The sequence below is a fragment of the Equus quagga genome, chromosome 8, assembly GCF_021613505.1.
Source record: "Equus quagga isolate Etosha38 chromosome 8, UCLA_HA_Equagga_1.0, whole genome shotgun sequence".
Lineage (NCBI taxonomy): Eukaryota > Metazoa > Chordata > Mammalia > Perissodactyla > Equidae > Equus > Equus quagga.
The window spans coordinates 26,733,639-26,805,727 of record NC_060274.1 but is presented as its reverse complement, the minus strand read 5'-3'; positions in this window follow the sequence as shown (position 1 = coordinate 26,805,727).

Genomic DNA, 72,089 nt, shown 5'->3' with positions numbered 1-72,089 from the left:
GAATTAGCAGGGAAATATCTTGTGTAGGACGTAGGCTGGCCAGCAGTGGACGTGGGAAATGCTTACAATTCCTACTGCCCAATGGCTGGTCTTCTTTGTTTCCTTTTAATACTTTTTTTCTCCCTGGATTACCTGTAACACAGTGTGAGCACGAGGCCCCAGATATCCTGTCACTCCTGGAGGAAAGGGTATGGATCATCTCTAAGGTGTGAGAGACTCAGTATCCCCAAAAGAATAGCTCTCCTCCTCTTCGGACGAGTTACATCAGAAAATCCATAAAATAATTGGAAAGGACCACACTTGACACAAAGGCAGGAGACAGCATGCCTGGTATTTGTCAAACTATATCATGTGGAAATATGATGTTTGAAGAGTAAAAACCGTGATAATGTTAATAACAAAGTATACATAAGCAAATGAAAGGCGAGAAGAGAAAAGTGTCTTGTGCATCGGGGCTATATTTTTTTCTTTTGAACTTTTCTTTAAGATATTTGTATAATTATTTGTTCTTTGTACACACACGCACAGATTATCTCTGATACAGCCTAAAAAACCAGAAATCAAGGTATTCCGGCAGAAAACGTTCGGGGAAGGGTGAAAACCGGGCTTCTGGGTGGTGCCGTGTTTCATGCCTCGTTCCCTTCTAGTCTGCGTCACAGCCACAGCTCCCATTCTGTGCCGTGGTCCAGAGGGTTGCAAGCTTTGTTGTAAGGATTTCTTAACTGAGATGCTGACACATTCCACCCAGCAGAACCGTTGCTTGCACAATAAAAATTCTGACATCTGTACTCTTCAGCAATCTAATTAACTCTCTTAGACTTACAAACTCACAAATCCACAGAGAACTTGGGTGGAATTGGGTGGGGGTGGGGGTGGCGTGTTATTCAGATGATCTAATGCACTCCTGGAAAGGCCAGAACAGTAATTCAACAGCAGACTTTGAAAAAAAAAAAAGTGTGATTTGTAGGCACTCTCCTCTCACGCCATTTCCTGTCATAAAGAGTAATAACTATTGACTACTGTGAGGATATAAAATATTTTGATTCAAAGAATAATGGAAATTGCTGGCAAAACTTTTCATTTCACATTCAAGCAAGTCTGTGGATTGGAGTCATGCTAACTCTATCCTTCCTTATACGGAAGATCCAGAATAATAGCAAATGTTTACAATGTGCGAACTACAGGCCATTTGGTGATTTAGTCCTTTATATACAGTGACTCATCTACTCATCATAACATGCTACAAAGTAGCAAGTACTATGATACTTATTTTATTTTTTTTGGTGAGGAAGATTGGCCCCAGGCTAATATCTGTGCCCATCTTCCTTCATTTTGTATGTGGGATGCTACCAGCAGCATGGTGTGATGAACGGTGTGTAGGTCCACGTCTGGGATCTAAACCTGAGAACCCTGGGCCGCCAAAGCAGAGTGTGCGAACTTAACCACTAAGCGGAGTGTGTGGACTTAACCACTAGCCCCTGGGCTGGACCCTTTGATACTTGTTTTTAATATGAGGAATCAGAAGTAGGAAGGTTAACTTACTCGGCCAAGATTGCACACCTGGGGCAGCGGCTGGAACTCAGACCTAGGCTGTGCTTTTAAAAACTGTCATTTTTTTCCTGAAAATGAATGAACTCTTTTTTTCCGAAAAAGAGCAGAATCTGACACTTGCTTCATATCTATGAAAAAAGAAATTTTCAATGAGTTAATCGCATGGCTGACATTTGAGGAGCGCTCCCTCTGGGCCAGGTAATTTCTAAGTACTTTGCCGGGAACAGCGCATTTACCCCTTGTAATAATCCTCTGAGGTATTAACTCCATTTAAAAGACAAGGAAATCAGGGATCAGACAATAAGCAAGTGGTTCAGGTAACAAAGCTGGTAAGATGGAGACGGGACTCAGGCAGCGAGGTCCAGGGCCACACCCTTCGCCGCCATCTTCAAGTTCAGTGGATCAGTCAGTCATCAACACTTACCGAAGAGGCAGGGCATCTCCCCTCAGGATGTGTTAGCCCCTAAGGAGTGTAGTTTGTTTCATAGCATGAAGAATGATTCCAGGCAGTAGCAATAATTAGAACCATTTAAACTCCAAGGAATTTGAATATTGGACGATTGGTCCTTTGCCATGTACTCTGAATGGCTGCAGATTTAAATCTTGAGTTCTTTGCCACAGCATTCTTGGACTTATTATTAATGTTTGAGTGATTTTCCCAGACATGCCAAGCTTATTTGAATAACTATTCCCATCTCGTGGATTGACAGAGTTGACGTGATTTCTCTCAATGATGGCACCCTTGGGCAAGAAGATGGCACCAGGATAATTAGATGGGGTACAATTTATTTGTGAACTTGCTTTAACATGGCATTCTTGATGAATTCTTTGTAGAAGAGGGAAAAGCTAACAATAGAATGGATAAATTTAAGACTGATATTTTCTCTTTTTTTGAGGAAGATTGGCCCTGAGCTAACACACCTGTGCCCATCTTCCTCTATTTTGTATGTGGGTCACCACCACAGCACAGCAGCGGACAAGCGGTGTAGGTTGGCGCTCGAGAACCAAACCCACGGTGCCAAAGCAGTGCACACAAAACTTAACCACTAAGCCATGGGGCTGGCCCCAAAACTGATATCTTCTTATAAATAAAAATGAGAAAAAAATTAGAGTAGAAAGAAGATGGATTGATAACTGATTGTCAGGGACTTTACCCCAACCAGCTGGGTGACCGTACATTTTCTGGGATCAGATTCCTAATGTGTAAAAGGGTGGGGTGGGGGTTGAGGATCTCTAGAAGATTCTCCCATTTCAAAAATTTAGGTAATTTTTATAAGAGGAATATTAGTATAAGGTCTTCCTGACAGATAATGGTTGGTAGTGGTGGTGAAGGGAGGGGCTATGGGACGACTGAGAGGGGAGCTGGTGGCAGTTTGTGGACTCAGATGGGTAAGGAAAAGTGATTTACAAAGTAAACAAGCTCACTAGAATGTATGGTGGATTAGGGGCTCCAAGAACTGTTCTGTAGTCTATACATGCCAGGGTGTTATCTTTTACTAGAAATTGTATAAATTGCAAGGAATTAAAATACTGGTGAGGATAAAGCATTACTTATTTATTGACTTGGACCATGCGTCAAGCGCTAGTACGTGAGCAGTAGCATAGAACGGTGACCAGCTCACTTTTAAAAATAAAATAAGGCAATATTCTCATTTTGCAGTGGGAATTAATATCTATCTATCTATCTATCTATCATCTATCTATCTGTCTGTCATCTATCATCCATCTATCAATCATCTATCATCCATCTATCTATCTATCAGTCATCTATCTATCTATCATCTACCTTTCTTTTTCTTTTTTTTCTGCTTTATCTCCCCAAACCCCCCCTGTACACAGTTGTCTATCTTAGTTGCATGTCCTTCTAGTTGTGGGATGTGGGACGCCATCTCAATGTGGCCTGATGAGCGGTGCCGTGTCTGCGCCCAGGATCCGAACCCTGGGCCGCCACAGCGGAGCGCGTGAACTTAACCACTCAGCCATGGAGCCAGCCCCCTATCTTTCATTTATCTATCTATCCATCTATCTATCTGTCATCTATCTAGCTATCATCTATCTACCAACCTATCTATAATTGTCTAGACAGTCTTTAGACATCGACACTAATAACCTAGAAAGTCTGTGGCCCCTCCCATCCAAAGATTTCTCAGTGGAGGGACGGCCTCTCCAAGTCTGACTTGGCAACAATCTCATCAGGAGGCAAGAGAATATTTTCAGAGGGCCCCTTGATGCTGCTTAACTTCATCTGAAACTTTATTAGAGTTTTAAACTTTGATGCACCCAGATTAATTTCAGTTTAATCCGTTTACCTAAAGAATAGAAAAATATTGAAATAATCTCTTTCAATTACTGATTTTTAAAAAATATTTGTCAGTAATTGCCATGCAAAGCCCTATTACAGCCAAGGGCTTTAGGTGTTTGTTGGTTTTCAAATGTTCTTCGTAAATCAAAACTATTGCTCTGCAAATAGACTCACTTGCTAATTTTCTGCACTGAAAAAGCCAATAAATTGAGAAGTCTGGTGTCATCATTTCACCTGTACCTCATCCATAACCGACTGCCTCCCCTCAGTCAGCAGCCCCAACAGATACTTAGAATTAATTCCAGAGCAGGGATAACAGGAGAACAGTAACATCATATAAATAAGCTGAACTAAGTATAATTAACTAAAGTTATATTTCTAAAGAAGGAAGTCTGGGGTCAGCCCGGTGGCCTAGGGTTAAGTGTGGCGTGCTCTGCTTCGGCGGCCGGGGTTCAGTTCCAGGTGTTGACCTACACCACTCGTCTGTCTGTGGCCATGCTGTGGAGATGGCTTACATCCCCAAACAGGAAGATTGGCAGAAGCTGTTAGCTCAGGGTGAGTCTTCCTCAGCAAAAAAAAAAAAAAAGAAGGACGTCTACTTTGAGTTATCTATCGTATATTTTCTTGCAAAAGATTTGTTCATTTTTATTCAGAATACAAATCATTCAACAGCTCCCAAGTGCCAGATAGGAGACACGCACCAGTGAACAGCAAATAAGGCTACTCTGTTCTGGAGCTTACCCTAGTCAGGGGGAGGACAAGGACAAATAAACAAATGGGGGTTGTTTAAATCATAGATATGAGCATGTCAATCAACCGGCCTCTCTATTCAGCTCTCCCCTTTTGGGTTTCAGTTTCCCTCTCAATCCTCCCCCAGGACCCTTCAAAGTCAGTGACGCACCTGCTCCTGGGGACCCAGACACATTTCTGAACTCATCCTTTGGTTTCATCGTCTTCTGAGTACAGAACCCTGGAAAAAGAGGCCTGAGGAGTGTCTCTCCCTCAACCAGTCTCAGTGGCTCTAGGAAAAGATGGGAGAAACTCTAGTGTCCCCGGTACCGTTTGTGACTTTGTTCACTGTGATTAGCTGGTGTTGGATCAAGAGGAAACTGTTAGTGGCAGGACTCATCTACCAGAGCTGGGCTGGCTGGGTGGGGTCTGCTCACGGGGGCATTGGGATCAAACCAAGATGGTCGTCACCAGTAATCTGTGTTACAGCCGAGCGTTGACAGACTGTGAGTCAAGTGGAGAAGCCGAAACGAAGACAGCAGCTAAGGTGAGCTGCTGAAGTCAGAGGGGATGGACGGAGAAGCCCGGTTCAAATGCGTTAGGAAATCAGGAGTCTGCGTAAGGATTTGGTCTCTGGGTCAGGCTTCTTCCTCTCCGGGCCATGCAGACACACAGCACCGAGCCATGGGCAGAACTGATCAAAGGCACTTACTGACTGTGTGGACGCCATTGAGTAATGGAAAAAGTGGCTAATTGAAAACAAAGCAAAACAAAAAAACCAAAGTTGAAATCCTGGATCCAATATTATTTTCACAATGGAAAGGTTAACTAATATCTCTGAAAGTCAGTTTCCTTCATCACCGAAATGGGAGTAACCTCCCTCAAAGGGAGCTTTATTTGAGGATTAAATTTGATCTGTATATGAAACTGTCCCCAGACTAAAATATACCGTACACAGTTAAAACCGGCTGTTAACGCGACACCATTCCAATTAAGAGGATAACAGATAATAACTCTTCCAGGAGACAGATTGTCCCCCCTTTTCGATTTACGTAACGCCCAGACACTTCCAGACTCTTGAGCAGTCTATTAAAAATCCCTGTCATATCAGAGATCATGCTCAAACACTGACGTGGCTGAAAGAGCGTAGAAGAAGTGTGTGTTTAGGACTCAACGTGGGATTAAGAGCAAGACTCTCAGCTGCCAAAAAGATAAACGGGAGGTTCCGTATGGCCAGCTCTGTGCAGACTGTGTCCTCTGAAGACTGGAGCCACTGCCTTCATCAGCGTAAGCGGTATGCAGGACCAGGGAGGCGCGGTATGCAGGACCAGGGAGGCAGCCGTCTCCTGGAGCAGTAGCTGACCACAGGGATGGAGAGGAGAAAAGGCCAAGACCACGGGGCAAACCACCGACTGAGCGCTGGTACCGACCCGCTGCTCACCTAATGTGACCCCGTGGACAAGTTTCCTGCTTCTTACTACAACTGTGAAGCGAGGGACTGGGACCCAGGGACCTCTAACATTTCTTCCCCTTGAAGTAGTCCACGATTCTGCAAATTAACCGCGCCTGCATTTGCACAGCATGTTTCACTGCCCAAAGTGCCTTTGCAGGCATCGTTCACTGACCCTGTGAGGCAGGCAGGGCATACAGTTTTATCCCCATTTTCCGGAGAGGGAAATCAAGATTTGGAGGTTGTGGCTTCCGTAACATCTTATTGTTGGGCTTAAATCAAGGATCTAGCTTCAGAAACATTTAGTTGATTTTTTAAAATTATATCAGAGTTGGATGTGTTTCCCTTTAAGAATTCTTGGCAATTACAAATTATTTTGAACCGTCGTGTGATGTGGTGGCTGCCATGGAAACTGCATTAATCCTTGAGGCATGAAAGCCTGTCACCACATCAGACGTTGCTGCCCTTTGGCTGTGCTAACTTACTCATCTGTTTTTTTGAAAAATATTTCTCTCTTTCTATTTTTTTTCCCGAGCACATGCACATTATGCTTATCATCCAAGAAATCTTATTTTGAAGTGACTCATGCTTATGAAATACATTCAATGACTTGGAACAAAAGATTCTGGTTAGAAATATAACTTGGAAAAATAATCTATTTAAAAATATACACCTAGTATTCATTTTGCATTTCTGTGGCTCAACTACAATGTGGAAAGAAGCTAAGGAAGAAAAATTAAATTCATGAGCTGGGATAACGTTTACATTACAATTGCAAAGGAAAACCACGCACGAATTTAAGTATGATTTTTTTATATATAAAGATATTTAGTAAGTCTGAGCTCTGACCAAAGCTATAAAGTTTTAAACCTTGCAAATATTTGTGAAATATTAGCACTTACAAACACCAATAAATCTTAAAAAGAGCAGTCATTGCTTTTAGATCTATACATACTACTAAGTATAAATATATATAGCCAATATGAATATAAATATACACAATATCTATAAATAGTTACCACCTGCTATGGACTGAATGCCTGTGTTCCCCAAAATTCATATGTTGACACCTAGACCCCAAAGTGATGGTACTAGGAGGTGGGACCTTTGGGAGGAGATTACGTCAGTCATGAGGGTGGAGGCCTTGTGAATGGTGAATGCAATTAGTGACCTTTAAATAAGAGGCCCAGGGAGCTCCCTCACACCTTCCGCCACCTGAGGGCAATGGGAAAAGACTGCCTCTGTGGACCGGCAAGCAGGCTCTCACCAGACACGACGGAGTCTGCCGGCACCATGATCTCAGACTAATCAGCCTCCAGAACTGTGAGAAATAGATTTCAGTCATTTCTGAGCCACTCAGGCTCCGGGTTCTGTTACAGCAGCCCCAGCAGAGGAGGACACCACCTACACTCCAAAGCCTGATACTTGGTGTTTCGAGCACAGGGCCTCTCAGTCCCAAGCAGGACTCAACTGTCTTGAAATCGCCCTTGTTTTACCCTGAGAAATAACGGAGATGTCGATCCACAAATGATGTGGACCACAAGTATCTGCTTTCTCCTATATTCCCCGTTCTTTGGCAAACACATTTAACCTCATTTTTTGCCACCTTGTGATGCCAACTGTGGTTGAAGTGGTAAAGGCAGCTCTATACTTTTCTTGCTGTCAATTTATAGGCTATTATGGCACACTGGCATTTATTTTTATTTGCATTTCTCTGACTTATAATGAGTTGCTATTTTTTTTTTTTTTATTTTGCTGAGGAAGATTAGCCCTGAGCTAACATCTGTGCCAATCTTCCTCCAATTTACATGTGGGATGTCGCCACAGGGTGGCTGCTGAGTGCTGTAGGTCCACACCTGGGAGCTGAACCCGCCAACCTGGGCAGTCAAAGCAGAGCATGCCAAACTTAACCACTATGGCTTAGGGCCCAGCCCCAAAAGCTGGATTTTCATATGCCTATTATTTAATTATATGACTTCTGTAAAATATTTATTGATAAATTTGGCCATTTTGCTTACTGATTTACATTAATTATTTATATATAAAGGGAAATAAACTTTTTAATAGTATAGAGAATATTGATGCATTACTATATTAAAGATTTAAATTTTATACAGTAGGCAGACCCATCATCAACTTCACATGCATTAGAACGATTTTATTCTTCGACAGTTATCATCTTTCATATCTTAAATATTTATGTGTGTTTTGTAGTTTCAGTTGTTACCTTTAAATTTTCCATCAAGTTTCAATATATTTTGGATGTAATGCCAACTGAGAATTGGCCTTTTTGTTCAAAGTAGTTAATTTTCCCAACACAATATTAAACATAATACATCCTTTTCTCATGGATTTGTGATATTTTAAGTCTTATATTGAGGTTCTAACATTGGTTGTGGAGCTACACTGTTCTCTCTACCTCAATGCTTGAGCCACCACCCCTGTGTTAACTATTATAACTTTAAAACAGATTTTAATATCTGGTAGCATAATTCACTTCTTAACATGATTCACAATTCCCATTTGTTTAATTTTGCCAGATAAACCTAATAAAGTCCTTACCTCCAATCAAAATTTCCAATGCTTTTTCTTTTGTTTCATTGAGTTTGATTCATTTCTTCTGTCTTATTTTCAATGTTCATCTCAAACTTGGAAGAAGTCATTGTTTTACCAAAAATGTTGGATCTTGAGATCAGAGTTTATAGAATTTTGTTTAAACCAATCTTATCTCAGTTTTCCCATTCATAAAACAGATCATAATAAGATTTTGTAAAGAGTATAAAAAAGATTAAGGGAAATAATGGAATGATTTACAAACTGGAAACGACACGACACATAATAGTAATAAATGTTAGTAATTATTATGTATTGCAATTAATGAGCAATTTTTAAGAGAGTGGAAACTCTCTATAATACCAGGAAGTAAGCCAACTACTGCCCTGGGACGTAAAGACAAACAGAAAAGCTCAAAGATGAGAAAAGGGAAGCTCTAAACAGAATCAGGACAGAGACAGATCTAGCTGATTCTTTCTAAGGATTTTGTTAATATCTTTACAGAAAGATCAGCATTAAAACATTGAGTCCCATAAAGGAAAGTGAGTAACTGTTGTAAATGGTACTTGACTATCTGGAGCTTCGATTGAATTAAACTGTTTGAAACTGGAAATGTCACATTACGTTTGTTTGAAACAAGGGGCCTGAAAATAACAGCAACAAGAAGGAGTATGTATCGAAGCTCATCAACCGTGTGGAAGGGAGACCATGAAAATTGTAGGGAAGTGATAATTTTGAACCTACAACCAAGAAGACTAAGAAATAAAGAAAAATTCAGAAAACAAAGTAATTCATTTGCCAACAGAAATATCTCCAGTCGATCTGAAGAAATATGTTTTCCGTGTTGGGCTTGTCTAAGAGCTATATTATTAAAAAGATGCCCCCAAAATGTGTCACAAGTCCCATAAAATTTGCAATGACTCAGTATGTCTTATGGACTGTAAAGGAAACGGAGAGGTCCCCAGTCAATAACTAGTCAGATGATTAGGGGAGCAAAATGGAAAAATTGAAACATATTTCAAAACCAAAGAGAGGAGCTAGCTCTGATGGTCTGATAAAAAACCGGAAAAACAAAACAAAACAAAATGCTGCTCTGACCATTTATCTCCAGTGATACAGCAGAAGTAGAAGAAATAACTTCTGAGCAGATTAACAGCAAAAAGTCCACTCAGAAGGTATAAATTGTACTACCGCATTTTCAGATAAGTTATCAACACCCGGAAAGGAAATTTATAATTCTACCGAGAGAGTTAGAGAATTATCAGAGTAAGACACATCCTGAAAGAGATAAGAGATGGAAAATATCACTGAGCCTGTGTCCCTCAGTTCTAAATATACTCAAGAGAAGGTAGCAATTACACAGTTGGAAAATGTACGAATATGGGGAATTTCATTTCTATGGAAATGATAATTCTGTTCTTAAATATGAATGATAACACAAAAAAAGCACTTTAAAAACTCTAAGGCAATTATAGGTTGAAATTAAGGAAATGACGCTCCTTAGAATGTACACAGTAAATTCTTGGACAGGACTACACATCAGGTCATCTTTCAAGAATCTATGAACTCCTTTGATGCCCAATGGGGTTACCAGGATTGGCTTTGTGGGACTGCAACCCAGATACATTTCATAGCAGAATAAGATACTGGGAAGCAGAGTGGAGAGTAAAAAAAGAATAAAAAGCAACAAGAGAGGAGGTACACTCATTCAGTCATTTATTTATCACTCATTGAGTGAATATTTGTTGAGGACCTGATGTTCCATTCAGTGTTCCAGATGTTGGCGATAAAAAAACAAACGGATGAAGCTGTCAACCTCCCCTCAGATTGTTCCATTGCAGGGGTAGCAACAAAGATGTGACAACATATAAATTAATTTATACTATTAGATGGTAATACGTGCTGTGATAGATAGACAGTGCCGTCCCCATGATGCTGATGAAAACTCGGGCGGTACCGAGTATTCCAGAGAAAGATGGCCCAGTGCAGATCAGCCCAGTGGATGCTTCTCGGTAGGAGCCAAAGGAAGTTAAAGAAACAAAGCCAGTTTCTGGGGTAACTCAGCAGGGGAATTCTCTAGTGCTCTGCCCCAGGCTGAGTCACCCGCCTCCAGGCAGGTGGGGAAACCAGCTTCCCACCTGTCTTGGTGTCTCAGCCACGGTCAGCGCCCTCCCAGGAGGGGAATGAATGGCCCATGCGGGGATATACAGGCCCCTTGCATCCCTTTGGGACAACTCTGAAAGGTCATCACTGCTCCAGACCCCCGCGGGATCACCCAAGGCCTCGGCTGTAACTGCGATGTGGGTCTTCTGTCTGGTCTTGTCTCAGCCCTGCCTTCCTCACGGGTGTGTCTCCCGAAGGCGTTTCTCGATGAACCTGCTGTCTGGAACTCTCTCCTCGAGTCTGCTCGCAGGAGATCCAGTCTAAGACAAGATAAGCCGGAGGGAGGCGAGGACTTCCGTGTGGGGCTTGGTGAAAAATTCAGTACGCTTCTTATATGGAAGGAAAAAATGTGCAAAGTTTGGGGGAAAATTTCGATGTTGAATGCATACGAAACTTGAAAATAACATCCATTGAGAATTTTTAATGAGAAACTTGAGCTTACGTCTTTTAAAAGAATACTTTAGGGGCTGGCCCCGTGGCCGAGTGGTTAAGGTCAAGGCTCGGTTTCTGCGGCCCAGGGTTTCGCTGCTTCGGATCCTGGGTGCGGACATGGCACTGCCCATTAGGCCACGCTGAGGCAGCGTCCCACAGGCCACAACTAGAAGGACCCACAACTAAAATATACAACTATGTACCGGGGAGCTTTGGAGAGAAAAAGAACAACGAAAAAAACCTGATTGGCAACAGATGTTAGCTCAGGAGCCTATCTTTAAAAAAAAAAAAAAAAATTAGAGTCATGCTTGAAAGAGCTACAAACAGGTCCTTATTTAGACCTTTTAAAGATGATCTTTTCAAATTCTTGAGAGTCACCACGAAAGGAAATCTTTGTTCATGCAGATAAATGAAAAGTCACTTAAACATATTTTAAAACTTTTCAAAAATTTGGAACTTTTGAAATTACGTTTAGAGGATCTTACAGATATTCTTTCTTTTGTTAGTAATCTAATGATAAAAATTCTTGTGATAATAGTAATAGATTTCATATTCATTCAAACTTTTTTAAATCAAGAATTTCATAATGTTGGGGCCCGCCTGGTGGCATACTGATTAAGTTGGTATGCTCCACTTCAGTGGCCGGGGGTTCACTGGTTCAGATCCTGGGCACAGACCAAGCACTGCTCGTCAGGCCATGCTGAGGCGGCGTCCCACACAGCAGACCTAGAAGGACCTGCAACTAGAATATACAACTATGTACTGGGGGAGCTTTAGGGAGAAGAAGAAAAATTTTGCAAAAAGATTGGCAATAGATGTTAGCTCAGGGCCAATATTCCTCAAGCAAAAAGAGGAAGATTGGCATCAGGTGTTAGCTAAGGGCCAATCTTTGTCACCAAAAAAAAAAAAAAAAAAGGATTTCACAGTGTTATAAACCAATGTGATCTCAATAAAATAACCATAATAATAATAAATAAATAAGAATTTCAAAATACTGGTGAATCTCTCATTTGCAGAATACATACGTTGCCTGGGTGCTAGCTTAGATGCCTCTAAAAATGCACCTGGATTTCAAATGGAGCAGAACTCTCAGCTGTACGTGAGGACAGTTTTACATCCTACCCTGGAACTTGGTCTGCATATCATGTTCTTCGGGCACCTGGGACGCACAACATACAGCAGCCCAGTGGAGCCCACATCTTCAGGGGCTGCCGATACAGATGTCCGGGGATAGAAATCTCCTTCCTTACTGTAGAGCAGTAAGAGGTGGGTGTTTCACATAGTCACAGCTTGTGGGGACCTTGGGCACGCCCTTGGGCTTGCTCTGCCCGGGGCCTTGTCTGGAGAACTCAGGAAGAGAGACCTGGCTTTCTGGAGGCTGTTCCTGGCCTTCCCTAGTCACCCTGAGGACTCGAGTGATCTGTGTCTCGCGGCACACCTACGACCCTTTTTATGGCAATCCGTGGAGTGCTGCACACAAATTGGGCAGCCCAGGGATCACTCCCAGGAATATAGTCTCAAACGGCTGATAGAGGATCTCCGGGGAATGTGCAGACCGTTGGCAGTGTAACTGGGGAGGAACTGAGATTTATAGCCTTGGCAATTCGTGACATTTGCAAAGTCAACAACAACGCATTTTACAAGCTGGGAAGCAGATGGCCCTGTGGTAACTCGCTGGGCAGCCCTGAGAAAGACGACGTGTGAGGCAGCCAGGATCTGGGAGCTCTGAGAAGCCCCCTGACGTCAAGCAGAGGTTCGTCAAGAGTCGGGAACAGGCGACACCATGTGCCCCTGGAGCCAGGAGTGGAGGGAGAGAAGCCGGAATGAGGAAAAGTGTTGGAAACCATTTGCAAAGCAGTTGGAGCTCTAGCTCCTCTTCCCCACTAACGTGGGGGACAGAAGACGAGAGATCTACTTCCTGGAAAAGGTCAGGCTCACGGTCTTCGGAATGAGCATCATCTGGCAGAAATTACAACGTTGGTATCACACAGCAAGTGGGGGACGCAGGGACCACTTGCACATTGTGGGCTGGGCTGAAACCTCCAGCCTTCTCTCTCCACTGCACTCCCAGAGCTCTTACAGCCAGACCTCTACCGACCAGACAGGAAGAGGACATTCTGGGAAATCTGACCAGCTCAAGAGGGAGGGACTAAAGACGTTAACCCTTGTGGGTCATCCACCCAGTCATGCTGTGAAGTTCAAAAAACCTACACACACGTCGGTGTTTCCACTCAAGCTTTTATTTATTTATTTGATGTTTCTGTAACATTGGTTTATAACCTTATATAAATTTCAGGCGTACATCATTATATTTTAATTTCTGTGTAGACTACATCATGCTCAGCACCCAAAGACTAATTACCATCCATCACCACATATGTGCCTAATCACCCCTTTCACCCAGCTCCCTTCCCTCTTCCCTCTGGTAACCAACAACCCAATCTCTATCTCTATGTGATTATTTGTCATTTTTATCTTCTACTTATGGGTGCGATCATACGGTATTTGACTTTCTCCCTCTGACTTATTTCACTTTGCTTAATACCCTCAAAGTCCATCCACGTTGCCACAAATGGCTGGATTTCACCTTTTCTATGGCTGTCCACTCAAGCTTTGAGACCATCTCTTTCCTTCATCTCTTCTGTTTCAGGCCTGATCAAATGTTATTCCTATCTCCAGCAGTTTCTCTTTGCGTAGAATCCTGTTCAGGAAGGAAACGCTGAAGGCAGCTTTGAGAGTTGGTGAGGTAGACTGCTCCAGTGCCATTTTCAATTTCTCTTACTGTTGGTCCCTTCCACTCTTTCAGAAATTGGGGAGGGCATAACCCCTCCTAACTGAAGATTTTGTCCTCAAATTTATTTGCCTGCCAAGCTTTACAGTGAACAACTGTTGGCTATTTGGGGATGTTCTCAGGTAAGTCAGAGTTCTTGGTTTGGCTTCCTAGCCTTGAGAGAGTGGCTTCTAAAAGTCTAATCTGAGATTCCTTGTGAAAAGTTATAGCAAAGCAAACTCAAAAAGGCCTGTGTGGTCAATTACCCTTCCTATTGCACTTATGTAAATAATTAGGACAAATCTAGTGGGACTAGACTTATTTTGTAAACAAGAATAAAAGTGGGGGTGACCGTAAGAGAAATTTTGTTTTGGTGGAAAACTATTGCGTGCCCTTGTGAGTTCTCAGTTCTTCTAGTTTCCTCTGATATCTGGCTACAACTCTCCAAACTAACATTTCTAATTCTTCTCCCATAGTCATGACTTGGCATCATTGAGAACAAAAACTGCCCTTTTCCTGAAGCCCTGGAAGCTCAGGCTGGAGCACTTGATATAAATCTCAAAGAAATCATCACAACTGATCCTATATGGGCAACCTGCATGCCTGCTGCCATGTGGGCAACTCAGAAAGTTCACAGGAATACCCAACGCCATCGCCAAAGACATTCAAACTGCAAACCAGGAAATCCATTGGAGTGCTCTGCCATCCTCCATCTCAGCATCTAGAAATCTTCTCAACTGGCTGCCCTCTGGACTCGGAAACTGGGGTTCCAACTATTAATCTTTGTTTTTTTCTTTTATATTCATAGAAACTCACTTCATTAACTGCCTGTTATCACATCCAGCAAACGTCCTCGATTACCAAGTTCTAAGTGATGCTTAGTTGGTCCTTGATGAACAGAAGGCAACCAAATGAGGGATGAACTTATATTGCTCGAAGGAGAGGACAACAAAAAAGAAGACTGTCTCTTCTTTCCTCGAACAAGAGGAGAGACTGACACGATCTCTCCTTCACCAAACTTCAGTTGGGTTCTTCTGAGCCAGACTAGGTTCCATCCTTGGGCATGTCCTCCAAGAACCCAATTTTAGCAAGAATCCTGGTAAGTCATTATAGCCCAGAATGCCCCACCCTTGGTACTTGGTATCACCCTTGGTATCTGACCAAATTCCTCACCCTCCACCACTTCCCAGCTGATGTCTGCCCTCAGCAAGAATCCTGTTAGGTAGGGTTACCCAGAATCCTTCTACCCCTCTTGTTTTCTTTTGGTAATTTTCCATCCACTGATCGCTGAACCTACTCCTTGGCTGTAAATTCCCACTATTCCTTGTGTATTCAGAATTGAGCCCAGTTCTATGTGGAGGTCTTTCTTCTCCTCTTGCCATAGTTCTGAGTAAAATCTGTTTTTACCCCTTTAACAACTCTCAGACTCTGTTTTTTCTTTGAAAAGGGAACAATCTGTACAGAAAGGCTAAGGAGAGAGATTCCACTGGACTCTTCTGAAGAAATCTTTTTATTCTTGAAAAGTTAAGTGGGAGAGAGTGTGGGAAACTTCTGGTTCCTATTTCAGAAAAGAGTTTCTGACTTTTGGAAATATAATTACTGTTAGATATTCTACTGTCTTGTATTTGGTTGATAACTTTAGTTACTGATTGATTTCAGCTGGAAATGAGATGCATCATGTAACATTTTTTATTTCTGAGATGATATTTTTAAATTAATTCAATTATTCTTTCTGTGAAGGAGAAACAGGATGTAAAGAGATTAAGTTTTTTTTGAGACAGCCAGGAATAGTGTTACGCCATAAAAGATCATGAGATGGTAATGATATTGAGGGAGAACTTGATGATAGAGTTCTTTGATTAATTGAACTACAACACAGAAGCTGGTTTACAGATGAGCGGCAGAGGGACGTGGAATTACAAAGAAATTCAATGGGTGTTTGCCAGTATCCAAAGTCTATGCAGAGAATGACAATGATCCAATTAAGAAAGTATGTAGAGAATGTTGGATTTGTGTGAAAGTTTATAATGTCTCAGATACATGGATGGATGCCAGTAGAATTTGACCTAACAGGAATCAAGACGAGGCATCAGGAGAACCACGCTTTAGGAAGATGAACCGGCAAAGGGAAAAGTCCCAGACAATGAGGACTCTTGTTTATAACGGAGACTTCAGAACACGCCCAAATTTTCTGAAAACAGGAAATCCACCCTTCAAGGACAGCAACAGCCGTGCCATTTTTGCACTGTGTATCCTAGGTTAGAAACATCCATTTAGCAATGCAACCCTCTTCAGATTGTTCTTTTATCAACTCATATAAACCAAAGCAGAGAAAACTCAGATTCTATTTCCCAAATTGTGCAAATCTCTTCCCCTGAGCTTGGTACTGAGAAGTGCCATGACGCCACTTCCCCTCCGTCATTAAAATCAGGCACTAATTACATTAAAAGTGAAGCATTCTTTAATACGATTGCTTTAGCGCCCTGGAGAAAGTTTGGATTTCTTAATACAGACGGTACGTCATGGAAAATCTCGGTTGTGATCTTGTGGGTGGCTTGGACAGAGTTTTGTTTTGTTTTGTTTTTTTTGAACAAAGTCTTTATCTAGCGAGGCCTCTGCAGGTTTTTATCAGCAGTTCTGATCCATATACTCCATCTCTTTTAAGTGCCTCTGTCTCCATCTGTAGCAGCTGGAAACTTCTTACACAATGAAAACACAGCATAAGAGAGAGGAACTTCTGCTGTTAATGTTGCTTGTATTGCACAAATGATATATATCCTTTAGGAGAGAAAAGAGAAGAAACCAAAAGAAGAAAAATTACGTATAATCAAAACATTCAGAAAAAAACGAATGCCATTTTGGTGTAAAGTCTTCTTATTTCTCATGCATACATAACCACAAAATATATACACATTTGAATTGGAATAAAATCTGCTTTCACATAACTCAACCCTCTATAATGAACACTATACCATTCCTTTTTAATATAGATTTGTCTTTATTCTCAGTGATACATAGAATTTTGATATGCAGATTTATCAGTTTTTACTTAAGTATCTATTAATGGGTATTAGGATTATTCCTAACTTTTCACTAATAAAATAACTCTATAATGACCATTCTCCTGAATGTATATCTTTGCCAACATGTGCAAGTATTTCCTTATGTTATAGTATTAGAAGTAGAATTTCTTCTATGATATGAAATGTTTAACCTTTTGTTGTTTATGCTACTAGGTTGCCTGCTAGAAACTTTGTACCAAGTTAAATTCCAAAGAATGCTGGAAGAAAGGAAATACATATTTTATAGATCTAGGGCAAGGAAAAAGGTCTAAAAAACATCTGTCCTCCAACCACCATGTATTTGACGTGGACCATGCTTTGAGCCAATTCTTTTTTACTCAAACACACAAAAGTTTTCAGTTATTTCAGAGAAACTGCTCTCAGATCTTCTCCATTTGGCATAACAAGCACTTTGTGCAAATACATTTCACATTTGAGAATTAAAGAGGGGAATCACAAAAGCAGTTTTGTGAAAACTGATGCTCAGAAGAGATCAAATTATGGAAGATGAGTAACAGCAATTTATGAAAATAAGGATACTTCAAGTAAAAAATATGAAATGTAACTAAAGCCATAGTTAGTTTTAAAATATGTGAAATATTCAATTTGACTTAGGAAAAAACAATAAAAGAAAATTCCAATGGAATAGAAACAATGTATGTTTTTGCTCATAATTTTAAACTCGAAGTCTGGTAGAGAGTAAGAATTCAATTGTTCAATATATATAAATGAGGCATTGTGAATGAGAACATATCAGTGAAGATTTTGTAAACGTTCAAGATGAAATTAGAGATATAAAAATGAACCAAAGAATAATTTTTTGCATTAATATTTTTGAAAAGTTGTAGCAATTTTGAGTGGAGGTTGGGCAGCCAACATTTGCTTACCTTTGCTTGTTTCTGTGCCATTTTTCTGAATTGTAGAAAACAAAGATCCTCCTATAACATATGAAACTTAGTGTCAAGAACTGGAAGGGTCTGAAATTTTACCCTACTTGCAAGTTAATAGATTAGTCTGTCATGGTTTCGTGGAAGCTGGTAGAAGACACGAAACTCCTGGGTCAGAGATGAGGGACTTTATTATCCAGAGCAACAGTAGAAGCCAGAAAATCTGCATTGGTTTGAGTTCTACGAGACACGAACCTCACAGGACCAGGCAGAGAGGACAGGGTGACACCTGCACACACAGTGGGGTTGGTTATAGGAGAGGAGCTCAGTTTAGGGCACCCGAATCTTTCACAAGAATCAGTAATCCTATCTGGCCTCTGCCCTGGAGGGAGACACTATCTCTGTCTTCCAAGGCCATTTGCTACATGAACATCCTGGAAAACACAGTCTGGAACAAAGTCAGTCAGTGCCTTTATTTCACGATGTAGAGAAATGTGAGAGGCCTGTGGAGAATCGTCTCCCGGGAGGCACCGTGACCGAGTGAACGGCAGTAAATAGCTTTGTAGGATTATAAAAGAACAGCTGGAGGTTTCTCCAGCATTTTGGAAGTGTTCTCCTGTTGATTTGCCCACTTTGACGCTGAAAGCAGCTGAGTAAATCAGCAGTCGTTTCTTGCAATTCCTCGCTTCGTGATTTCTTGAATCTGGCAGGTCTTTGCTATCTCCTCCAACCCAGATTTTCAAATTGTTTTGTAAGTTTCTAATTCTCTCTGTTAAATCCCTTCCTGCTTATAATACTTAGTGTGTTTTCAATTTTCTGACCAAACCCTATCTGGTACAATATGTGATATATGAACATGGATTCAGGAAACAAACTGTCACAGGTGGGAGTGTGGGATTTTTCATTGGGTTGGTGTTTGGAAGACCATGTGACTTCATCACCAGTGGAAAATACTGGCAGTCCAAAGAAAACAATGGAAATTAGGAAATCAAGTCCTATTGAAGGCAAACTCATGGCGCAATCAGAGAAGCAAAATCCTTTTATGCCTGCTCTTAAAAACATATTTTTTAGTAACTTTTAGATACAGAGCTAATAAAAACAGAACCAGAAATACGATTTGATCTTGCGAGTTGCAGGTTGACAGGAAAATGGAATTCCTAGCAAGGCTTTGCCTCTGATGCAAAAGTTGGGGTGTTGGTGAGGAAGGAGCAGAACTGTCGGAGTTGGAATAGGACTTCCCAGTGGATCCTGAGGAATCTGAGCAGTTTAAACGCCTAGTTCCACTGATTCTTACCTTCCCCTGTCTGGGGGCGTTAGCCTCACTTTGCCTGGTCTCAATTACCTCCAGAATCATTCCCTTGTAAGGCAACGCCAATTCTGTTCAAGACCCATCCCCACCACCTCTCATGGCTTCCAGACCCCTAATTAGGGGCTGAGCACAGGATGTTGGGGACAATTACTAAGTCTGATCCAAGAGGAGATGGCACACACTGAAACAAACACAATATTTTCCAAATTATGTTACATTGGCAAAAATGATTCTAAGGGTTTTACAGCAGGGCAAAACAAAATAGAAACAATAACAGTTAAAAAAAATTACGGAAAGCTAGATTACTGAATGGGCACCCTTACTAGACATTCTGGAGCGACTGTGTTACCACAAGCAGCTGGGAGTGACTCCAACAGTTTACTCAGTCTGTTGACTTAAATCTGAACATGTCAGTTACCTAAATTAAATAAGTGTGAGGTGCCAGGACTTCCTCAGTATAATGTAGACTAACGAATCTCAAAGCTTAAGGAAATAAGCATGTTGGAGAGTATTACCCATGGGAAACTCTCACATATATGCCCTCACTGTGCCCTTGAGAGCCATTTGGATAATACTCCCTCACTAACGCTTTGAGCGATGCTCATGAAGGCAACACCAACGTCTTTGGAAAGTGTGGTGGGAGCTGTTCTTAGCAGGCTGGGAAGACCGTGAGAGATGGTGCCATTGAAATGGACTCCCGGGTTTTAAAGGGCGAAGGCATCTCAAAATGGCAGAATCCAGGCGGTAGCATTAAACCGCCAGAGACAAGGAGGTGCCATTCCTATAAAGGGTGGAAGGTGGAGCAGAGTGGCTCGACTGTGAGTTTGGGTCTTGAGAGTTGAGCAGCCTACTAAAATTTTATTTGATTTTTATGTTACATACTTGATCTGGATGCTTGATAAAAACTCTAGGTTTAGGATTCAGAGACCCAAATTGAGTCTCTACAATTAAGACTTATAACTCACTCAAATCCCTGATTTGATCCATTTCACAGATCCAGAACTTTTTGCATAAAGAAAAGTTAGGTTCCCTTGAGGAAGCTCCCGACAAAATCCTTTCAGGCCTTCATAAAGTGACCTGAGTCCATTTACCACATGACCATGCAGAGGTAACAGGAACGGCCCAGATTTCTAAAAGAATTTTAGAGGCCCGCATGGCTTTCTGATCCGTAGGGGAGGACCACTATAGCAGGAGGGGAAAAGCAGAAGCGGAGGAAATGCTTCTCTCTACCAAAACCGTAGATGAAAACTAAGCCAAATCACAGGCAATTGTGGGGGTTATTGCCACCATAAAATACTTGAAAGACGCAGGGTGAAATTTTTAAATCACATTCTCCTTTAACTCACCTACTTGTTTTGTGCAGAAGCTGTCTTGCAGAATATCAGTTGGTTGTTGGTGGTGACTAGTTTCAGTTGCTGTTCCAGACCGAGTATCTTTATTAGAGTAAATCGACTCAGCGCCTAGCACCCAGGATGCAGCTATTTTTTGGTACATCTTCAAAATCTTACCTCAGGGCTGCATCAGTTCTTTTGCTCTCTGTCATAATAGGTTCTACAGGGCATCATCACTCAGGATATTACACTTGTCCACTATATTGATGACATCACGCCTCGTTAAGACATAGGTACGAGAAGGTGGAGAAAAATTCTTATGGAAATTCAGGGACCTTGGTGGATTTTCTAGGCGTCCAACAGAATGTACTGGGCATGTCGAGATACCCCATCCAGAACGAAAAATATGTTACCCCTCCTTATACTGCTATCATAAGAAAGGGTCATAGTTCTTGGTGGGAACTCTTGATTCTAGACACAACATTTCAGGATGCTCTGATCTACTTACCCAGTAACACCTAAAGCTGCCAGTTTTGAATGGAGCCCAGAAGAAGAGAAAGTGCTGCCATTGGTTTGGACTGAAGTATGCATGCTGCTTTGCCACTTGGAATTTATGAACCAGCAAACTCAACGAGTGCTCAGGACATCTGTGGAAGGCAGGCTTGCTCTGGCAAGCCCTGACAGGTATGTGATAGCATACACCCCTACGGTTTTTTTTTTCAAAGTACTACCTTTCACATTCAGCTGCTTTCCTTTTAAGAAATAGTGCCTGGCTTGCTTTTCAGCCCTGAGAGTGATAGAATGACTCACTATAGGATATAGATTGACCATGCTGTGTAAGTTTTCCATCATAAACTGGATGTTATCTGATCCCAGCCATAAAGACAAGCATGCCCAGCCTCACTGTTATCGAGTAGAAGTGAAACATATGAGATCACGTTCAAACAGGCCATGAAAACGCAAGTAAGCTGCACGAGCAGGTGGCTCGGGCTCTCAGCACCTACTCTTGCTTCATTGTCAGTTTTCCTTCGACTCGAACGTGTGGACTCAAGGGCAACAGTTCCAATGACCAGTCATCTGAAGTAGAGATAATTTCAGTTGGGTTTAGACACAGTTCAGGATAATAGGCTGCCACCAGTTTGAAGAGAACGGTGACTTTATTACAGCCCATTTAGGAGTGTCACAGAAAGACAGTGAGGGAAAATGCCCTCTCAGTGGACAAGACTTTAATAAGGGCACTGTGTTTTTAACTGTCACCAAGGACCAAGGCCAGAGGTCCAGATGACAGCAGTTCACGAGCAAAGACTGAGGGATGAGCTGGATGATTACAGACTTGCGTGGAATACGATAGGAGACTTGGCGCTAAGGAAGTCTGGGCGAAGTGTGTGTGAACGCTCACAAAAGCATTCCAGAGAAGACCCTCAAGAAGGTCAGAATGCAGCCCATTCTGTGGAAATCGGCTTGCCTCTCTTCTTAAGTCATTCCCGCGCTTGGTCATCGCAACCGTGAACAAAATCTCTAGAATAACTCAACTTGTGTTGGAGTTTTAACAACACAAGATTATTTCCCCACGAAGCTCATATGGCAAATACCACAGCTGAATGCTTAACCAACCAACAGCACAGACCAAATATGGGCCCTACTGGAGCATCATTTCTTAGCGGGACTAGTGAGCCGCCCAGTGGCAGAATGATTAGATTGGACTCGTGCCATCCTGGAAGGGGAGAAATGTTTTTCTTTGGAAAATATACTTACTTTGGCTATGAATTGTATGTCCTCCCCCACAATGCTTCTGCCAGCATCGACACCTGTGTATTATCGAATACCTTATTCTCTGTGTTGGTATCCCACGTAACATGGCTTCTGGCCAAAGAGCTCGTTTTGTAGCAAAACCAATGACTCGTATCCATGAGACTCACTGTTCTCATCCTGTACCACATCACCCAGAAGCTGCCGTCCTGATGGAGTGGTGCAGGGGTCCACCAAAGAAACAGTCCATGGCCTGCTGGGAGGACCACCGAGCCCAAATATACAAATAAACTCTTACAGGTCTGAGGTGCTATCTGACAAGATGCAGTATATATTCTGGCGGCAACTGAAACTAACACATGATTCTGTTTCTACAAAAGCCAGGACACATGGGTCTAAGGGGGTCAGAGTAGGGTGCCCACTTTCCCTGTTAACTCCATGATACATTCACCAAAAATTTTGTTTCTCATTCCTGTGACTTTGATCTCTGCTGGACTAATGAGTTTAGTTCTCACAAAAATGGTTCCTTTCACCTGGAAGTTGAGAATTCCACTGAACCATTTTGAGCTCCTCATACCACCGACCTAGACGGCAAAGCAGGAGGTTAATGTCTGGATGACTGATCCTGATAATCAAGGAGAGATGAGGCTGCTGTGGTATATTTTGGGGGCTTTCCTTCTCTTACTGCTGTTGCTGCTGCTGCCATTCCTACTAGTAAAAACTCAGAAATAACATTCAGGTCACCCAACCAGATAAAGAATACCAACCAGCCCAGAAATGCTGGCTGAGAGACAAGGAGCAAGAACAGGATCCTGGAAGAAGGCAGTTGTCACACTTGGCTGTATCCTCATGACTTGTTGCCATGCGTATGTGCATCTTTCTTTGTTTACATAAATAGATGTTGGCAAATGCTGACCGAATCAGAAAGTTAGAAATATATTAGTCAGCATTAACAAAACTAAATGTGTCAAAGAAACTTAAATAAGTAAGCCTTGAAACAATGTTGTTTTTCACATTTGTAGGATTTATGCTTTTGAAGTTATCAAAACTTAAAACCTGATGGAGATTTTGAGCATAAGCTCTGTGTATACACATATGTGCACACGTGTCTGCATATATTAACTAATTTATTTTTTCCCTCTCCCCATACTTTACTATTTTATATAATGTGCGTTGTTGCTCATAGTTACCCTCATAATTTAGTTGTAAGATGTAAAAGAGGGATTATACAGTAGGTATGCATATTTTTTCCTTATTTTCTTATGTAGATATTTTTACATATAAATTAATTTTTCCTCCTCCCTTTTCTCTTCCTTTACCAGGGGAAAATAAAGTTATCGCTGGCTCATTGTTTCTCAAGATCTACAGGAGCAGATACAAACATCGGCTCCAGGGGGAGAGACCGTCCTCTCTTCGCCTGAGGGAGCTGTGATGTGTTTTCCTGCTGCATCCTGCATTTTTCCCTTAAATGTTTTCCCAGGGTGTGACAGAGCCCAGAACTCTCGGTGATCATGCCAAGAACAGATTGTGACGTTGTGTTGAACCCATTACCCACTATGATGTTGATGTTTATCTTAATTTGACAAAATACAAGTCCCTGGCCAAAAAATGTACTTCCTTAGGCGATAAGGGACTCTAAGTAATTCTTAGAAGGGTCAGCTGTAATTACAGCCTCCCTGTGGCCAAAGAGGTCAATCCTGGGCTGAGTTTTTGAAATATGTTTTAGAATTATTAATTGTATCAGGAAGAGAAGAGGGTCCATATATATATATATATATACAATATATATTTTTTTTCAGCAGTAGAGTCACTGCTTCTGTGTGAAAACCCTGTAGAAGATTTAATCTGCTATGGGTTTCTGGAAAGTCATGGGGCTAGATAAACTAGCTCAGTACTTGGGGCAAGATTTTTCAAGGAAAGTCACCAGATAGATATGGATGAGAAAAAAGCTTGTGAAAGGCAACGGGCCCTGCAAATAGCAGCAGCTGCAACCCAGAAAGCCCTCTGTGTCTCTGTGTGGTAATCACTCCTCAGCCGAGATGTGCACACAAACTGTGCAGATAAGACCAGAGAGAGAGGCCTTGACGTCCTCACAATGTTTGCATTTATGCACATGAGTGAACAAAGAGGAGGCATTGAAACACTGCTCTGTGACCAAGACCTCAGCCTAACCATCAAAGCCATGAGCCATAAACTGTGTGAACTGCCCTCGTTTAGGCTGAATCTCTCAGAGGCACCCCAGCAGCTCAGCTGTCGTTGGCAGACAAGAGCACCTTGAAGAGCCGGGTCTGTGCTCCCTCGTGCGTGTAACCTTCCAGGACAAAAGCCACGCCTGCTGGAGAACACCCTTATTGGAGGTCTCCTGGGAGGCAGAGATCAGCGTGTTGGCATCTAAGCCGGGGGACTATTGTGAAGAGGGTGGGAGAAGGAGGGAAAGGACACACGTACCCCACACTCTGGAGAAGAGACAGCTGGCCACACATTCTTAACAACCACACTCATTCCTATAGCTAGTGGCACTGGAACCATCTCTAAATTCTATGGTCATTTATCTGGGATCCACTTTTGGACATTAAGTCTAGTTTTTTGTTTTTTGTTTTCTTTGAGGAAGATTAGCCCTGAGCTAACATCTGCTGCCAATCCTCCTCTTTTTGCTGAGGAAGACTGGCCCTGAGCTAACATCTGTGCCCATCTTCCTCTACTTTATATGTGAGACGCCTACCACAGCATGGCTTGACAAGCGGTGCCATGTCTGCACCCGGGATCCAAATCCTTGCACCCTGGGCAGCTGAAACGCAATGTGTGCACTTAACTGCTGCGCCACGGGGCCAGCCCCTAAATTTTTTTTTAACATAGTTTGCTATTTGATGTCTTTTCTAATCTAATGTGAAATAGCAACTACAATTTGTACTTAAAATGTAAATTCTCTTTTATTAAGAGAAAACTAACAGGATTTCACAAATTCCTATGGTCCTATGTGTCATACATCAAAAAAATATAAAACACTAACACCTTTATACTCATCGTATAATGTGTAGAATTTTGTTATTTTGGTACGTTCAGAGCACCTGCTATGAAAATATGGTAAATCGTGTTCAGATAAACTAGGCAAAAAAATATGATGTAAGATTTGAAGTTGAATATAGTTCAGTGTGTGTACCTTTTTTTGACCCCAAACGTATTTTATTTCCTCTTTCACCTTGGCGAAGAATGGTCAGCAAGAGATATATGTGGTTATTATTACACCTTGAAAACATTTCCAAATTATGTCTTCAATCTCTTTGAAGGGCAAAGAACTTTCAAATTTAAAATACTATGAAAGCAAAGTTGCCTTGGCTTTAAGTGAAAAATCAATCATTTTGAGAGCAATGATCATATGGAATGCATCAAGAGCTTTCACTGAGAAGCAAAAGGGAATTTTGCTTTTTTGACAAAAAACAAGGAGAAGGCAGATGGAGACTTTAGAAAAGGAACGCTCCATCAACTCTTTGCAGCTGGAGTGTTCCCAGATGAATTTCTGCTTCTCCACTCTTGGGAGTTAACCTCTTGTCACTCCAAGGGGTGGTTACGTCATTGTCACCTCATTTTCATGGGTGCTGCAGCACGGTGGAATTTGTGGGATGACTGGATACTTTTAACGGGTGTTTGAAAAGATCAGTTAAAAGTTTAAAGGCGTTTAGAAAGATCAGTTAACATTTGGGGCTGTCCCGGTGGCGCAGCAGTTGAGTTTGCAGGTTGTGCTTTGGTGACCTGGAGTTCGCCGGTTCAGATCCTGGGTGTAGACATGGCACTGCTTAGCAAGCCATGCTGTGGTAGGCGTCCCACATATAAAGTAGAGGAAGTTGGGCACGGATGTTAGCTCAGGGCCAGTCTTCCTCAGCAAAGAGAGGAGGATTGGTGGCGGATGTTGGCTCAGGGCTAATCTTCCTTATAAAAAATCACCTGACTTTATTATTTTTTGGGGAAGCAGTCTTAGGTTTACAAAAATCTTGAGCAAAAGTACAGAGAGTTCCCTTCTACCCCTTAAGTCCCCACCAGTTTCCCTTATTTTTAATGTCTTGCATTAGTGTGGCACGTTTGTTACAACCAGTGAGCCCATATTGATACATGATTATTAACAAAAGTCCATAGTTTACATTACTGTTCACTGTCTTTGATATATAATCTATGGAGTTTGACAGACGTATAATGATCTGTATCCACTATTACCGTGTCATACAGAACGATAGCTTCCTTGCCATATTGTGTTTTCATTTGATATTTTAAAAGCAATGTACTGAAAACGTGTCAGGTTGAAACAGCTTTCACTTTGTGCCCGTTATTCTCCAATCGCTCCTCCAGATCATTCACTTCTCCATCCTGCTCGATGGCCCTGATGGCGACCTCTACAGAATGCATCAGCTGAGACGCCCTTCTGGATTTGGGTGGAGTTTGGTCAGGAGACATTGTCAGCAGATAACCAGAGGAGGGGGAGAGAGAGGTCAGGCTGTTAACTCCCTGCTTCCTCCTCGTCACGTTCTGCTTTGGCATGGCTGTGTTCCTCTACCCAAGGCTACAACTGGGGCCCCTCTTCCATGGGTAGAGCTCTCACCTGGTCCTAGAAAAAGCTCGGTCCTGTGCCCTGAGGGCTGTGGGTAGTAACTCCTTCCTGTTTTAATTAGTCCTTGGGTGTTTTGCCATCCCTTGTTGGTTTCTTTTTGGTGGAGGCACCTTTTAAATAGACCCTTTATAAAATTCTCTTCACTTACCCCTTGACTGTGCATCTATCTCCTGCAAGAAGTATACACATCTATCCCGCTGATTCTTACAGTGTTCTTGGAATTCTAGCCTGTGTTCTGCTTCTCATTTTACACAGTGTTTAAGAAACTGAGGCCTTGGAGACCCACCGCACTGCCCAAGGTCACGGACGATGTTGCACGAGGCTGACATTCAGGGCTCCTGACTTAGTGCAGCCATCTCCCTGTGCGCTGGGGGATTTAGAAAAACGCTTTACCATTGTGTGGTGTGTTCATCATTATCAAAAAAGAAAAGTCAATAAGAGAACAAAACTATTTTGGAAATACTGAGTATGTAAGTGAACTGAATCATTTAGAAAGTGATGTGGATATTGTTTGGGACTTTGCATGGTAAATGACATTTTTCTGAGAAATTTGGATGCAATGATAAGTATAAATATAAGAAAATTTATAAGCACATATTTACATATGCATGAACGAACACATTTTACCATAAAACAACTTGACTTTAAGGGCTCATTCCTGTTTAAGGGCTGGGATGGGCTATGATACGTCTATATTTAACATTTAGAAGATATCCACATAGTTTGCATTGAAAAAAAGATTTAATTTGCATGAATGTTTTGCTGACTGTAGAAAAATCTCATATAATTTAGGATTAGCAGGTGTTATTTTGAAAGAATTTAGCAGATTAATAAAATAATGACCAAATAATTGAGCCTCTGGATTTCAACAAAGCACCTGACAATGCCCCTAATTGTACTCTACAGCCAACGTGGAAAAATATGCCTTGAGTGAGACCAAATGGTGGTTCGGAGTGATGTGGCAGTGGTGTATGAGGGATGGACTCAGGAGATGGATTGTCGTTAGGAAAAATAGTTAGCTAAAACCCTTGCTGCAGTGGTTTTCAACCCGGGATGTACGGTGGAATCATCTGGGGAGCTTTAAGAAATACTGATACGTGGATCCTACGCTGACTTAATTGATCCAGGATGTGGCCCAGGCAGTGAGGTCTTTAAAAAATCCCTGGGGATTCTAATGTGCAACCAAAACTGAACGGGCTAAGAAATCAAAGATAGATTCCTGGTATTGGTGATGTCTACATTGTGTCCTGAAGAAAAGTGTGTGTGTGCATGCACACCCACAGTGCATTCTAGACACGAGCAATAGGATAAGGAAAGACTTGGAGACTAGACATGATGGTGCACGCAGGCCCTTCAAGCTGAATTTTGTTTTTTGAGAGTGAGTATGTGGTAGTGAGTGGTGATAATGAGACTTTAGACCTGGGTCTCATTGCTGGGTGCTTGCATCTCACACTGAGGCCAATAGGGAGTTGCTGGACTTCTTTCTGACATGCATTTCAAAGGGATGCTGTGCTGTGGTGTGGAGAATGGTTTGGAGGTGGACCTGACGTCATGCAAGGAGACCAGTTGTTAAAATATTTCAGTTCAGATGTTTTGGTGGCTTGGACCAAGATGGTGGTTGTAGAGATGGAGAGAAGCGAGTAGATTCACAAGCTATTTAGAAACATTTGGTGACTGAATGCTTACGAAGGTGAAAGAATGGAAGGAGTCAAGAATGGCAAGCATTCTTCCCAGAATATCAAACTTCTCTTGCCATTATTTAGCATCTGTGAGGAAAATCTGGGAGATTCTTCATCTCAAAGTAGCTTTAGCCAAATATTGGAGAATGCTGGCTTTTGCAGTTGAATTGTTCTCTTGGCTGTTAAACTCTGTTTGTTGCTTAGAAACACAGAGTTTTGAGCTACCATTGTCACCTCCGATCCCTCTACGTCATCTTGAAATGAAAGGAGAATTGTCACGTACAAGAAAGTTTCATTACAGGTACACAAATGACTACGCATTTAAAACCTAACTCAATTAATCATATGAGTAAAAAGATGCGCTTTGTCAAATTTTAAAATATAACTGTGTGTTTCATTTTGCTTTCAAAATGTCAGTTTCAGCTCTCTTTAAGGAACACAGTGGTGAGAAAACACACCACTTCAAAACTCCACTAAGAACTACTTTGTAGAAATGGCAAGTTGAAGAGCAGAGTGGTTGACAAGGTTCTGGAAATCCTAAAGGAACAATTTCCAAATATATCATGAGAGTGAGAAACGAATCAGAGATGCATGCAGTCATAGTTTTCAACTGCAATTCAGCTCCAGCAGCAGATTTTTTGTAAGCATTCTGAAAGAAAAAACAACATATTTATGATTAGAAAACGAAAACATTTTCTGGCTCAGTGTGTAGTAAAGGTGGTGTGGATACCCCCGCCTCAATGAATCATTGGTTCAACTGGAATGCATCGTTCCTTGCAACAGCTATTTACATCAATAAGGCTAATTAATTTGTACATAAATGAGTAATCTATATTAAATGTAGGTTATAGCTTAATGGAGATAATAGTCTCCATATTCTCTCTATTTTCATATATCCTTTTACATTTGATTTCAGGTCAACTAGATGAGAGTGGCTTCTGCCATTGTCGGGGACGCGTCTGAAACCAATTTTCCCAATGTTGTGCTCCTCCAGCAATATTATTTATCACTTCTGATGCCAAAAAGATGACCAGTTAATGGTTTCCTGTAAACATATCACGGTAGGTAAGAGCAAAATTATTGACTCCCAGGTGGGTGTGTCTGGTGCTGCTCTCACAGTCTCAGGGTACTGATACCAATTTTTGGAACGCTGTATGACTGTAGCTCCAGTGTGTGTGTGTGTGTGTTTGTGTGCGTGTGTGTGTGTGAGAGTGATGTGAAATTTGCTGAAAACCTTCCTCCATCAAAACTCCAAAGAGGATTCTTAGATGGTAAAAATATATCAAACAACTAGAGCCGTTGTAACGTGGAGAACACTCGAGGGTTCCCCCTACTGCAATCCACCGTGTTCCTTGAAATCGGATCCTAAGGCAAATTGTTAAAAATGAACTAAAGAGTTGCTTCTGCACGCCACTGTTGATCAATGGTCACTGCTTCAGGTGGAAAATTTCAGATGAATACAATTTGGGAGAAATGGACACGTCATGGAGTGATATTATACAAACAGTGTATTTATTGTTCCTTTTGCGTCTGACAATGTTACCTTTCTATTTTTTTTGTTTCTGCCCTCAAGAAAGCATCATGTAAGTTAATTACGAAGGCTTCATTTATGTAAAGTTAAAATTTTGATTTGACTAGTTTGAGCTATGACTTTGCATTGTGACACTGAGACACTGCAGATTTGAATCCTGGATTAAGTGTTGAGGGAACAGAGTGACGTAATACAAAGTAGCCAACGTAGACATCACCAGCTTATTGATAGAATAGCTTGGTTGACCAAATCACATGTAGCATCTGTGTGGTATCAGAAAGGCTCAGAATGAAGTTCTTACAGTGAAAGGAGCACCAGACCCTCTGCAAAAACTGTAGAAAGTGTAATGGGTGCTTGAGTGGTCAACATTATACCTCCCCTGCCTGCTGGGTGTCCATAAATACAATGAAGCACATTCATGGTGAAGAAGAAAGGAGCTTCTGGACCAAAACGAGACAAGCAGGAACTGAAGGTATCGTACTGACATCAAACGGATAGTGCTGCGGGCATTCCTGAATTGCATTGATGATGAAATAGTCGACACAAATACATTGCGTGTGGTGACTCAGGAGTTCTCCCTGCTATGGAGATGGGAGAAGCCATATTTTGGTGCATGAACAGCATGGGCGCTTCCATCATCAACAGTAAATTGTTCTTGAGCCTCTGTTGCTTCCTGGGGGCCTCGCTGGGTCCTGGAATGGGACGGATCTGCTTGCCTCACTCTGTCCAGATCCACCTGAACTTCATCTCCTGCAGAGTGTCTTGGACATATCAGGTAGTTTTTTTTAAGAAAATCTATGGAATTTCACATTCTTCCTTTCTCTTCCCTTCTAAAGTATATATTTTCTCTCTTTAAAAATAAAACACATAAACAAATAACTAAATAAGCGGGAAAGAGGATTGTTTTGTAATTTTCTCTCACAGAATAGACCTAAGGCTTAAGCATTCTCTCTCTTAGTTTCTGCTAAGTGGGGCCTTTGACATTTTATTCGATGCTCTAAAAGGCCATCTGACTTTTGGACAGAAAGTTTGAGGGGTGCATATGAAACATTGAAAAACTATGGATTTTAGAGTCAGATATTTAGATCAGAGTTTTTATCTCAAGTTTGTCACTTGTTAGCTGTGTGACCATGGGCAAGTTACTAAACCACTTGGAGATTTACTTTTTTCTTCTATAAAATAATGACATTTCAGAGATTAAAATGGCCTCTAAACGCTCATTATTATAGCCATTCTAGATTACTATTATTATGATAAATATACTCCTTTGCCAAGGTGAAAATATGACTAGGAAAAAAACAAAATAAGCAAAATTTGTGCAAGTAAATATTATAGTCCTTAATGGTCACGTTTAACATTCCTAACATGCTCTCCTACATTATAAAGACAAAAGAGCTGTTGATATTTAGGTGCAGTTTCATCCTTTTTTCTTCCTGTCTTTTCCAGCCTTGGAAAGAAATATGCCATTAACTCAGACAGGCAAAATGAGTGAAGTCAGAGTCCTTGAAAATATGTAAATGAGATTGCATGAAATAACGGAAAGTTGGTTACACAGAGTCTTTTACGATGATCAATTTGTCTTCTCTTTATCAACTAGAAGCCCCCAAGCCAGAAGCTTTCTTAGCAAATAAAAAAAACTATTAGAACATAGTTTTATTCATAGGCAGTCTGAAAAGGATATTTATTTGGTAGGTGCTATGAATTTTGGGTGTTATGCTCACTAAATTGATGTTTTACGATAAATATACTGAATTACTTTGCTGAAAGTTAGTGAAACTTTCATGAAAATGGTTTTGCATTATAAAAAAAGGTCAAAGATCCTTTCAGTCACATGATATTGTTTATATGCAATAAATCTACTTTGAAAATAGAGCTTCCATGTGAAAAATTTTAAATAACTACTCAAAATAAATCAATAGATCTATTAGCAGACAAGTAATTTGTTTTTGATTCCAAGCATTTTTCCTCTTTAAACACTGGAGATTGCTCACTTCGCAATGTTGTTATTGTGATTGAATAACATATCAGTAAGGGTGATGAGAAGATGTTTCTGTCATTATTTGTTGCAATTTTTTTGAATGGTAAATGGGACTATTTTGCATGCATTACAACATGTATTACTCAGTTTCAAATGTGACAGATATCACACATGGATTTAAAAAATCATATTTATTGAATCATAATATTTAGACCTAGAAAGAAACTTACAGATCACTTAATCAAATTCTTTTACTTTATTAATGAGAAACTTAGGCATAAAAGATTGACTTTCTCAAAGACCAACGGCTGATTTCCTTTATTTTAAATCTGAGTGAGGAGTAGTTTTCTGGTTCTTAATATAGTCATGAGCTCCAAAAATATGCCCATTTATGTCATCTGTGCAACTTCAAACCCTCTCCCTAGTCATGAATCTATTTTTAAGAATCTATTTATGGTTATTATTTCTCTATTTGTGACAACCATGATGATGATGACAGTAAAAATAATGAGAAGCCGGTAAAGACTGACAATATAAGGATCAGGTTTTCTGCTTTCAATAGATTAGGATCTCATAATCACCCAAAAGATTCAATGACACAATCTTCACACATGTCAATTAGACCCACAGTTCTCTCCATGTCTTCCTACCCCTGTCACCAGCTCTGTTACTACTCAAAGCATAGTTTGCTCTGGCATGACCTGAGAGCTCCTTAGAAGGCAGAAACTGCAGCCCGTTTCAGTCCTGCTTACTCCAAAGCTGCATTTTAACAAGATCTCCAGGTCCCCAGCATGCACATGAGAGTTGCTCTAGAGCATCTTTGATGAACCTCATGCACTCTCTGATGAGAAGTTGGACTGGTCCATGAGGCATCTCTGAGGATACCTTGAAGGCTGCCAATTTCTTTAAGCTTTTCGTGTTGGAGGCAGGCACAGACCAACACAATCCAGACTCTCTCTGTGGCACTTTATAATGTTTGCAATGGTCCCAAAGTGAGGAATGTTACACCCTCACATCAGAATTTGGTGGCAGCTGTATGGATCACCATTTCATGGCTGTGTGGTGTCCTCTGCACTTAGAAAGGAGACCATACACTTAATAGAAGTGGCTTTGTACTGTGTAGCTGTTAAAACTGTCAGCAAATGCCACCAGCTAAATTATAAGGGTGAATAAAAGGGTACCCTTTATAAATAGTCACAAAAGGCCTCTGCAGCTGAGAGTAGTGTGGGTGTAATTGGAGAAAGGTTTGCTGTAGGCATGAAATTATAGTTGTGCTACCGGAACATAGCCAAGAGCCCAGCCATTTCCAGTATTTGCATCGCCACCTTCCAGTACACGCCATCAGAACTGCGTCAGAGGGATGGGCGAAGCCTCATGAATCATCAGGTCTCCATCTAAAATGCTTCATCTGACTATCCCTTTTGAAATGAGCCCTGTTGGAGCCAGACCCTTGCCTGTGGGCTGCCCTGGAGTCCTGGAGATAACAGGCATTCTGCCAAACAAACAAATCGCTGCACAAAGAGTGTGTTCTGAGTCGGTCCTGGACTTTGATCCTGCGTGTCCTCGCATGTGAGGACAAGTCCTAAGGAGTCTCTCCCCCTTCTCCTGGGTGCTGACTTGACTTCCCAGCCAAGAGTGTCTAGCTCCAAGCCAGTCTAAGCGTTGTCAGTCTTAAGATCCTTTTGACTCGGGATGAGCTGAGAAATGCGTCTTCATATTGTTGCTCTTACCTGGTAACAAGTTGCTTGTCACTAAGATCTGCCGTGGCTTGGAGACAGCTCACTGAGGAGCAGTTCCCTCTTGCTCAGGCTTGCTTTCCCACTAAACAAATCTTCCCATTTCCTGTCTGAATTGGGCCAGGAGTTGTTTTTTTTAAAGATTGGCACCTGAGCTAAAATCTGTTGCCAATCTTTTCTTTTTTTTCTTCCTCTCCCCAAATCCCCCCAGTACATAGTTGTGTATTCTAGTTGTAGGTCCTTCTAGTTGTGGCACGTGGGACCCAGCTCAACATGGGTTAAATGAGCGGTGCCATGTCCGCATCCAGGATCTGAGCTGGCAAAACCCTGGGCGGCCGAAGCGAGCACACGAACTTAACCACTCGGCCACAGGGTCGGTCCCCAGACCAGGAGTTTTAAAAGCATATCTGTATGTGTGTCAAATTTTTCTGTGCCTTCTATAGTAATAATAATAGCTACATTTATATAGCACTGATAGCGTACAGGCATCGTTTGTAGCATTTTATATATATGATCTAATTTAGTTCTTACTATAACCATGACTTAGGTACTGTTATTTGTTTTACACACAAGGAAAGTGAGGCACCGAAATGTTAAGTGCCTTGATCAAAGCCATGAAGCTAAAAAGGAGGAGTCAAAACTTGATTGGAACCAGGCGGGAGAGATGCTGGTTTGTGTTGTAACAGGAGATTAGTGGATAGTGGTGTGCACCTGGCTTCCGTGGAGGAATGAGGGAGCGAGGCAGCAGAAACCCTGAGAGCGGAGATCTCTCGTTAGGGCCGAGGGGGGAGAGCATCTCCAGCTCTCGCAGTGACCTAAAGCTGACAGGGTAGAGAGACAAGGAGAGCCAGCCGGCATTCCTCCTGTCTTCTCTGACTGACAGGCAAGGGGAGCAGAGAAACAGGGGGACACGCTGGCAAAATAAGGAGCAAGTCACTAATTCCTCATCCGGGGAAGCAGGTGTCAACCCCTAGGCAGGCTCGTGCAGCCACGCACTCAGGGTCTCCAGCAGACACAGGCGGGCGTTTTACCCTGGGTCAGCTGGCTGTGAGAGGAAGGAACCAGCCGACCTTGGGGCAGCCGTCCGGACTTCCAGAAGCTAAAAGGAAAGACGTGGGCCGCTGGAAGTAGATCTGAGAAACGCTGTCTAAGCCGTCTGTGCCCAGATCCAGGAGGAGGCACTTGTGGGCAGAAAAGGGTGCGGCCGGGTCAGCTGTTACATCCTGGGGGCTGGTCACACTCTCTCTCTACGTTGTGCAAAATATCCCCAACTGTGTTCAGTAGATTGTATAATCCCCAGTACTGAGCAGACAGAATTTCTTAAATCCAGCAAAGTACGGAGTTCTTCATTCAAAGTAATTTGTTACACTTTTTAAGACAGGAGACATTACTGCAATTAGAGATGCTCCCATAAGAGAAAATGTTTTTAATTAATACTGAAATAGTGAGGACGCCACCAGCATTGAGAACATTTAATCTAAAGTAAATGTTACCGCCTGCTACTTTTCTCCTTAGATCATTAGCATAGGATTAAAATTTTTAAATGGAATTTCAAACCCATGGCAAGCAGCTGTGTTTTCTATCACAAAAGACAATGCATTCATACATATGTATTATGCACTTAATTGAAATTGTTAAATTTTCATTAAAAAAAGTCCTGGTGATGTCCTGCATTTTTAGAATGATTTGGATCTCTGGACTGCCCCCAGTTTGCATATTTTAAGTAGAAAAGGAGGGCTTGGGTGGGACAAGCATCCCAAAGCTCATACAATTGGAGGGGCACGACCTGAAATTAGCTGTACGACTGGCCTAGGATTCCGCTATTAGATACTCATTCCTTCCACTTAACAAAGGGATATTTTCCCCTCTGAATATTTTTTATTATAAAATATGTATTATAGAAATTTCAGTAAAATAGAAAGAATAAAAATCATCTATAATCCTGTTCCTCTGTGATACACATTAACTCTATTGTATATTTTGTTTCTACAATTTTATTATATAGAATCTATATATTTTATAGAATTTGAATCACGTCATATTTAAAAATGTGTATTTTAAGTGGCGACTCTTTTCCCATGCCATTAACTCGTCTTAGAAATATGGTTTTTCAATCATCACAGCTGTAGAGTATTTTGAGCCTTCACCTTTTATAACGTGTGTAATTTAAATTATAGAGTAACTAGAAATGTGGCACAACTGTAGGGGAAAGAGAAAGGAAAGCGGTGAGAAGTAGTACAAGGTGAATTCTTAGAGATTAAAGGATGACATAAATTGATAATGCATAGAAATAATCTAAAAAATAAAAAGAAATCACAATATAAGCAGCTAAAAGCCAGAAAAATTTAAACGTCTGCTTCTAAAAACAGGAACATTTTTTTTTGTTTTACAAAAGAGGAATTCAAATAGGAGACTGATGATTTTCATTCTAAGTTCTTCTAAATTACTTGATTTTTAACCATCTGCATATATGCCTTGGTTAAAAATAATGGTGTAAATTAACTCTGGCAAAGAGTTAGACGTTAAGATCACCCTCAGAGCTCATACCTGAAGGTGTGTGTGTGCCTCTGCGTGTGCGAGCGTGTGTTCGTGTGGGGAGGCGAGGTGGGGAATGTCCATCAGGAGAGGCAGTAGCGTGGGGTGTGGTCCCTCTGGGACAGCATGAGGCCTGGGGAGGCTGAGAGCAAAGAGATGAACGAGAGGGGAGAAGTGGAGGAGGCTTATTCTCTTTTTCTCCTCCCTCTGCTTTAGATTAGTCTTGCCAGGAAGACTTCCTCAAGCAGGATGTAGGAAGTGAAGAGCATCAGACCTGGAAAAAGGACATTTCCTCCAAATGTTATCATTCTGTTGAAACAGAAGGGAGCGGGGTTCTGAGCCACACGTCTATTTGCCACTGACACCCAAAATCCTCTTGTCACAAGCCGCATAGACTACCCACTCCGTTTTGCTGCAGTGTGATTTGTTAAAATAAATATATAGCTAAAATCACATTTCCAGGCTGAACTATTTGGAAACAAAAAAGAAAACGTCCAGTTTTCCTGTAGCAAATTGTGAGTTAATATAAAAAACCATCTTAAATCTGGTGGAAAATGGTAGGTATCGTGCCTTCCATTGTCTTCATCTCTCCTCTCCTCCTTTGTGTTTTCGATCTGAATGGAGTTGTGCTCTTGTTTAGTTTTATTGATGGGTTGGGAAGCTTAGGTGAGAGGCCAGAAAATTTGAGGAAGGTAGCTGATTACTTTATTCATTTTATTTATTAATATTTTGAGGTGTTGACAATGTTTCCAGGAACCACGTCAGCTGCTGGCGTCTGGTGGTTGATGAAACACAGCCCCTGCCCTCACGAAACCAGCCACTGGGAGGAACCACCATCGGAAGCAATTTGGTTGTGGTCATGGGAGAAGAACCTGTGAACAGCTCAGCCCAGCTGAAACTTCTCTTCCCGTTTATGTCATAAAATGTTAAAATACAACTATTTCTTATGGACAGAGTAAAGGAAGAAGATGTAAAAAAGAAAAAAAAGGTTGAAATCACTTGTCATTATTAGGAATTCATTGGAACCCCATAAATCCAGTCCTGGGTCACTAGTTGAATTTGCTTTAAAGCCTCCTGTTTCGGTTGAGTTTTTCCAATAGAGATTTCTCTTGTCTTTCTTTCCCTTCTCCAGGCGAACAGTATTTCCTCCTTGTCTTTGTTTTCTCTACTTCTCTGACTCTCTCTCCTAGTAGTTTCTATGCTTTTTCTTCCTCTTTGGACAAGCCCAGCTCCCCTGCCCCGCCCCACTCCATGCCACAGCCTTACCATAACCACCAGCCGTTCACTTAAAAGGGGAGGAGAGAGCGTAGAGAGAACCAGAGGGATGGCGGCGTGAGAGGGACGCAGCCCAACGTTGCTGGCTTTGAAGATGGAGAAAGAGTCAAGCGCCAAGGCACGTGGGCCTCTAGAAGCTGGAAAAGGTAAGGAAATGGATTCCATCCTAGAACTTCAAGAAAGGAATCTAGTCCTGCAGACACACTGACTCCAGCCCAGTGAGATTTGTGTCGGACTTCTGCCCTCAGAGCCGATAATAAATTAGCATTGATTAAGCCACCACGTTTGTGGTAATTTGATCCAGCAGAGGTAGAAATTAATATGTGCCCGCTCACTTTGAAAAGTGGAGAAACAGAGCAGCTAGGGGTTATTCCTTGTCAATGATGGGCAGAGCCAGTAGAGAGAAGTGATTTTAAAGTTCACCGAGCACAGGTGTTTGTAACTTACGGCCACAGTACCTTCTAAGAGGGAACAGGTATTGAAAAGGAGCCCAACAGGTTCACCTAGAGATGTGGGCATTGAAGAAAAAGCCATTCCTGGAAACCTATATATATGGTGTGTGTGTGTGTACCATAGGGGAGGAAAAATCATTTCTCCTCTCCTTTATGAGTTTTTCACTGACACCCCCGTAATTAAAGATTAGCAAGAGAAAAACAAACAGAAGTTTATCAACATGCAGACCTCATGTACACTTGCATAATTTGTTGTTATGTGCTGTCAAGTCAACCCCGACTCCTGGCGATCCTGAATGAGCGATGTCCACAATGTCCTGTCCTCAGCAGCCGTCCTCGGCTCCTGTGGACTCAGGCTTATGGCTTCCTTGATGGAGTCTTTCCATCTCCTATTTGGTCTTCCTCTTTATCAGCTGCCTTCTTCTTTTCCCAGCATCATCGTCTTTTCCCAAGAATCCTGAATCCTGCCTTCCCATGATGTGCCCAAAGTAGGACAGCCTCAGTTCTAGCATTTTTTCCTCCAACGATGGTTCAGGGTTATTTGCTCCAGGACCCGCTCGTTCGTCTTTCTGGCATCCCGGCATATCCCTTGAGCTCTTCTTGAATGGAATCCATATTTCAAATGCATCCATTTTTCCCTGTCAGCCTTCAGTGTCCAGCTCTCATACCTGCACACAGTAACTCCCGTGATACCCAGGGAAAAATGAGTAACTCCCAGAGGTGGCTTGTAACTCAGGCTTCTTAATACCATCGCAAGAGGGGAAGGTGGGGGGAGAAGTTGGCCTCTTAGGGGAGAGTAAATGAATTTTAGCAAAGATGAGTGGGCCCTTGGAAGAACAGATGGGAAGTATGGGAGTTTGTGACGAAGACCGTCTGGGTGTGGTGTTGACTTTCAGTCTCCTCTCCCATGCTAAGAATTAATCTTCCCTGGTGATGAACCTCCCAGGGAGGGGATCTGTGAGAATTGAGCTCCTTTTCGAGGATCTGTCTTTAGGCAGATGAGAGGAGTTCAGAGAAAGCCTCTCCCTGTATTGGCTCAAAATAATCGATATGCCGAAGTGGCCTATTTTGGGACGGCATATCTTCAGTGCACACACACGTGTGTAATGCAACTGTATGCTGTTGTGCTGTGATAAATAAAATAAAAATACCATCAACAGCATTACGAATCCTTTTTTCTCTTCATGTATTTTATTAATCAACCAGTTCTAATATTTCCATTGATATCCTGTTGGAGTATCTGAGATTTTTTTTATGCTGTGTAAATGTATTCAGCATTCAAAAGTATAGACATTTTGAATTCCTTTCTTTTCAAGAAGGCGCAGCTGAGAACTAGAAGCATGTAAACAAATTTACCTAAATGGGGGCAGTTCACAGAGGCAGAGACAGGACAGGAACTCGGAGTCCTGGCGCCTGAGACCTTCTTTCTCTGTAATGCTGCACGGCATTCAGTACGTGGAGGTTTCAGAGAGGACGCCTGCTCTGTCCTCTTCCAGCTCTGCTCCCTGCATTCCTGACAATAAAGTAATGGCTTCAAGGTGGAGAAGGCCCTCAGTGACTTTTCTGTTTTATTTATTTATTTTTATTTTTTGAGGAAGATTAGCCCTGAGCTAACATCTGCTGCCAATCCTCCTCTTTTTTGCTGAGGAAGATTGGCCCTGAGCTAAGATCTGTGCCCATCTTCCTCTATATGTGGGATGCCTGCCACAGCATGGCTCGATAACGTGGCCGTAGTGGAGGAAGCAGGGAGAGGAGGTGAGAGGCATGTGGGTGGGAAGCCCTGTTGTGTAGTCCTCGTAGGTTACTGTAAGGACTCCGGCTTTTACTCAGAGTGAGATGACATGCTGTCAGAGAGTTTACTAACCTACAGTTTACAACATAACTTCTGAAGACGTGAGCTGTCCAGTAACAGCAGCCTCTAGCCATGTGTGGTGATTTAAATGGAAATGAATTAAAAATATAATGTACATTTAATTCTTTAGTAATCACCTTTCAAGTGCTGAACAGCCACAACTGGCTGTTGACCATCATACTGCGCAGCATAGACACAGAACATTTCCACTATTGCAGAGAGTTCTTGGATAATGTTATTCCAGATCAATCGTATCATTTATTCATTAATTCTAAAAAAATGTTCACCCCAAAAGAATTGGATAAGCGTTTTGTTAGGGTTTAAGAGACAAAACTATGGAGAAGGAAGAAATGATGCATAAATATAGACACGGAATTATTACAAAAGCTTGTTCAGGTATAGATTTCAAAGCCAAGAGTGGTGAGTTGTCCTGGGAAAAAGGAGTTTCCCTGAAAATGAGTTTGGAAAATGAATAATAAGTCACAATGGGTCAGGTGTCTCAGGTAAATGGATTAGGTGAGCAAACAGTGATAGTTAATAACCACCATGATAAACCTTGTATCTATGATACCTCATTTAACTTTTGCGACATTGGTATTCCATGTTACAGATAAAGGAAACAGAAACTCAGAAGTTAAACAAGTTGCCAAGATCACATAACAACTTATATATGAAAAATTAAGTAAGAATAACTATGGACAGAAAAAACAAATTACTCTTAAAAAAGTGTACTAGTTGAAAAGATGGTTATAGAAGCAGGATTTGAACTCATGGTGTCTAGTTTTAAAGTTTGTGCTTTTATTTAATATTCTTTATTAATTTTCCAATAAAAGGTGTTATACAATGCTAAAGAGAGGAAAAAAATGGGCAGGCATATATAATCAATGTGAACATATTTGCACTCGATTATAGAAAAGCAGCTGACATAACTGCCAAGAGATATGTATAAATCAACAATTAAGACTGAAGCTGTCAACATATGCTTCTCTGAAAGTGATAAAATAGACAAAAATGTAAGTGGAGATGCTGGGAACCTGTCCAATTAAAAGCTTGAGTTATTAGAAAATTATCCAGTTTAACTTATTTATAATACCTAAGCCACCACTTATGAAAGTTTGAGAGACAAGCTAAAGTAGTCCTCAGAGGGAACTTCTTGGTTTTAAATACGTTTTTACTATTAATAAGAAACCAAGAAGTCAATATAAGAAGCTGGAAAAAGTTCAATAGAATATAGAAGTAAGAAAGAAGGAAATGATATAAAAAATAACAATAAAAATTATATAATAAAAATAAAGAGATGAAGAAAATATAGAGAAGCAGCCAGAAATAGAGAAGTGAGACAAAACCCAAAACTAGTCTCTGAAAACGTCTCCGAGACAACCTTGGGGAAGCTGTGGAACAGGAAAGCTGGGTCTCTGGGCTGCATGGTCTTCAGTGGGTCCCCTGCTCTTTCTAGTTCTGCGTTTCCCACTTCTCACCTTTCTTCCTCACCTGCGTTTCTAAACTATGAGAAATCCCCAGTAATTTGTCACTTCTGAAAAATGTTCATAGAAATACAGTTGAGTCCACAGTATTTATTTATTTGGCCCATATATTAAACCTATTTTCCACCTTCCATTTCTCACCCCCCCCCTTTTTTTTTGGTGAATAAGATTGTCCCTGAGCTAACATCTGTGCCCATCTTCCTCTATTTTGTATATGACACACCACCACAGCATGGCTTGATGTACTGTGTGTAGGTCCGCACCCAGGATCTGAACCCATGAACCCTGACACCAAAGTGGAGCATGCAAACCTAACCGCTACACCAGTGGGCTGGCCCCTCATCTCTCCCTTTTTTAACAAACTGCCTGCATCTGTGTTTTAATTTTCTGTTTTTTATGGAGGGCAACTTGCTTGTTACCATGAGACCCTATATTTCTTATATCTTCACCTCTATAAAAATAATATCTAGAGCACTGCGTATAAAACACATTTTTCTTGTCAACATTGTGAACAGAGTCAGATTATAAATCATGATTTTGACAAGAGGGAAAAGAACTCTCAAGCTCCATCACCTTCATTAATGGACATGCACTCAGGCGAGTCAGGCTTGACTAGTTTTATGGCATAGCTTTCCGTTAGATGTGATTTGCAGGCAGGTTCCAACCCTTTTTTGTGAAACTGGTTTTGCATATGACAGCGTCTCCTGACTTGGATCATTCCCAATAGTCTCACAACTAGGATTATTTCATGAAGATGGAAATCATACCCTTATATAATAAGTAATTATTCTCATCTCTTGAGACTAGAAGAAAAAAAAAAAACCCCCAAACTGGAGGTAAATTTAGGCTGAAATATTAATTATGTGTATGTTTTCAGTAGTGACAACAGTTTTCAACCATTTCCCCTATTAATGTGAATAAAGAACTGGACTTCTCTTCAGCTAATTGGGTCCACGGTGCAGCCCCAGCCTGTGGTTTCGCCGATTCACTCTGCTGCTCGAGTGTTTCCAGAACACAATGGTCTATTCTCCCTCAGACGTGCTGTTATTTTCCAGGAGTGAGGGGGCTATTGGAAGGGCTTCTTTGTCATTAAAGAAGTTCTAGAAACTTCTGGAATACTGATGAGAAGGGATAAAACTGGGGAAATCAGCAGGAATCTGCTTCTTTCACAACCTTTGGGCTTCTCCTTGCTCATCTGTTTCTGACGCCAGCAACTCCTCACAGAGAAATGTATTAATATTTCCCCCTATGCTGACCCCCAGCTCACCCTGGCAGCCTGGAGGCCCAGCCGCCCCGAGAACTGAGGAGCTAGGACATAAAGGAAGAGCGTCTACAGCCTGGGCCCCAACACCTTGCTAGGTGTTGGAATGAAGTCGAGATTCTAGGGCTCAGTGAGGCTGTGGACTCGCTTTCGCTCTTGTTCCCTCTTGGTCTCTGTGCTTGGCTGAAACAGAGTTGGAACTGGAGGTCTCTGGCCGGGTCCTGCATCTCTCCTTCCCCGACATGGATCAAACTCACGTCTCTCTCATTTTCGCATTCATTTACTACTTCAACCAACACATACTGAGCACTTCCTGTTTTCTAGGCAATCTTTTATGCCCCTGGAGACAGTGATAGATTCAACAAATTTCCTGCTCATTTAGATCTTAGTGGGGGAGAAAGAAATAAAACAGATGTAACCTAAGTTCTGGTGGAGATAAGTGCTATGGAGAAAAATAAGGGTAAAGGTTAGAGAGTGATTGGGGGAGTAGGGATATGGATGGAAGTTATTCTAAATGACATGGTCAGGGAAGGCCTGTCCCAGGGACGGAATCACAACTCCGTCTGGCAAAAGAGTTTTCCAGGCTGAGGGACCAGCACGACCAAGGCTCTAAGACAGAAATAAATGCTCACGGAAAAGAGAGGCCAGTGTGGCCACAGCAGACTGAATGAGATGCGGAATGGTGGAAGCGGTGAGGTCATACTATGGCGGATCCTGATGGGCTGTGATGAAGAGTTCAGATTGTATCATAGTTGCGATGGGAAGCTATTGAATGGTTTTGAGCCAAGATGTGACATGATCTTACCAGCGTTCTAAAGGATCTTCCTTCTTTATGGACGATAAGCTGTAGCAGGACAAGAGAACAGTTACCTAAAAGGCAATTGCCACAGTCAAGGAGAGAAGTATTGGTGGCTCAGTTAGAGTGTAATAAATGACCCGAATTGTAATTTACTTATGAAACAATAGCATCTTGGAATCCTGGATTCTGCTCCTTACTCGCTGTCTTTAACTCCATGGGGCAATTTATGAAGATATTTGGACCTGAACTTTCTAGTTGCCCTTGCCAAGGTCAACTTTGCAGCCTCTGTAACTTCTGCCTACAAATGCCTTCCAATTTTTCGTAGTGGTAGGCAGTCTACGTTTACACTTGGACTTTTTGATTAAACTTGCAGTCTCTTTGATCCCAAACTACACCTGATGAAGACTTTTCACCTGCAAGGGAGTCTCCTCTTGGTCCTGACTCACCCTACATTGCCACTGGCCCTGAGTTCCAGAGGTCTTAGTGGCTTCCCCATGAACCTATACAAATCACAGTAAAAACCTGACCTGTGTAAATGCCTAAAATGGTGACCAAATGTAATAAGATAAAATTAAGTTGCTATATTTCTTTGATTCTGTTAAAAAAGAACCAAATGGAAATTCAAGAATTAAAAAATACAGTGGCTGAAATGAAGAAATCAGAGGAAGGGTTTAACAGCATATTTGACCCAAGTGAAGAGAAAATAAGTAAACTGGAAGATGACCAAAAGTCCTATCTCTGAGCTTAAATTTCTTTGTAAGGAAATACATTTTCTTTAAGAATTTTTTATAATTAGAAAAATATTCAAATTTGGATCCCCATACAAACAAAGTTAAGGAAATCTTTCTCAACTTTCAAGAATCAGTTTCCTAACCCTTTGGAAATTATTTAGGTGAAGGAAATAATCTCATTCAATTTTCTTGCATACAGAGAATTTTGTCCACATCTACAATTTTAACATCATTATTTATAAATTAATGACATGAACTGTTGTCTCATAAATGTCTCTTAACCCTTTTAGTTTTCTTCATCACCATTGTCGATACCATTTTTTTAGGTCCTAGCGTTTCTCACATGAATCACTGCTATGAAATCTTCTTTTCCTTCCTTTCAGTTTTGTTTCAATCCAAACCAATTTTCCCCATAGCTAGCAAAACGATCTTTCTAACTTGAAGGTCGGATTGTGATATCCCCCTGCTTCAAACACTTTATGGTATCCTGTTCAATTTCTCCATAATCTCCTTCATCTTACCCTTCACTCCCCCAACCCTTTCTCACTGTTATTACCTTGATGAACCCTTGTGTCCTCTACTCCAGCCATGCTCTTCTAGTTAACTTACCTCTCCTCGTCCAATCCCTGACTTGACTAAGGCATATGAATTTCTTGGTCAGATACAGTTATTGAGTGGAAAGCTAACAGCCATGTGTGAAGGATCTGAACACATTCGGAAATTGTTGGCTGGATCAGAACCCCCAGCAGTGCTGTTCTAGGTCTAGGGAGCAAGTATAGAACACGAAAACTTGAGGCATGTGGCCAAAAAAGAGAGACAGACGCTGGAAAAAGAGAAATGCTTTGTAAAGTAACTACAATTTGAGCTCAAATCTCATCAAATCTCTATGTAGGACTTGAAGAAGCCCAAAGACCCAAATTGCATTCATTCTGGCTCACTAGAAGAAACATTTTATAGTGTTAGCTTTAATATGTGTTAATAACCACTTATGGCCTAGTGGTTGGGTTCCTGCACTCTACCACGGTGGACCGGGGTTTCACTGGTTTGGATCCTGGGCGCAGATATGGCACCACTCGTCAGGCCATGCTGAGGTGGCCTCCCACATGCCACAACTAGAAGGACCCACAACCAAAAATATACAACTATGTACTGGGGAGATTTGGGGAGAAAAAGTAGAAAAAAAAAAAAAGATTGCAACAGTTGTTAACTCAGGTGCCAATCTTTAAAAAAAATTGTTAATAAGACAAAAATTTATTAATTTTGACTTAAAGTATTTCCTGCTTAATTCCTGATATTCAAAAACTCTTTTAACTAAATCACTAACTCTTAGCTTTCCAACCGGCAACCACAATAAGTCAGCAATTAGTTCACTAGCCTTCAGCTAATCTAATGCAGGATATCATTACATCATGCAATTTTTCAAGATAACGTTTTTCTACTGTTCTTGAAAAGTGCCCGTTTCCCTTATTGGAAGAGAAATTGGAGTGGATGGCTCCACACACCTTGGTCACAGATGTTGTCACCTCCCACTGTGTACATTCCTTGAATCATTCAAGGTAAACATGGCGTCCAGGGAGGTAAAATGCTTCAGCCAAACTCCCATCCCAGTGCCAGCTGTTTATGCAGCTGGAAAAAGATGCCATTCAGAGTCTCTTCTTTCAGCAGGATTCTGTAGCGTGCTTCCTAACGCTGTAAATATTTACGTTTCTTTCAGAGCACCAAACAGATTGCACGCAAATTTACTCAGCATTTTGTGTTACTCTTTGCTTTTCTTAGGTAAAGAACGAACGTTATTTGAATTGGAATAGAGTAAATCTTGGTAGGCTTTGGAAAACCATAAAGCTACCCTGTGATGACAGGAAAGAGGCCATTTTTAAAAATTCTTCAATTCAATTGCTTGGATCTTTTCTGGACGCCTTCTACTAGAACTCCTCTAAAGTTGTTCCCTTCATTCTGATTTCCTTCTTCAGATCATTATTACCTGCTCTGGGGAGGAGAATGGAACGTTGGGAGCTGATTATATGTCATTTTGACCTGAAATGTAGGTTCTGTTACTCTAAAGAAATATATTTTTAATTATTTTTAAACAAAGTGAAGGGAACAGAAATAGAACAATACAGGGCAAGGCGACAAAAATCTGTTAGATTTCACCAACCGTGGGTAATATTTGGCTGCTTGTGTCACTCGGACTCAAAAGAGCATTTTAAAATTTAATATAACTGTTATAAATGTCTTAAAATACGTCATCTGGGCCACATGATTTAGGAAAGAATGACTTTGCAGGATATATGCCAAGGGCGAATAGACTTGCCTGCATAGGAAGGCAAGTAAATAATCGTGAAAGGGATTCTGGCAGAGAAAATATGTAATATATTAAACATTTTAAAAATATTAATACCATATCCTCAAAATTTTAATTATGTTAAAGTTGGTTTAGATTGACTAAGGGGATACTTTTAAAAAGAAGAAAATTTTAATTATAACAAACTTGATGCTTGTACAAAAATACTTTCCCTGGGAATAGAAAGGAGTTTGATCTCAGTGTAGCTCACCCCAAGGTGTCTTGGGAGATAAAGATGAAGCCCATCCATTAGGTGCTTCTCTTGTTGTTTGGTTGAGGTCTAGTGGTCCATTCGACCTTGGTTTAGCTTGAGTCGTAGCATAAACCAGCACAGGAACGTCTTGGGGAGATGTACGTGCCCACCCACTCCCATCCAGGGTCCATCCAGTTTTATCAGAGCTTCACGTACCAAACAGCTTCTTCCTTGTGGTTCTTCTTTTGTATCATATAAAAGGACTGACATTTGACCATTTTTACCTACAAAACAACACTTTAATGGGGTTCATAAGGCTTCAGTAAATTTTCTCATCCTTTGGAAATGCTACAGGAAATCTGCAGAGATTTGCCTCTTTCTAATAGCTTGTTAACCCTGCTGTTTTTATCAGTTTATATAAATAATCGATATAAATAACTTCCGGTGGGACAGGACAGCAACAGTTAAATACAAATTTCTTCTTTTGCATTTTGAGCATAACTGTCTTGTGCCTAATCTCATAAATCCTACAACTGGGTAGAAGAGAACATGTTTTTGAGAGGAAAATGTCAAAAGTCTATAGGGAATGGATCTGTGGTTTCCACTGGGCCCTGTCATAGAAACTGCTTATTTTCCCAAATCATGAGGCGGGATGATTAATTTTCCCAACATTCTTGGAAAAAGAAACCAGAATGATAAAAGCAGAAAACCTATCCCCCCATCAGTCGTCCACTGGGAGTGATATAAAAATATTATTTTTTTGTTTTTAAAGATTGGCACCCACATGGAAGAATTCGAATGGCCTGCAACTAGGATATACAACTATGTACTGGGGCTTTGGGGAGAAAAAAAAAGAGGAAGATTGGCCACAGATGTTAGCTCAGGGCCAATCTTCCAAAAAAAAAAAAAAAGATGTTTTTATTACTTTGGTAGACTTGTCTCAGTGGCGCTTTCTCCATTTTTACACTGGATCTCACTTCCACCTGTGTCTTCATGTGATGCTCTATAAATGATGCCTCTCTCTCTCTCTCCTATAATTTCTCTGTGAGCTCTTCTCCTTGCTGGGTATGTCTGCTACACTGACATTGTTGGACTGTGTTTTCTTTAGGCAGAAACCTTAGTGCTCACCCTTATCTGGAACATGGCTAGACTGTGTTTCCCAGCTCCCTTACTTCTCGATGAGGCTACATTGACTAGCTCACCCCCATAAATGGGGTAGAAGGCATATGCGTCACTTCCCAAGAAAGGTTGTTAAAACAGGTATGAAATTTTTCATGGTCTTGCTTCTGTGCCATCTTCTGAGTTTCCAAGAGGAACATAGAACCATAAGATGGAAGAAGCCTTGATCCTTGAATGACTTACAGACCACCAGGCTCTTCCCATGCCCTTCCATGCCCCAAAACTGACTGTGATCTGGATACAGTTAAGCCACTGGGATTAGGGAATGTGTGTTTGTTATAGGAGTTAACCTTCCTAAGACACTCTTAAAATCTCTACTCCCTGGATATCAACCTCTCCTTGTCTGTTCTTACCTTGCCAACCATTTCCTTTTTCTCTGTTCTTTTATGGAGCCCACTTTCTCTTTCTGCCTCTTACACATTGGTCTTACCCAGAGATCCATCTTCAGTACCTGGTTCTTTTCACTCTACATATTTTTTGAGTGGCTACATAACTCTCAAGGTCAAATCTTTACTCATATAATCTGAAATTTTTGTCCTTATCCTTGACCTTTGCCGTGGGTACAAGAAAGTTGTTACTGGAAGCTTCCAAGTAGATACCTCTTAATTTCTGAAAGACAGACTAAAATCAAACTCATCTAACTCTTCAGATAAGCACATTCTTTTTCCCCCTCTAACGTGGTGAACATCGTCACCATATACCAATTGAATGAAGGCAGAAATTTGGCATGTATCAAACTTCTTACCATACCACACTTCCAACCAAGAATACTAAAATATCTGCCAATTTTACCTCATTAATATTTTTTTTACTCAAAATATGTCTTTCCAGTCCAACTACTGGCCTGTGTAAGACCCTCATAATCTCTCATTTGGGCTGTTACCATAACTCTGTGACTTGTCTTCCTCTCTGCTGCAAACCTCACTTTTCATAGAGGAGACACTAAACGGATAAAACTCAGGTGAAGAAGATGCTACAATGGACATATCCAGATTTTGAAGGGCAATTATGAACATTCTAGCTACAATTCATTCCTTTCCCTTTCTCGAAAAAGAGAATCAGAATTCAAGCTGGTGAGTGTGTTACAATCCAGATTATTACACTAAATTTTTTTATGTTAATTTGAGTATTTCAATCATTGAAGTATGATTTATATACAACAAAATTCACCAATTTTAAGGATTACGATTTCATGAGTTACATCAATGTATACAGTCATATAATCACCATCACAATCATGATATAGAAATTTTCTATCACTCCTAAAAGTTCATTGGCTCCCTTTGCCTTCAGTCCCCTTACTCCAGCTCCTGACCCCTGGCAAGTACTGATTTCTCTGTCGATCATAATAGGTTTGCCTTTTCTAGACTTCATAAAATGGATTCATAGAGGGTATATTCCCTTATGAATGGCTTCTTTCACTTAATGCTTTAGAGATTCACCAATGTCATGTGTATTACTGTTTTTTGCTGAGTATTGTCTACTGTAGTATCTTTTTTTTTTTTTTGCCATTGCTATGTGTCAACCTCACCTATACACACTTTATACTTTGAAACGTGTTTGCAGCTGAGTATCTTTATCAACCTGTTTTCTACCTTAGAATTTTGGGAATCCAACAACTTTTCTTTCATTTTGTATTAATTTTCTCTCCATCCTATTCAGAACCTCAGGCCCAGAGGGTCTATAAGCCACGGAGGATTATTCACAGATCTTGAAACCTAGTGGAGTTTCCCCAGTTAAATTTTGAGGGAACTGAGATTCAGAGATGTCACATTGCTATATAAACAGGGACATGAGTCCAGCTCATTATAAAGTCAATATGTTTCTTTTTATCATAGTACTTTTTTGGTATGATGGATTATGTAGTATATTCTTTAATAAAAGAGAACATATTCATCAGGCGAGTAAGATATTTTGTGGATAATAACATCTAGAAGGAAACTTTTTTATGAAGAATGTTGAGCATCATTAAGAAGATACTTAACAATGATTTTACATAAGATAAAGAACATCTCTTCATTTCTTAAAATTTTCACTTTAATAAACTATGACATTAAAATATGTCTAAATGAAGACCTTTATTCAGGGAGTTAAGCAGATGAGTATGAATGTAGCTTTTGGGTTAAGTTTATACAAAAATGGAACAGAAAATCCAAAGGGGTTGCTGTGTAATGTCTGCTTAAAAATGGCCAAGAAAGTTTATGAAGAATGACCGGAATTATACCTGATTCTTTTGCAATGGCAATAACAGCTTCTATTTTCAGTGGTCTGGTACAGCTTTTCAGGTCCTGGTGTTTTACGTGTGGGTTTGTTTGTTTGTTTTGTTTTTCTTTTTCCTGATTATTTCATGTCATTAGTTCACTACAGTTTTTGTTATCCTCTTGTTGCCATTGCTGTTTCAACCTCAACTATATGCTTTGTACTTTAAAACATGAATGGTCAGTTTTTTATATCCAAGTGCTAAACTCAACCCTCCCGTGTAAGTTCTCTTTAGATATATTTGAGGAATTGTCATTTTTAAAAACATGAGGCCTTGGAATAATGACAGTTTCTCATTTGCCTGAAGGACATGAGGTATAATTTCCCTTGAAAAGAATATGTTGCTAATATGGTTAGCTAATATGGTTGCTAATATGGTTAAATAGCTATACAGAGAATAACGGCTAAAACTGACATTGATTTCCATATCGGCCAAGTTTACAGTCTGTCCTTTGATCAAGCCCTTGGCTTAGGAACTAGTTCTCTTCTTATATTGAATCTCGTTATGTCTCTTTGATAAGCAGAGAAGATGATAGTAATGCTGGCCATGCGCTTTCCTTTCACTGACCATCAATTTACCAGGGATTTTTTTCTGGCAATTCTTATAAAAATTTTCCCTATCTTTATAACTTTGAAAACTATTATTATGATAATGATAATAGCAACAGCAATAATACATATGCTGTTGCAAATGTATTATTTGACTGACCATGACTTCATTATTAGAAACTGTTGTCAATCAATTTATATACGGAGTCTAAATTTCAGACTATAATACCTCTCTTCCTGCTAACTAGCTAATATTTATCTAGCACTTGCCATGCTAAATACATTGTCTCATTAGATTCCCACAGAACCTATGGGATGCACACTATCACGAATTTTTAAAGATTAGAAAAATGAGACTTCAAGAAAGAAAGTGAAAAATTTGCATAGCTACTAGGAGATGGAGGTAAGACCGAAGCTTTTGTCAGACTTCAGAGCCCACAAGCTTAACCATTTTGAACAGCGCCACCCCAAAGGGTTCTGATGTTTAGACGGGGCTCTCCAAAGAACCAACAGACATTTATTACACGCTGACTATGTGCCAGTCCCTGGGGACGACCTGCCTTTGGAATGTTCAACCTAAACACAAACAGTCATGGAATGTCCTAATAAGAAAAGTGTTTTGAGTAAAATATTGATTTAAAATGCTGGCAATTATATTTTTGAAATTCATTTATGTGAAAAAAAAAAAAAACTCCACAAATTCTTCCTACATTTCAATGCTGGGAAGGAAAAAAAGAAAAGGAAAGGGAAAAATTAGCGACAAATTGGTAGACCTGTTTACAAAGTTTTCTTTTAGAAAATTCAGAGTTAGAGAGGGCAGGGGAAATAACATTTTTTTTTCAACTCTTCTATCTAAATAAAACATGGCAACTATATGTTGGATTTTGAAATATAATTTCCATTTTAAAGATAAAGAAACGGGTTCTGAAATACATAGAAAATAAGGGTTGAATTGTAATTGTGGATTATGTTCATTCAAAAATCTTGCTAATAAAAGTTTCTTTCCCCATTCTCCCTTCATACCATCTCTTCAGTTTACCATTTTTTTTATATAGCCAGTTTACAGTTCAATGATGCCTCCGAGTCTTAGGTGAGAGTTCCTCGGAAGCAGAACGAGAGATGGGGATTTGGGGAAAGTGATCTCAAGTCCACAGGAGAGAGAAAAGCAAGAAAGGGGAACGGAGAAAGGCTGGGCAGGGATCAAGTCCCAACGGGCATCTTCCTTCACCGTGATTGCAGGGGACCCTCTGGAGGACAGTGGCACCATAGTTGGCCCATCCTTGAAGCAGAGGGGCAGTATTTTATACCCCTGTGCTAATCAATCTTTGTTGGAGGGCAGTTTTCTGAGGAAACGGCAACTGTGAGCCAGTTCTCAAAGCAGCTGGGAGGTGGGTGTACCAGCAGGCAAGGGGGCTCTGGACAGGGCACCCACCCCACCCCCTGCACCCGTGTATTTCAGAAGATGCACAGTCCACAATGCTGTGCTGAATGCCATCAGCTGAGTTCCTTGAATTCCCATTCGTGTATTCTCCAGGGCCATTATGAGCATGTAGTGATTGCGAATGACTCAGTGCAAGATCACCTAGAGACTCAGATAACTACTGAACCGGGAAAGTTATTTTGTAGAAAGATAAAGGTTAGTTTTTGCCTCATTGGTCAATGTCTTATTTGGAATTACATTTAACGCCTAACTTTCTAATTCTTTAGTGCAAACCTATGATAAATATTCTGCATATATAATTGCAATTATAAAACCTACGTAAACCATATTTTTTTACTTGTTTACTCCTAATTGTTGTGTGGTTTGGAGGGATGGCCTTATCAGGTAGTGTTCTCAATCATCTAGGGGTTTTTCCACCTGAAAAACCCCATGATGTTTTAGATTCTTTTGCTGTTTTATGTTGTTTGTCATTGAAGCAAGAAGGAGGCCGAGTCGAGAGCACGTTTCCTTATAATCATTTACACAAACAGTTTATCTGAAGAAAACATTCAATAAACGTGAATTGAATCAAACCTGCTGGGTCGGAATAAAGAATGCTAAATTCTACAAAATGAATCTCTTAGATAAAACACGTCACACATTCTTGATTACACTGACGCATTTGTTAAAAGGATTTATTTCCCTAATAAGGCCTTTTAGCTTGGGGAAGCACACAAAGCAGAAGTTTTTGCTGTTTTCCTCCTGATTTTCTCTCTCTGGTTAGGTTTACACTGACAACTGAAATAACAGAGTCCGACAGTGTTACGCCTGGTTGAAGCTTAAATGCACGTGTCTCTGCCGCCCTTGTCTATATGAGGGGGTATCAGTGTTTTATTTGAAACAGCACGTCACTTTGGGTTTTATCCTATGATTATCTAAATTCGGGTCTATGTTTAGCTGAGACAATAACAGACCCAACAACCCACAGCTTCACAAAGCCAAGGATAACTTTAGAAGAAAAGTCACAGATGAAAGGAATCCAGCTTCCTCCTCGTGTACAGTCTTACAGGCTTTTGTTTACCAGCCGCATTTCAGAGGAAAATGGGTATTTCATCCAGAATAGAATACATGATTATAATCCAGAAGGAAAATATGGAATGAAAGTAAAAAGAATGACAGAGGCTATTGAAGGCAAATAAGAATTCTAGTATAAAAATACATTATCATAAGATAATATTTGAAAAAAACAAATCATTAAATAGAATCCATTCCTAACACAGATAACCTTTAATTAAGAAATTAGATAACTAATAACAACAAATGAGGTTTTATTTCATGGGCCTTTTAAGAAACCATAGCTTATTTATAGATGTTGGGGCAGTAAGCGTGCCCTTTTGGTCATGGGCACCACGTCTTAGAAGCATCACATTTCTGTGAGTCTTAGAAGCTGTTGAAAATAGAGGTTTAATGTATCTCTTAAATGCTTACAAAGCTTTGAAAATATGAAACATATATTTTTTAATATATCATTTAGGACCTAAACAACTGGAGAAATTGTGGAGAAGTCTGTCGTGCAGGACAACAGGAATATACCACACATTTACAACAAACAAAAAGGTAAGAGTGAGTTTTATAATTTTATTCCTTAGAAGTAATGGAAAATAATTTATTATCTCTGCAATCTACTGAGATTATTTTCTCCCAAAATGTAGAAAATTTGAGAAAATGATATATTCTAGAGGAATTTAATGTATGCCAGAAAGAATTTTTAGGGTTTGAATGTTTTACTACATCTGTACTTACTTACTAAAATGAATATGGTATTATCTTGTCTAGCATGAGTCATTTGGAGAATGAATATTTTTTAATTAGCTGAAGATTTATCCCTTTACATACCACAATGACTTGCTTCAAGTTTTAACCATTTTATGGAGAAACTGTTTGAAATTATTGTGTGTATGTTTTCTTAGAGTACAGATGAATATAATTCATGTATTAGGCATCATATTGAGAGCAAAGATGATGGGCTTTGGTGCTGACTGGTGTTAGAATTCTACTTTTACCATTTAGCAGCTTTTGTTAGAAAGTTGCTTAAATTTACGAATTTTTTAATTGAGATATAGGAATAATGTTATATCTCCTGGAGTTGTTCTAAAAATTGTTTGAGTTTATACAAGGTTCCTGGCACCCATCCACTCGTTAGATGATTCAGCATCATTACTGTGGACATCAGTTGCAAGGTTAGGACTACTTGACCATATACTAATTAAGACTAGGACATTTTTGAGTTCCTTTGTCTGATTTAACTTTTTCTCATTCCTCTGTCATCTCTCCTTCTTCAATTTGCTGCCTCTAATCTACTCTGAGCCTTGGAAAACAAATTTAAAAAGAAAAGAATAAAAAATAATCAACGAAACAAAAGCTAACTAAAAGATAATTCATTTAACCGCTATGCTAATGGTCTATAGCTGCGCTGTTCCACACAGTAGCCACTACCCACGTGTTAATTTTAGTTAAAATTAAGAGTCCAGGTCTTTAGTTTCACCTTTCAGTTGCTTGATAGCCACATTAGCAAGTAGCTACTGAATTAGCACAGAGGAGTATTTCCACCATCACAGAAGGTTCTGTCAGACTCTGCTGATCTACATTGTTTAAAGCTCTGAATTTTGCTGTGGAATTCTAAAGATGACAGGAATGGGGCTCTTGCCTTTAAGGAACTTAAGTCTAATGAAAGAAATAAAATATTTTGGGGAGGTGTTTGGAAAATGTAAAAAATCAGTGATGCAGATGATGACTATTTGAAAAACGTTGGAGAGTTAGAAGAAACAGCTCAGGATGAAAAGAATGAAGAAATGACTGAGGTGAAACCTAAGGCATAGTTAATATTTGTGAACATCTCTGCAGGAAGGATGATGGAATGGACTAGCATGGGCCTACTTGCAGTAGGAGAGAAAGAGAAAAGACAGTTTTACCTATGTTCATAAGAATGCCATATTAATATTTAAAAATGCTTAATATTTTACAAAATTCTTACTATGAATGTGTATTATTTTAATAATTCAAATTAGAATTTTATTTAAAAAGAATGATGACCTTTGTAATACTTGAAACTTTCTCTCTCTCTCTGCATCTCCAAATAAATTTCCTGACATCCTTGGTTTTCTACCCTTGTCTTTTTTTAGCTCTAACTCACTGAAAGAGCTCTTTCCTCCTGTATTCTTCAGAGTTCGAATGCCCTCCCTTCCTATCTTTTCTTGGATACTGCCTCATATTTCATTCTTTTCCTCCTCAAACCTGTTTCCAACCCAGATCTCCTCACAGATACACACATACACACACACACACACAGAGATCTGTAGCTATATAAATATCTGGATCTAAATAGCTCTATTTCTCTCTGTCTATCTACTAATTGACCACCTATGAAACTGACCGTTGAATATTGCCACCAGGATGTGCTACACGCAGTTCAAACTTGGCTTTAACACAAATTGATCACCTCACCAAAATCCCCTTCTCCTGCTTCTCCAGTATTTTTCTCTTGGTCAATCGCACCACCATCTATTCGTTTTCCCAAGCTAGAAGCTTAGGAAACTCTTTTCTACCCCAAATATATTTGGTTTAGCAATGGCTGAAACCTCCTTCATACCCCTCCAGCCTGTCCTTTCCACTCCCACCATCACTGATTTAGTGCAAGAGTCAACTTAGTCACATAGTCTCCGCCCTTCAATTCTCACTCTTCTCCAATTCTTCACACTGCCTCCAGGGTGACCTTTCGAAAACTCAAGCCAGCCAGAGCATTCTGTTTCCTTCCCTATTGCCTTTATTTTTAACTTCTCTGCTGAAGCTTTCTGGTAGTTTTTCTCCCTTCTTAGAAGAACTATTGCCTAAAGAATGACTCGGTTTTTTGTTGAAACAAAGCAAAACACAGAATTTCCCAGGTTTTAGCGCAACACTGAGAATCTCCAGAAAAGTGACCTGGTCTGACATCTTCGTTCAGTGTCACCGTCCCTTCAACGTCTCTCACGGTCACTGCTGCTGCCACCACACGCCAGGTCCTGGAGGTGCCACTTCTCGGCTAAATCGTAGTCCCGGACAATACCCATTCTCTTCTACACGATATTTAGAGAGTAATTAAATAAGCATAAATTAAATTATAACTAAATGTTATAAAACATGTCATTAGAATTTTAGGGAGAACAACAAGAAAATGGGCAAGGAAAACTACAAAAGCAAAGACTTAGTGGTTTTATTCTTTCAAATCTTGTTGCCTTCTTTGTTTTTAACAAGCCTTAAATCGGAATCTCTTCCGCCAACGTTTCACATGAAGAAAAAGTAGGCTTCTGACACAGCTGTTCCACTGCTCTGCTGCCCTGTGAGTCAAGGATAAGGCAGCTCGGATTTTCCATTGGCCTGTGTCTGTGCAGATGCTCATGCCAGCATCTCCCAGTTACTAGGGATGTGCGATCCACTTCTAAAAATCCAGTAAGAACCAGGGTTGGCAGGGATGGTCCTGGACAATGTGAAAATTGTTTTAATTTTCCTGTAAAAAGGATGTGAGTGATATGACTCTACTTTTAGAATAATTCGGCAAATATTCCCTGGCTACTGTGAATAGGAAAGTTGCTGTTAATAATTTAACTTGGAGAGTCTCAACTGACAGTTGGCTGCGTGGCCTAATTATCATCAAAGCATCAATGAGAAGGGCTTAATATTAGTTATTCTTAAATTATTCTCTTAGACAATTTCCAATATTCTATCCATTTATTTATGCCAAACAATTGCATACAGAAAGTTGGTCAGTTTAAAAATTTGTAGCTAATTCGTATCGATTTGTGGGGGACTATGGGAAAGCCACTTTGATACAAACTAGGTGGTCACTGAGAATCTTACGTTTTAGAAAATGGTCACAAAAATATATTGTCTCAATAAAATAAAATGTCTTTATAAACTGAGACTGATCCTATAAGTAGTATATAAAAAAAACATGGTTTTATTTCTTTAGTTCACGTGTGGATTCAATCCTTCATATCATAAATATGTCTACTAATGGGCCCTATGTGTATACTTCTAGTACATAATACTAAAAAAGACCTTGAGCCATATCATAAAACCGAACATCCCTAGATTTTCAAAGCATTTTCTTCAGGATACTTTCAATGTTAAGGTTGATTTGATTGTAATCAATGTCTCTTATAATTCTAAAATGAGTGTCCTCTGAATTACAACCTTCACCAAGTATATTTCATTAATCACAGAGCCAAAAAAGACCTTTGAAATCATGTCACTTACTAATTTACAAACCTATTTAGGCATCAGCTTCATCTGGGGAAGTTTATATAAAGAATGCAGATCTCTAGGACTTACCTCGGTTCAGTTAAAACCTGAGGATCAAGACTTTTAAGAAATTCATTAGAAATGCTGATGGAAGCCAGTTTTGAAAGAATAAATCCATTCTTTCCAGTTTACAGACCCATAGACTGCAGCGGGTCACAGGAGGAAAGTGGCTTCCCGAAATAACATAGAGGATCTGAAATGATTTTAAGACTCTTAACTCCCAACTCAGAGAACTTCCATGAACAAAATAGAGAATTTCCTATATAAATAACTCCAGGAATTATTTAAAAGAGTGGAAAGTGTATGGGTTTCTGTGAATTCATGTGATAAGTCTCTACTAGGAATGAACTTTTCTGCTTCTATCTTAGATGCTGTTGGACCAGATTCTGAGTAAATTATATCTTTGCTTGAGATTTGCTGTCATAATTTGAGGCCATGCTAATACATGTAATACTTGTGACAAGAACAAGGCATATTTCTGTCAATAACATGCATTTTATAATAACAGTTTGCTTTTCCATATGCCTCTAAGAAACTCAACATGATATTTTCCTTCAACTTTCAGCTTTGTGGTTTTATAAGCTGGATTTTCAAATGACATTGAAATGCAGCACTATGTTCTAAAAATATATTCACTTGTTCCCTAATACAACACTCCTAAGACATAAGCAATCACTTTTTATGCTTCTGTAAAGCTACAATGATGCTAAACTCTTGCCAAGTCAATAGGTTCGACTAGAGGAGCCATTACATGAATCATAAATCATGACAAAGGCCCCTATCATACCTTATATTTTTTTTGGTCTCCGAAGAACCATGCATTAAAATAAAAGCTAAAATCTATAATGATCTTAATTTCTGCCTGTTGATATCCCTCCGTTTTTACCCTATACCTCAATGATCATAATAAGCACTCTGAAACCTTATATGGTTCCCAATTCAGCTCTAAGTGCTTTTAGTAGAACAGCATTATAAGTCCTTAAAGAATGATGTGTTTATAATAGTAATTATTTATTCTCATGCTGAATTGAAATTGCAGCTCTTTCTATGGCAAACCATTGCTATTCCATTATTTACCTGTTCTAGCAAACACCATTAAACTTTCGTAAAGCAGACAATCCTTTTATTTTTGCCGTTGTGAAAATATCTTCTAAAACACACCAGTCAGTGCTCATTCCTGCTCCTAATGAAAGGTGGGGGGACCTGTCTTCGGCCAGACATCACAGTGTGCTTCGAAGCTTTGCTATAAGGCTCAATCATCATGCTACAGGTCAGAGAAGTAGAAGTGTTTCATGGTACCAGCTCTGTTCCTAAGGAGCAGATTCAGATTCAGTGTGAACACTGCAAAACGAGGGGTAGAAATAAGACATCTCTAAGGAGCTTTTAGCTCCAAAGGTCTGTATTAGTTCATAAATGAGAGGTTGGGCCACATCTGTACTGGCCCAGGTTGATGACCTTAAATTTCCAGTGTCAACCACTTCTGTTATCTTTAGCTTTCTTTTCAAAGCAAAGAGGATTTCCTAATTAACAGAGGTTTAATCTTCATTAGTAGAAAAAATAATCAGAACACTGATTTGCTGAGTATTGCAGTAGATCATGTGATGTGAACGAATACAGTCTGTGTAAAAACAGACCTTACCATAAATGCCTGCTAAAACTCATGCTTGTCCTACACAGCTCTCATACTCTCAAGTTCTCTGGTTTTGCCTACCATTCTTAGGGTTCAGAAATCAAGCAGAAACGATTCAGATCTTCAACAGTTGGGGCTTTAGTTTTTTTTCTTCTTACGTTCTTACCATGGTGTCAGAAAAATGGGTAAAAATCATTAGAGAAATAATCCAATCTACTTAAGTTTACTCTGAGATGTTTTATAGTTATGTTCAAATGACTTTGTTGTAACCGTCTGGGGTGGGTGACATGCTGTTATTGGCTATGCTTTAAAATAATGTTTTAAAATACGGAGTAAACTAAAATACACACAAAAAATGTGTGAGGTGTAAGGAATGAAGATTCAAATGCATATCCCATCCAACTCTTGGTTTAAGAAAATGGTTATCATTCCCTTTGAAAGCTCTTTTGTAATCCTTCTGAATTCCATTCTCTTTCTGCTCAGAGAAAATTAAATATATTTTGTGCTTAAGGTTCCTGTGCCTTGGTTTTTGACTCTTGCATATAGCTTTGAATGCCAAAACAACATAATGTTTAATGTTTATGTGGTTCTAAATAGCAATCAAATTGCATGAAACCACCTATGATTTTCCTTTTAATTTTATTAAACATTATGTTCCAGAAAATTATTTTTATTGTTAAGGATGGAATACATTCATGCTTATTGCTAAAAGCTCACGCGTTGAATTACTGGGGTCCAGGTTCAGCTTTGTCAGAGAACATCAATTTGTTTTCCCAAATGCTTGAAGCAATCGGCACTCATGTCATTTTATAAAAGTTCCATTTGCTTCAAGTTTTACAAGTACTTGAAATTATCAGACTTATAGTTGCTGTTTCTGTGGGTAAGAAAATGTATTTCATGGTGATTTTAATTTTCATTCCTATGACTAATTTTGAGGTTGAGCTTAATTTCATGTGTGTGTTTGTTTTTTATGACTCCTCTTCTGTGATTTATATATATGGCTTTTGCCATGGGACTCAGTGTGTTTTCATAGACTTTCAGGACTTCTTTATATGTTTTGGAGACTACCCTATCTTCTCCAAGTTTTTGCCTTGTGTTTTACTTTCCTTACGATATCCTTTAATACTATAAAACTTTATTAATCATTTTCTTTGTATGTTTAACTTTATGTCTTATTTAAGCTATCCTTCTCTAACTGACAACATAAAGATAACCTTCTAGATTGTCTGTTAAAAGTTTTATTGATTACATTTCACTTTAAATTTTATTCAACTAACTTTTTGTATATGATATGAGGGAAGAGTTCAATTTCATGATTTTGCAATGTTAAACAGTAGTCTCAGTACCATTTATTGAAAACTATGCTTTCTTCACTGACCTGTAAAGCCAATTCTATCATAAATCAAATTTCCAAATATGCTGTTGGCTTTTTGTTGAGGTGGGAGGAGGAGAGGACTGTTAGGGTGGTTTATCCCTTAACCAATGCCAGATTATCTCAAGTATTGTAACTTTCTAATACTTCTTGAATTTGGTAAGGTGATTCTTCCCACATTTTTACCTTCACCAAGAGTATCTTACCTATTCTTAGGTCTTTGTACTTCCATGCACATTTTTGATGTAGCTTTTCAAATTCCACAAAAATAATAGTTTAGAATATTAACTGATATTGTCAAATTATTGATCAATTTTGGAATAAGTAATATTCCTACAATATTGAGACTCTGGATTCATTGTTCATGGCATATTGTCTACATTTATTTTGTTTTTTAAAAATGTCTTCCAGTGGATTGTATATCTATAAAGATCTTGTAATCTTTGTTAAATTTTTACTATGTACTCTACATTTTCAATAATATTATAAGTGATATCTTTGAAAAATTGCACATTTAAATTAATAGACTTTATTTTAAAAATAGTTCTAGACATACAGCACAACTGAGTGGAGGGTTTCATATACCCCACCCCACTCTACAGTTTCCCTTATGAACGTAGTAGTATGGTACATTTCTTACAATTAATGAGCTGATATTGATAGAGTAATATTGACTAAAGTCCATAATCTATTCAGATTTCCTTAATTTTTATGTGATGTCCTTTTCTGTTCCAGGATCCCTCCCAGGATCCCACATTACATTTAGTCATCTACCTCTTTAGGTTTCTTTTTGCTGTGACGGTTTCTCAGACTTCCTTTGTTTTTGATAATCTGCCCTGTTCTGAGGATTGCTTACTCTTCAGGTATTTTGTAGAACATCTGTCAGGTGGGATTTATCTGATGTTTTTCTCATGATTAGACGGGGGTTATAGATTTGGGGAAGGAGAGCCACAGAGGTAAAGTAGCTTTTTCATCGCATCCTATCAAGGGTACTTAGTCCCTGCATGATTTATGACTGTGGATGCTGACCTTGATCACCTGGCAGAGGGAGTCATGTTTATCCAGATTCTCCACCACTCTGAAGTGGTTCTATTTTATTTCCCTCCTTTTCCATTCTGTGCTTCTGGAGGTGAGTCACTACGCACAACCCATCCTTCAGGCATGGGGAGTTATGCTCCCTCCAAAATTACAATTTCTAACTTTATTTTTGCTGGCAAGTAGAAATTAGTACCTGCCTCATTATTAATATTTGTCTATTTGTTGCTCTTTTTAAAATATAGACAATAACATCATCTGCAAATAATATCAATTTTGGTTCTTGCATTCTGATACTTATTTCTTTTTATTGCCTTACTGTGTTGGCAAGATGCCTGAGGAAAATGCTTACCAGAATTTTTGAGATGGAATGTCCTTACTTTTTCCTAATCTATCTGAGTTTAGTTTATAGTGAACCCTGGTTAGCTGTGCCCAAAAATCTTGCAGAAATAAATATGGAAAGACAGACTTTGAAGCCAAATATGATAGATTGTATTCTGTGGCAGCAATTAGAAATTCTTTCTTTCCCCCAAATTCAGCTTTATTAGCATCAAGTTCTTGCCAAGTGACCTAAAACATAAGCATAGATCAATTTTATGACCTCTGGAAGTGTACATCTCCGTATTCGTGACAATCTCTCCTCTTCTGCCACCTGTGTGTTTCTGGTCCTCTCCCTTTTTGTCCCTGGCGGTTCTTTCTCTGCCTTCTTCCCAAGTCCTCATTTTTCCGCCTCTTAAATGTAGACTCTCTTAGAGGCCCTCGTCTTTCTTTATACTTTCTCTCTCCGTATTTCCACTACCCTCTTATTTCAACTTTTGCCACTGTATCTCTTTTATCTGTAAACTCTTTCCCCACACTCTGCTCCCCATAGGGTACATGCAGCATCTTCAAGTAGACTTGTCCAAGAGCCAACCTACTTTTTTTCCCCCCTCCAAATCAGTTGTCCTTTCTGATGTTCACATATGTGCAGGAATCCCAAAGTACTTCCCCCAGTTACCAGGCTCAAAACCTTGAGGTCACTTTTGACCTCATGGAAAAAAAAATTCAGTATGTAGGCTACGATACCAGGCTAGACGCTGAAGATAAAACGGTGAATAAGACACATGACTGCCTTGGAGACAGCTCACAGACAAGTGGCCTTCTTTCATCCCCTTCAGATAAGAAGTCCAAAGACCCACAATACCTTCTTGTCTATTTTATTTCTTGTTTTCAATCCCTAATCCCTTAATTGAATATTAAGATTCAAACCTGCCTTTCATTCTATTTCTACTCTTCACATAGACAGCCCAAATGTAATCTACACACTGGAAAATCAGCCTTTCTCCAACAGAGCTCTGGCAATATTTCACTCTTACTAAAACATCTTCCACTAGGTGCCTTCAAGTTCTGAACCTGACGTTTATAGCTCTCTTCAAAATGATGTTTATTTTTTCTGTGTTTATCATCATTGTCCTATTAACCCTCCAAGAAACAACTTCATTAAATTCACCGTCATCATGAATTGACAGTAAAAGGGAATTTAAAATGAATTTTAACCTGATACAATAATTTTATGATTTTTTTCCCCCAGAAAACAGGCAGAGTAGAATATCGGCCTTTTAGGTTTTCTTCGCGAGTGCTCCGGTCTGCACACAATGTTAACTCTCTAATCTGAGCGAGGGAAGTCAGAGAACTGTTTTTTTAACCTGTTCCTGACCTATTGTACCCTCAGGGGGAAGTGTGCTTTTTTGCTGCTTGCCTACAAAACAGTAATCATAAAATGTTTAATTCCTGGCCATCAACAGTTGAATTATATTCATTGTAGGTAAGCTTGACTTGAGGTCCTTGTTGGCTTTATTACAGAGTAGTGCAAACTATCTTTAGCTGGAATTATATACTAACTCTTATCTGCTTTCACTCTTTTTCCAAGCAGTTTGCTGACCTGCAAGAGAACTTTTAGATCAAAAAACCTAATAAATTAGTGTTTCTGATTTCTGGAAATTTCTGAACAATTATTTCTCAGCCTCTACTTTTGATCTGATAAATTCTCGTTAATCTGAGGAGGTGAAGCTAGTTATCTCTAACTCCAGGGGAGGAGCAAGGATGAGAGGGGTCAAGAAGAAAACTTAATGTTTTCTCATCTCCTACATCAGGTTTTTTTCCAAACAAAAATGTCGTGATATTTAATGATGTGCCAAACACCAGATATTTACCGAGGATAATTTCAGAATTTAGTTTGAATCTAGGTTATGCCTCTCCTGTTTCAGTGACCTTGGGTATATCACTTAATCTCATAGCGTCTGTGTTGTCGTGTGCAAAACGGGCATTAAATATGATTGATCTCAGAAGGGGCGTCAGACATGTAGACTAACATTTGTAAGAAACAGAAGGAGAACATTAGACCACGGGTTCTCAAAGTGTGGTCCCTAACTGCAGCATCCTCGTCACCTGGAAACTTGTTAGAAGTGCCAAATCTTGGGCCCCACCCCAGACCTACTGAATCAGGAGCCCTGTGGACGAGGCTCAGCGATGTGTGTGTGGACCAGTCCTCTGGGTGATTCTTAGAGCTGCTGCACTGGCAGAACCAAGGCAGGAAGAGTAAGAATAAAGAAAAACAAAATGCGGTTGCAATGATGGGAGGAAGCAGGGAAGAGTCCTATCTCCTGTGGTGGAGGGAATTTTGAGATAGCCGCGACTTTTGAGCTGGTGATTTGTCATTAATCCGAGAAGCAATACAAAATAGATCAACTTAGTTTGAAAAAAATGAGGTTTTGCCCAGAAGAACAAGGCGAGGATGGGACTTACATCACGATGTCACATTTAGGGAACTGGAAGTTCTTTAGAAGGCACAGAACACAGGACAGGCTAGAGAGAGAATTTATTCAGTTGAAAATACTTCTGTATGTTTCCACACTGCAGAATCAGATAAAAAAAAAACCAAGAAGTCAGATTTTCTTTAAACCATATATATAGTAAAGTTTCCTGCAGCTAATAGTTCAGCAATGGAACCACATCACCAAAAGAGAACAGAAATAGAGGAGAAATCTCGGGTGGGAGTGTCTCTTCTCAAGGTCTTAGGATTCTTAAATCCCTAAACAAAGTGGGATCAGGCAGAAGGTAATGCCTGCAGTGCAACAATTAGGGCCCGTGTAAATTTGTGAAACTGCTATTTCTGCCTCCTGGTCAGTAAGAAACCTTTAGATGTGGAGAGACAGACGTTAGAGATAGCGCGGGTTCAGTTCCCGAAGCGAACGTCGCCATAAAGCGAGTCACGGGAATTTTTCGGTTTCCCAGCCCTTATAAAAGTTGTTTACTCTATAGTCTATGAAGCGCGCAGTAGCATTATGTCTAAAAACAGGTGCATACCCTAATTAAAAAATACAACATTGCTAAAAAATGCTAACCGTCCTCTGAGCCTTCAGCGAGTCGTACCCTTTCTGCTCGTTGAGGGTTCTGTGAAAAATGCGCTATCTGCGCAGTAAAGCGAGGCTTGACGCCTGCGTTCCAAAGTGTGGAGTGCAGCTGACCTGCTTTGGAGGTATTCCTGTCTTGAATTATGTGAAGGTCAGAAGAAGAAGAAAAAACAAGAACACCACCCACAGACCAGTGTGTTTCAGCCAGAGTGCTGGCTGGGCTCTGTGGGGCAAACGCGTTTTGCCCGAGGCAAGCAATTCCCTTTCCTTCCTGACCTCGCTGCAGGCTCTGCCTGGCTTGCCGGAGGTTTTCTGAGTTAGGAAAATGTAATCCTAGAAATGTTTGATTGTAATATTATTCTGGCTTCAAGGCATGAATTGTGCTACTTCAATTGTCAGCTTGTGTGTGTGTGTGTGTGTGTGTTAGGATGGAAGGTTCAGGAACTATTCTGCGTCCTTCTCAGCCTCTGGCCTCTTCTGTGAACACCATCACCTTCTAAAGAGAAAGCGAATCCAGCTGTTTTTTTGACAAACTTCTCTCGTCTTCCTTTGTCTTTAGTAAGTATCCATCTTTCTAAACAGGGGTAGGATGGTCACCAGGGCCATAAGACCCTCAAGATTTTCTTGTTAAGAATTTGGACTTAAAAATGTCTCCGAGGTCCACATCAGATATGGTCCCTGAACTGTACCAAGACGTTGTATTTTTTCCCATTGATCATTCATCTACCTGAAAGTCCCAATTGTCTGTGAATTTTTATTAATCTGCTATTTTTTGTAACTGTTTTCAATCCCCATACTATTGTGTGAGACTTCCTTCCAGACGCATCTTTCATTTCACACTCTGGAATCGTAAAATGCCTTTGAACACATTTCCCTATGTCTTGGAGCACCTTACACCTCACATTAGCCAAAACTCATCTTCCGCTTGATCACACCAGCTCCTCAGATGCTCAGCTTGTAGAGAACGCTTCTCCCACGTTCCGTGGGCCCCAGGATCTCGAAACAAAGGTGGCATCTCCTAATTCCCGGAGATGGCTTCCGAAACACTACTTTTCATGATTTCTTTTAAAAGTATATTTTTCATTTAATATTTTTATCAAAGTGACACATGGATATACTTAAAAATTTAAATAGTTCTACAAAGCTCATCACAAAAGTTCAGCCGTGTCCAAAACACCAAGACCCGTCCTAGAGGCAACACTTTCAATTCTTAGCTATTTCTTTGGGAATTTGCTCTCAGGTTTAGAAATAAGTTGTATACAGAGATTTTTTTAGTTTTGGATGTTAGCTACTGACTTCCCGTAGAGGGAGAGGAGGACTTCTCTTATTGCTCACTTATCCCCACCTCCCTTTCCTCCTCCTTTCTGTCCTCCTCCCTAACTTCCTCCACCTCCCCTCTCCCCCTGCACCTCCCCTCTCCTTCAGCTCCAAATATAGGTATAGTTATGCAGTACTTAATCTTTAAATCAAGATTAAGTATTTATGACTGTGATTACGGATGATTATTCACAGCTGACTCATGTGATATACTATGCTTATATCGCTTTTTTTCCTATGATATTTTGTCCCCCTAGGAGTTAAGGATTCATCCCTTCTCTCTCCGTCTAGTTTTCTCTGTCCCTGTCACTACTTCATCCCTAAGCTCCCCATCAGAAGAGGACATCAATTCACAGGTCTCTGGTAGGTTCACTGTTTTATTGTCTGCAGCTTCCTGGTCACAGCCTCCTCTCTCTAGAGATAGCTTGGGACTTAAACATTACCACATGCAGAAAGTCAAGGCGATCAGGGTGTGTGGTAACCAACTCCCCACCTTCCCTCTAGTCCCACAGACAAGCATGCTCATCTGGTATAACATGATGCTACCCCCTTGGCTCTAGCACATAGCCTCAGCAGGTCAGTAAATTGCATATCCAAAGATCTTCGAGCTCATTGCTTACTCTTTAATTCATTTGCAGCTGCCTTAGTCTGGTCCTCATCATCCGGTGTTTCACTACAGTGACAGTCTCCTATGTGGTCTGTTTGTCTTGCCTTATGTCACTCCAGTATACCCTCACACTGCCACCAGAATGATTTCCTAGAACACATTTTGGGTTGTGTGGCTCCTTTGCTTAAAATCCTTTTGGAAGCCTCTGAATGTATATAAGATAAAATGCACCCTCCTTAGCAGACCGTACAAAGCCAATTATGCTATGGCCTCTTCCTGACTCTCCAAACTTGTCTTTTTAAAATTGACAACTGGTTCTTTTTGAGATATTTACACGCAGTGAAATGCACAGTTGTTAATTACCATTCAACGTGTTTTGATAAACATATACGTACACCCGTGGGTCTCTGTTTTTGAACTTCAGGTCCTAGAATGATGAGCTACTTGCCTTTCTTCAGATATGCATGACTCTTTGGTATTTCTGCCATGCGTCTGCCTTTTCCCCCTTGACCTACAGCACGTCCTTCTCCTGTCACCTGTCAGAAGATACTTGGCCCAAAGTACCTTCTGGGAAATGTGTCCGCTCTTTTTTTATTCTTACACCTTATACGTAACTGTCATGGCACCCATGAAACCTTAGGGTGCTCATTAATCATGTCTCCATTCTCCACCAGACTGTACACCTTCCAGGCGGGTAACCAGTTTTAAATTTTCCTCTGACTATTTAATCCTTGGTACAGAGCAAGCCCTCAATAAATACTTGTTGAATAAAGGTGCAAGACAAACACTGAATACATTTTTTTTTTATAGTGCAGTTCAGGTAGAATGGAGAGATGGTTAAGGGCAGAAACTGAAGAATCCAACTATTGGGATGTAAATCAGGGCTCAGCTACATATTATCTGTGGGATTTGGGGAAGCGGTGTACCCTAAATGCTCAGCATCCCAATGTGTAAGATGGGGACATTCGCTGTACTTACCTCATGTGTGGTTATAAAGTTTAAATGTTGAATCCCTTTATAATGCTGAAAGCACTTTCTAGCACTCAGTAAACACTTAATATTGTTGCTACTGTTGTTAATTTACGTTAATAAGTTACGTTAAGATATTTAAAATTCTAGCTAATTTAAGGAAGACCAAATATTACATCTCATAGAAGCCATTTAATTTGATCAACTAGGTAACTCTTTCCTAGTATCTCTTATAGAAGGTAAGAGAAATATTGAAATATCACTGTTTACACCATGGAATGAGGAAATTCCAGATTCCTAGAATGAAAGTTTGTTTATATGTGTGTTAAAGGGACATTTCCTCTTCATTGTTGTTATTTTCATGGTTAACTTTATGTATTACGTGGCTGTGAAATATTAGTGTAACAAACCAAATTTAAACCCATATTGTCAGTACTGGAGATCACAAGAAAACACACAAGTGCCTATGATAGAGTGATGTAAGCAAACCCAACCATCCAGAGCAGTTCAGAGGTGTGGACACCTGATCGCTTTTGAAAAATGAGAAGGATAAAAGATTGAGAAGTAAAATGAGGAGAGTGTGCATGGCTGGAAACAGGTGGAATTGATTTAGAATGCCTTAGAGATGCTAATTGAATGGGTAATTCTTTTATAGTCCAGATCTGGTTGTAGCTTCTCTTTAACAATGATTCTTCTAATCTAACTGATGGAAAAATAATGAGTTCGCAGCCCATTCAAATGGAAATCAAAATAATTTTTTTCTACTTAACACACTGCAGAATTTTGCACCAATGTATTGTGTTTATTCAAATAAAAATAGAATCAAGACAGGCACTGCATTACAGTTTCTGGGTATAATCTGAACCTTCAGATTCTAAAGTCCTGTAGCTTTATTTCTGCCATCTGCTGGTGGAAAACATTCATGTTCTCGCCGTCTGTGAAGCTATATTAATTCTGGTTACACACATATCAATATACATTGCCTCCCACAGAATAATTTACCATAACTGAGACTGGCATGCATTTCCGTGTATTTCACATGGAAAAAAACTGAACATGTTTTCCTTTTCTGAATTCTTCAATCAAAATGTATGATGACATATTTATTAAATTATTTGCACACAAATATGTGTTTTAATATGTTAAGTTCTATTAATGGTGTTGCTTTGGAATGACGCTTTTTCCTTTTCATTTCAACATGCTCTAGACGTATTTTTCTTCACTTTCTTCAACTCAGGGCATTTTTAGAATGCCAAAGAATTTTAAAATTTAGTTTTAAAATAAATGATTAATTTTGATTATTATCTTTTTAAGAATGGGCAAGTAAAACTAAATGCAAAATGCAAAAGCAAGGTGCAGTTGTCAGTGGAGTCGAAGTCAAATGATCATTCGATTGGTTTGTGAGCTTGTGGTCCTCTGCTCCCTTCTGCAACGTCCGGTTTATCGTACATCTTGCCCATCATGCAAAGTATGTGATGTGGCTTGAATGAGTATAGCAGGAGAACGGAGGATGTGAGGGAACAGACATTTACGTCCTTACAGTGGAACCAAATGTAAGACGTCCAAGGTATAGGCTCAAATAAGGGTCCCTTCTCCCTAGGCTCAGGGTCAAACCTAATTGTTTACTTCCTTGAAGACCTTGACTCTGGGGTCACGACTGCCCTTAGAACATCTCACTCTTCTCAGAAGCCCCTACTGTCCTGCGGCTGCCGGAGAGGACTTTCAACACTGTGGGGAGTTCTTCCTCTTGGAATGGGTTGGTGCCATGTGGCTCATTTCTTTGTTTAAGCCTTGGCAGCTGCGTGGGCAAGAAGGGTGGTTCAGCATAGATAAGCACATTTTCAACATTAACTCGAGTTTTATTTGCTCTTCCCTTTAAAGCCTCTAGGTTTTTTTCTATTTTGTTGCCACAATGACATGAGATTTTGAAGCAAACTATCTGGATTCCAGTCCTAGCTCTTTTTGCTGACTGACTGGATAATTCTGGTCTCAATAGATCCATCTGTAAAATGGGGACGATGACCACACATACCCCCACCTGCAGCAGAAGTTTTTTCAATGATCAATAATTATATTGTTTATTAAAGATATGTAATATCTTTAACATATGTAATATAATTTATTATAATATATCTGTATATTATATTATACATTATATATAATGTATAATTTATATATATACATTATATTATAATATATCATAATATATCTGTAATATAATTTAATATTATCTGTAATACAATTAGATCTTAACATTTCTCCAATTTATTTACTTCTTTCTATCCCTGGTTCCAGCCAGTTTAAAAAAGAGGAGAAAATAGTGTTTCATAGAGAAAAGAGAATATTGTTTGAGAGAGAGCACCTTTCCACAGAGAGTCAGTTTAGGACGTATCCTAAGTGGACGGGCAGCTGCAGGGTGAGATTGGAGGAGAATAAGAAGGGGCCTCTCCAAACAGCTTCCAAGGTCTACTGCTGCCAAATTCAATGGAAGACGCATTGCTCTGGGATCTTCATGACTCCTCCTCTTCAAAAAGTCCCATCAAAGTGAAGACACTCTACAGGGGTCCAGCGCTGCTCTTTATCAAAAGCATCTTGCCAGAAATGGGGGAGGGTCTTCTGGTCAGGGGCCAACGTCTGTGGACGGGAAGAGGAGCAGGGAAACCAAAGCATCCACCTTCACCTCCTCAGTGGGTTTTCCTTAGGCTAAACTCTATTTGCATGATTCTTTCTTTTTTTTTTTTTAAAGAAGTACATGGCTTCACTAAAATGCAATAAATATTCACCAGGGATATAAATACTCAAGCTTGTTTTCCTTCAGTATTTTCTAGGCTTCCCCTAAGTTTGAATTTGTTTTTAAAAAGAATTTTGTGAATTTACATATGCAATTATCACTGTGGTAACCTTATAAATAAAAACATCTCTAGCACATACAATACGTCTAAAAACATGTCTGTGGGTGACCTTAACATGTTAGTGATAGCACAGGAAATTTTCCATTCCCGTTTAAGAAATCAGGGTGATATTTTTTTTCTTTCTAAAATTATTCCCCACCAAATATATTTTGTTCACAACCGTAAAAATGATGTTTGAGATGGTGACAGGTTGTGATCACAATTTTCTCTGTGCCAAGGATGAATTTATAAAAATACCATTTCTGCAAGATTACCAATCATCATTTTATATTCGTTCCTTAATATATTTTTGAGAACTAGTTCTATAAAATAGAAAAGATAAGGAAACAACTACGTCTTAAATGATATTCTCTGTGTAGCAAAATTTTCTTAGAACTTGAAATTAAAAGGGCACAAGAGATTTCACATATGATCCTGAATTAAATTCCCCCAGAATATCTGTTCATTCATTCACTCATTGTTAGCCCTAAGCCAGGAGATGTGCTGGGTGCTAAGTATACGAAGATAATAAGGTGCTAAGTCCTTGGATGATACATGTAACCATTCAACACGGATTCCGCCTTTAAGGAGCAAATATATTTCAGAGAAATATAAGAGAGAGAGTTTATTCAGCACGATAAGAACAATATGACAGATATTTCAAAGGTTTGGTACAATCACAAAGGATGACCTTTTTCTTGAGAATGAGAATGAAGAAAGACTGACAGGACCAAAAAAAGGAGCTGAGTCTTGAATGAAGACAATAGACATTTTACTAATTAGATAGATGTGGTGGGTTAAACTTATATCCCAATTTTACCTCAATAAAACAAAGAACTCTACATGACAATCTAATATTTAAATAATAGAATATAGAAGAATAAAAGTTGACTAACACGACATAACATGTCCAATGACCCACTTAGCTTTCTTTCTCCCCTCACTGGAGTAATAGCTACAATAAGCATGAATTTATTTTAAAACTTAATCTTTAAACATGTTACCTATCTACTTTGGATCCAATATTTTAAAGCAACAGTCAATTATAAATGGTATATACATATGCAGGAATGTGTGTGAAGCTAAGGAAGCAGATGAGAATTCATGAATCTTATATTCTCTCCTCAAGCTTTGTCACTATAAAATTGATATTTTTTACATGGAAACACATGAATATTTTAGTGTTTCAAAAATTTTGAGGTGTATTTTTTAGAATTTTATTTAGATGAATATGGAGAATACGACAAAAATTTTACAGATCATACTATCACATAATTGTAAATCTTACTGCATATAGGACTAAAAACAAGTCTATTTTAGACTTGCAAGACTTATTTACAACAGTAAAATACTAAAACCAACCTAAATACTGACTAATAGTGGAATATACTAAATCA